Source organism: Abrus precatorius, unplaced genomic scaffold (genome assembly GCF_003935025.1).
Source record: "Abrus precatorius isolate BTA unplaced genomic scaffold, Abrus_2018 Scaffold9, whole genome shotgun sequence".
Classification (NCBI taxonomy): domain Eukaryota; kingdom Viridiplantae; phylum Streptophyta; class Magnoliopsida; order Fabales; family Fabaceae; genus Abrus; species Abrus precatorius.
Genome location: NW_020874439.1, coordinates 507,612 through 579,700, shown reverse-complemented (window position 1 = coordinate 579,700; position 72,089 = coordinate 507,612). Strand labels below are relative to the sequence as shown.

The window sequence follows — 72,089 nt, the reverse complement described above, 5'->3', positions numbered from 1 at the left end:
GGTACGGTGGTCGAGCCATCAATGTTCTCACCTAATAAACATATTCACACACAACACACATAGCAATAAAAGGGTGAGACAATTCAATTCAATCTCTAGAAGCAAAAGACATATAAGGGTTTCAATCACACAATTAATTATCAACACCCATAATCTACCAAGCAAATGCATATGCCATGAATGAGAAGTGATGCAAGTCCATTATTATAACTTTGTACATTTTGACACATGGATGTGGGCTCAGAACCAACAATCTGTTTCTTTTACTCCGGGAAGGATCAGGAGTTTCACTGTTACTTAACTGCCAACTTTGTTAATATCATAATACAGTAACAGCTCTACTAATACAAGAATCTCTCGGGACCAGTCAGGATAGTAAAGTTTTGCAGTGAGAGTCCACAGCACAAGGTGGCGAGCCTTGGCCACTGTCAGATTCAATTACACGTCACTATCCCCAAGACTACCCTAGATCTGCCCCTAGATTTCTTATACTTCCCTGTCCACTCATCACACTATCACATGTTCATGATGCATGTCTTCACTCCTAATTAATGTAATTAGAGAAAAAATTTAATTTTTCTTTCTGTTAAGTACAATCCTTAACTTTTTCTTTTCTCAATGAAATTTGACAGAGTCTCCTCTGTAAATCAGATATTCCAAAATTTTCTTCTTCCTGTAAAACAACCAGAAAAATCCAGAAACTAAATTACTTCCAATCTTTACCATTATATGGCATTCATACCAACAAGAATATCTACACAAGCACATAATGAGAATTCAACCAATTATAAAGAAATAATTCAATACAACACTTCAACCATAAATCATTCCAATACATTAATTTAAATACACAAAAGACCTTACATATAAGGGAGAGTCCTTGTTCAATCAATTTCCTGGTCTAAGGCAACCTTTCACACATGTCAAGTACTATAACAAAATCTTCTAAAAATTATGGGATAGCTCTAAAACAACCCAAATTCATTTTATTTGATTAGAACAATAGAGAATCATTCCCTTATGGTTCTTAATGCCACCTATTGAAATGAAATCATCCCACCCCTTACCTTACGGATGTTCTTTGATGAAGGTATAGATGAATTTTTTTTCTGATTCTTTAGAAAAACTCGAACAATCCAATCTTCGAAACGATCAACCTAATCAATTAATCATGCCTAAACATAATTAATACTAAGGAGATGCCAATTTTATACTCTCATATTTATATGTAAAAATTGAAAATTTCTAACTTTTGCTATAAAAGTCTGATTAACACAAAATTAGTTTCTATGATCTAACTAATATAAAAGGAATAAAATGGAAGTGAAAAACACTCACTTCACCTTCTCTAAAATCACATGGCAGCCAACTCTTGTGAGGGTTTAGTGCTTTTTAATCACATTTTTGAAAAACTAATTATGTAAACAATATAAGCCATGCATAGTCTATATATAGTACAAAAAAAAGCAAGTTTAAAAACCAATAATTTTGAAGCAAAGTAAGACCCATTTTTACTGTTCATGACAGCAAAAAATAAGGAAATATTAAAATTTTAATCGGATGAAATGATAATTAACAACTAATTAAGCTTAATTAAGGATATATATTAAAAACATACCTTAAAACAAGCTTAAATGAGTGGAAGAAAATGAAAATGGTGAAAGGGAGAAGAAGGGGTTATGGACTTGGAGAAGAAGAAGGTTTACGTAAAAAAGTGGTCAATTTAGTCAAATAGGTAAAGAAATAATAATATAATAATAAATTATTTTGCTATTTTAATGTAATTAACTAAAATAATTATGAATAAAACTCAAAAATAAAAATAATTTATGCCAAACAATTAAAATAACATTTTTAATCGAAGAATTATTTTAAATAATAAAAATTTATATTTTAATTAGAAATAATATTTGGAGTGTAAAAATAATTATTTTGGTAATTATTGCTTATTTTTAGATTTTTGGTTGATACTGTTTTATGTGTTCACAGGAACTGTGTGATTAGTTTTTTTTTTTTTTTTTTCCAAAAATTGAAGAATTATAATCTAAATTATAACTATATTAACAAATTAACTGTTTAGGAAAAATGAGGATGTTACAATGTCGGCAAAAAGATGGTCACTCCAGCGAGGCCTCCAGCCTTCCTTAGCGAGGAGTCCCACGTTCATGGAAATCATCCCTTGATACACGAGACGGCTCATTGCTGGATTGTACGTCCATGCCTCTTTCCCTCCGAAGTCTGCTCCCCAAATCATGGTTCGTTGTGGATCCATCTGTCATACAGTCATGCGACACACAAAGGAATACAGCACCAAAGAGAAAGAACAGAAAGGGTGAGTCCAACACAAGAATTAATTAAAAAATTGAATTACACCAAATGAACAAACAAGAGATTATACCATCAAGAAGTACCTATCTTTAAAATTCACATTAATATCTCATTCAATCAATTAAACGAAAACAATAGTACCAATCAGAAATGTCAATGATATGTATGTCACTCATGCAATTTACACTTCCTTGGTTCACCTTCGTTTCTCCAGTCAAAGAGATCGAAGACCCTCATTCCCTACAAGCACATAGAGTACACATTCTTACGGGAACACCCCCTTCCATTATTTCATCATTGTTCCTCAGGAATGAGTTCTACCACAATCTTCGATAATGCTTGCCCGAGTCAAGATTAATGAAGGTCTACTGGCGACATATTCCGGCCACGGTGAGCTATTTCACGCCATTGGGACAACCCCTCCTCACTACCCCCAAGGTCCTTCCCTTGAACCTGAACACACAACATCCCCCAGTTGTGCCAAACTGTAACCTTGACTCTCCATCCTCCACATCATGCATATGAATAATCATGTAATAATAATACCCACACTTCATCATTCTCGAATTTCACATTTAATTTCAAAGGAATCATACACCATGAAATCAAACCACACTCAAAGGGACTCACACATTCAAGGATAGGGGTACACGCACACATACGGTTAAAAGTAAAAAAAAATAAAAATGGAAGAAGATACAAATAAGTGTAATAACTCCAATGGAACATCAAAATCAAAAGCGTATTTTCTGAACAAGCATCACAAAATTTATAAAAACAATTGTGGTTCAATTCCACATGCAATTCGAATTTTTAAGCCAAAAGAGGGTTCCTTGACTTGCAGCTAGACGAAAATCAAAAGGGAATTAAGCTCTTTCTTTTATATACATATCCTTATTTTTGAAGGACGTGGATGGAGGGAAAATAAGTAGTTTCATAACAAAATGGTCAAGAAGGAGGCAGACAATAAGAACCGAGAAGAAAGTAAATGATTCACGCAAAAATCTAACATGCAATAACCTACCCTTTCAAAGATATCATTTTTATTTAGCAAAAAGGCAAGAGCAACCAACAATCATGGAAACATTACAACATCAACGACATGCAAGTAGCGTTTACACTCATCCACCCTCATTCAAGTTACAACGTATCATTTTTAAATGTTATTCAAGTGAAGAAGTTAGGAGATGAAGGGAAACTCATTTGCATGTAAATCTTTAACGATATCAGAGATGAAGACGAGGAAAAAGAGAATACACCATACTCAACATTACATGTTCAAACACACATTCACACGTAAACAAGAACTCCCCTTACCTTGTCGAAAATGAAGATGAAGGGAAGATTGAAAACTCATCCGGTGACTCACGAAAGTTCGTCCATAGTGTCTCCTCGGTGGAGGTGTGATCGTCGGAGAAGATGAGGGTGAAGGCCGTGAAGATGAGTCCTTTGGCGTCTACGAGTTCCTTGAGAGATGAAGTTGAGAAGATTTTCAAGAGAGAGGAAGGGTAGTGAGCACGAGAGTGAGAAAGAATAGTCGGGTTTGTGTTGGGGTGTGATGGGTTTGAGAGGGTTTTTTGAAATATGAGTGAAAAAGGGCGCATGGAAACAATTGAGGTCAGTATATAGTGTGAGCAAAAAGGCTGGCATCCTTTCGCTTCTAATGGGCGTGACGACTGAGGCTACACACGAGGGGTTATGGTGAAAGTAATTTGGAGGGACGTGACTCTTGGTCTCTCCTTGAAAGGTCACGCCTCTGTGGCTTCTTAGTGCATACAAAAAGTCCCATAATGGGCCATAAACGCAGCGAGGCGGCAATTAAGGCAAAATGACCGTTTGAATTATTTCAAGGAGGGAATGATGGTCTTTCCATATTCCAAGCATCTGAGTGGTTGAACCCCTTGGTTTGCTTGTGAAAAGGGCAGCGTCTTGCTTTGAACCAGGTGCGTGTAAAAACTTCCATAAATAGTAATAAATGTAGAGTAATTAAGGAAGGAAATAATGCAATTAATGTGGAACACAGTTTCAAGGCTTTAAATGCTCCAAGTGGTAACCTCCAAGGTTGATTGGGTTGCCCATTAATGCAAGCTGATGATTTTGGGTCGTTTGAGGAGGGAATGGGCATGCACCTCTTCAATTTCTCGAGGAATTAATTGCAGGTGGGAAGTCATTAAGGCATTAGTGGTGCTTTAAATGGGTAGGGGAGAGGTTTCTCGTGTGAGTACAAAGGCGTGGGAAAACTTTCTCAATAAACGATCATGGAAATAAATGCTAATTTAAAATAAATTGGTCAATCTTAATTAAATGCACGAGAATATGAAGAGTCCACACTTAAGGAGAGGATTAGGGCTCCATTTTTCGATTGCACCATAAAGAGGGAAGTTTCTATTTGTTGCCACGTGAAGTGTTGTGGTTTTAGAATGGGGCGGCTACATTTAATTAAGGTAACTGGGAAATTAAAAATTGCATTAAGTGCAATTATTTAAGTTCAGAATCTAGGCCATTAAGGCCGATTTTCTCTCCCTCTCATATGCATTAAACAAAAATCTGGCTGCCCTAATTAAGAAGGAAAAGATTTTGAATACAATCATAAGGTGTCTCTTCGAATTCCCTTATTATTGCACGTGAAACATGGCATGATGGACTGATGGTGTTCCATTAAATGGTGAACTTAGGGCGCATGGTATTAGAAGAAAACGAAAAGGCTTATGCAAGTGTTGACTAAGGTTGAGTGGGTATTCGATGCAAGAAAGAGCAAATCATCAATAATGGCTAGGAAAGGCAAGGGTTGCACGTGTAGTTTCCTTTTTAATTTTTAAAAAAGATAATAATAATAATACAACATAAACAATTAAAAATGGAGTAGGAAATAAAAATAATGTGTGTAACAATATAATCATAATAACAAAATGAGGTCCACCTACTTTAACCAAAAGACAATTTTGTCCTAGGGTTAGTCTTGCTATCCTAGGGTTCTCAAAATATTCCACCACAGAACCATGAAAGCTTATATAACAAAAAATACCTCAACCATTAACGTATTGCGAAATCAATAATTTATGCAAGCAATGAACACAAGTCAGTTGGAAAATTCACAGAACAAAAAAATTTCAATCGACCACAGGAATATTTTAATTCAATACAAGACTAAATTAGAATAATAAGAATGAAGCGAGAAGTCACAAATTAATAACAAATAACCCTTAACGAGTGAGTCAAAATTTAGGGATGTTACAAATGTCCTATCAATTTTTGAATCAAATGGATACATGTCTTCAGGATTTGATCTGGTTATGCATTAGGAATTAAGTATGAGAATTGAAAAGAAGTAAACTAGATGAAGTAACAAAAATGCAGAATGTCCAATTATCAATATGCAGAAAAATTGATGTCTAAGTGCAGTAAAATAAAGCAACAATATTAAGCAACAGAAAACAAAAAACATGCAAAAAAGATGTAAAGAAAAGTGCAATCCCAAGTTGAAAATTCTGCAAAATTATGTAGCAAATCAGAGTAAAGTTGCAGAAAAATTAAAGATGCAGAATAGCGAAACTAAAAATGAAAAAAGTAATACTCAAAAGCTGTAGAAAATAGCAGAAATATGTACCTAAATGTAGAATTACTCTATCTATTATGAAGCTATGTCAATGCTAATGTATTCACAATGTAGAAAATGACAAAAACAGAACTGGTGTGTAAAAACCGATTACTGGGCAAGTGTACCCATTGTTAGAGTAATATTGTGAAAAAATAGAGTACCAAGTGTCGTATCCACAGGAACTGTTATTAAGAATTACTTCCTTAATTGCACAATTGTTAATGAATATGAGAAATAAATTTTTGTTGATGAAATTACTAAAAATAGAAGAATAATAAATTAAAAGGAATAGATTTCTTATGATAATAAAATTTAGAAAAATATGACTAAATGTATTGAAGGGAAATAGGCGAGTATCTAGATTGTAAATTCTTCTAAGTGTCCAAATAACTGAAATTCTCCTTCAACTTCTTAGTTCTAAATTCTTATCTCTGCAGGAAATTCTGAATTAAACCAATACCTTTCTCAAGGATAATGATTTCTAACCTTCGGTTGATCAATCGGAATCTCTTCCTTAATTAATACCCCTAAGTTGCATTAAGTTCATTATGAATTCCATAATTATAGTTATTCCTAATATAGAAAACTTAAGTCTTTCTATCTCTAGAAATACATTCAAGTCCTTTTAATTGAGCAATGTTAATTTCATGCAGGAATTTTACTCAAATTCAAATAAGAAAACAAGATGGAAGACAATTAATACTACTCAATTAAACCTAAGAGAAGGAAACATGAAATAGCATTAAGAAGAAATCCAGAAGGTTTGGTCAAATAAGATTCATTACGTCTAGATACTCAAAGGAAAATTAGAACCTAAACATCTTGAAACTAAAATTACAAAAGAGATGAATTAAAGAACTTGATTCCATTCTCCAGCCGTCACCAACTTCGTCTTTTCCCAGAACTACCTCCCCCAGGTTTCTGTGTCAAGTTCCCTTTTATATCAGTCGTCCAAGGGTTTATCTTCTCACAGAATTTGAATTCTGACGCACGTTGAAAGTACACGCTCAAGTACACGGCCGTGTACTTTAGCCATGTACATCTCTGATTTCTAACAATTGCCCTTCAAAGTTTTTCTAAAAAGTACACGCCCATGTACTTTGACTGTGTACATCTCTAGTCTGTTAATTGGCCTTCACAACTCTTCTAGGAAATACACGCTCATATACACGGTCATGCACTTTGACCGTATACATCTCTGGTTTAGATGATGTCTTTCAATTGACGCAACCAGTGATATACACGGGCATGTACTTGCCCGTTTATATCTCTGGCTTGAATGTATGCTTGATTATTGCATCCAATGAGATACACGCTCATATACACGGGCATGTACCTGCCCGTGTATATCTCTGCTTCCTTTCTTCCTTCAATTTCCAACATATTTTAAGCTTTCACTTCTTGATCCTTTTTCCTGAAATATGAATAAAATGAACTTAATAATAGTAAATTCTCTCAATGAATAATTCAAAAGTCTCAATTATCATTCATGAATTACAATGTAGGATCAATTATAGAAAGCATTTATCAAGAACACTAAAACAATGTATTTAATATGTTCAACGAAAAAAATTAACACCAATTTCCCTGGCAATGGTGCCAATTTGATGATCGACTTGATTTGCATAAAGATTTTGTCACTAATCCTCATCAAAATACGCAGAAAAATTAATGTAATCTAGGATGTAAGCCTAGGTTGTCTCTGATGACATTGGTTAAGAATATGCATCAAACATGTTGAAAACATTAACTCAGAATAAGAAAACAAATAAATGGGAGGGGGTTTTGTGTGATTCCAAGTTCAATATGAAGAGTAAGAAGTAAAATTTGTAAAGTTCAATCAATAAGATGTAGTAACCCCTAGTTCATTCATGTAGATTTTATCCCTATTTCTCTTAAGATTTAATACTCTTCCTCTTCTTCTAGAATTAGGTTAATTTTACAAGTGAAAATCAACCTCAAATTTCCATACAAAATTAAGCAATTTAATAGACTCCAATCCCTTATCCCAAGATTAAGCAACCTTAGAAATAAACCCAGAATTTAACAAATCAAGTTTAGAATCTCATTAAAATAAATTAGGGTTAATTAAGTAGTGTCCTCCTCATCCAACCATTAATTCAATTCAAAGTATTAGGAAGAATAAATTTTGGATAGAAAGGGATTTGTATTAACATTCAAAACCCAGGAATTCAAGAATCTAAGTGAACTCACTAGGGATTACAAAAAGGTTTAGCCCTCTATAAGGATGGGTCTCATAATTACACAATGAAAGTGAAGAGAAATCAGAAACATCAATGCAAAAATCAAAGAGAAGTACAAAGAAAATGGAAATCAAACCCTAGGTTGGATCCTTGGATGTCACCCAAGGTTGATCTAACCTCTGCAAAGTGTCCTCATTTTGTAAGAAATCTAAAGTGTCAAAAAGATTCTAACCTTAATTTTCAAAAATTTATTTATAGTGAAGTTGACGTCCTTCATAGTAGCTACTATTATAAATGATAGTAGCACGCGCAACTTCCAGGCTTTTGTACTCTTTTTGTAGTAGTCACTATTACAAGTGATAGTGGTTGTGCGTAGCTACTATGGTAAACAAAAGTAGCTACGCGCAGCTTTGTGTCAATTTAAACTCGCTGTAGTGTCTACTATTATTTGCAAAAGTAGCTACACACAGGTCTGCAGCGTTTTGGGCTGTAATGTCTATTATTACTTCTGAAAGTAGTCACTTTTGTCTGCCCTTTGGAATTAGCTTATTGTAGTGGTCACTATCACTTTTGAAAGTGGTCACTTTCACCTCAAAATTTTTCAAAAGACAAAAATTCATAGAATAAGTCTTGAAATCCCTGCACAATTATTCAAATGATCAAAATTGCAAAATATATCTATATAAATCAATGTAAATTAATCAAAAATTAAGAAACCTATGATATTTGACCTAAATGGGATTTTCATCTTATTTACAATTTCTAAGTCTATTTTTTTCTATCAAAGGACAACAAAAAGGTAAGCAAAAATTAAATAAAATTTGAATTCATCAAGGACTTATAGTAAAATAGCCAACTCTTTGGAAGTCTTCTCGCTCAAGTAAGAATAGCAGAAAAAGCTTGGGGGAACCATTGTCTAGTTTTCTCACTCAGGTGAGAAAGGACTCGCCTAGGCGACAATGGTCGCACTCAAGCGAGAGCTTGCTCGCTCAAGCCCATAGATAAGGCTCTTGATAAATGTATAAATTGGGTGATTTTAGGTGATGAATTGAACATTTTTTATGTTTAAGTGTTTGAATTTTTTTGGTTAATTTTTCCCTAAACTTGGAATCAAAAGAGAAACATCACCCAAAGTTGAAGAAATTTGAAAAATTAAGAAAGAGACATAAAAAGCATGAAGTTGAAGAAAAGAAAGCTTCTGGAGGTCTCTCGAGATATCCTCGCTGCAATAAGATTAATAAGTTTAAAAGAGTGGATCTGTGCTCCTCTCGCTACAGCGAGAATATGTCGCTGTAGCGAGAGTGCCTTTTCTCGTTGTAGTGAGACTTATGTTGCTGCAGCGAGAGGCAAGTAGAATGACTTAATTTTGCCTCCACATCTAGAGAAGCTTCGTCCAGAATGGTATAAAACGCGACTTTTGTGCAACTGAAGAGGTTACTATTCCATTCTCGTTTCTTGTTACTATGCTTGTAATGAGCAACTAAACTTTTGTGGGATTGGATGTAAATCTTCAAACTTGATGTATTCTTAGTAATTTATATAAATATAGCTATTTTTTATTTCTATTGATTTGGTGATTTCAATCCGTGTTAATGCTTGAATCTATCTAACTAATAGCTTCTTGGGCTCAGATCTGAGTTATATCTAGAAAGATATTACTTAGATCCATATATGAGTTACTCTAAGAATAGATTTCAAGTTATTGATTGTTTTTAAATCATGATTATAATGATGGATAGTTTGTTAACTGCTTGAGGGATCAATATTTAAGAAATTATCTTAGAAATATGTTTTCAAGGAATTGAAATATATGATTTTTGCATTCTACATCAATATCATTAGAAATGGTTGCTATGTTTATCATTGAATTACTGAAATATAGAAAGGGAGATAGATGAAATTCAATCCCAATTTCTTTAATTTGAATTTATTACATTTTACATTATTATTTTACATTACAGCTGTCATTCATATTTTATGAAAATTATTAATCGATTTTATTGTATATAAGCTCAATTAATTCTTATCTTAATAATTAATCATTTTAAATTGCTTTCTGATGATGATATTCCAGTACCCTACCGGTTATTACTTGCAATAAACTCGGTACACTTATCATGTTTTAAGGAAAAATCCCAATAAAGGCTATTGAAATTATTGTTTATGAATTTATGAAATTTTGAAGTTTGAATCTATATTTGATTTCCGTCTATAATTAGTGTCTATCCTATTGTGCATAATTTTATAACTCTAATTAATTATATCGTCAGGAGACCGTACCTTAATTAGTTAATGGATTTATAAAATAAAACGAGACAAAGGATAAGGTGGACCGAACCAATCTTTCTCTTACAATCGTTATTAAATTAACAAGTTCATAGATACTTTATGCTTTCTTAAATTAATATCTTGCATGACCATTGTAGATGTTAGTTTAGAGAGAATAATGTTAATATTTCATTACCATTGGATATTGATAATATTTGAATGAATGATTGGTAATCACAAAAAAAATTAAATTTAGAGTTAAAAGGAAAATAACATAAAAGATTGAATGATAAAACTCATATGTCCTAAGTTCCTCTCTTATAAGTTGAGCTGCAATGGATTCATTATTAATTGAATTATTTTTCTTAATCCTTGTCCTTATTTAAATTCATATCCTTTCAGTTCAAATAATTAAATTATGAAATTTTTAGTAATTGAAATCAATTTTTGTGAGATGATATTTTGGAAACTTATTTTTAGAATCTTATATTACTTTTTATTGGGTACACTTGTCCACCAATTTTTAGTAATTGAAATCAATTTTTGGAATCAATTCTTGTGAGTTGGAAAGTTTTCATTGGATGAAGATGTGTTTACAATTTTCAAAAGCAAAAAGTAAAATAATTAATTAGAGTTATAAAATAATTTTCAATCCTATATTACGAAATTTTTAGTAATTGGAATCAATTTTTGTGAGTTGGAAAGTTTTTATTAGACAAAGATGTGTTTACAATTTTCAAAAGCAAAAAATAAAATAATTAATTAGAGTTATAAAATAATTTTCAATCCTATATTACGAAACTTTTAGTAATTGGAGTCAATTTTTGTTAATAGAAAAGTTTTCATTGGACAAAAATGTCTTTACAATTTTTAAAAACAAAAAACAAAATAAAATAAAATAAAAAAGAGTGAAGGAAGAAAAAAAGAAAAACTAAATTAGAAGACTTTCTTGCAACATTAACTTGTAATAATAAAATATTAAAAATAATTAAATGACGTAACAATAATGAATTAAACTAACTAATAGTTAATTTTTAATATATCTAAAAAGTTAGAAATTATGTACTAATAAAAAATTATAAAGACTAAATTTAAAAAATACAACTTTTTAGAAACTAAAAATATTATTATACTAATAAAATATTATTATTTCTTCTCAATGCAGGTTTAACATCATGTTCTTTAAGGCTCATTTGACATGATCAGTTAACAAATAAGATAGTTTATCATATTATATCTTATTTTAAATGTTTGTTGATTAATATAATATTATAATTTTATCCTACTTATCTTATCATACCATAGATCAAAGTATATTTCTAAGAGAAGTGTTGGATTATGAATTACAAAGATGAAATAAATTTTTCTTTCTATTATACTCTTATTCATACTTTATACTTTTTAAAATATTTTATAAAAAATAATTATTTAAAAAAATAAATTTTAATATTTTTATAAAAATTATATGAAATTTTTTAATGAAAAATACTTTTAAATATCTATAACTTTTTTAATTATAATTTTCTTTCTTAAAAATAAATTTTAATTATATAAAAAATTAAATAATTATAATTTAATATTAAATTTTAATATTTTATGTAGATAAAAAAATTTAATATATATATATATATATTTATAGTAAAAATTTAAATAAAAATTATTTTTAAATATCATATTAATTTTGATAAAAAATAATTTTTTATTTAAATTTAATTTTTATTAAAATAATTTTTATTTAAATAATTTTTATTTAAATTTATTTTTATTTTTATTTTTATTTTATTCAATTATTTTTATTTATTTTAAATATTAAAAATAATAATATTAATATTAAACATGGTAGAATAGGAGTTTATTATTCTTTTATTATAGTATATTTTTATTTGTTTATTTATATTTTTTTATTATATTCATTAAATGAATCTTTAATATATCTGACTAATTTAAATAATATATTATAATTTTACTAAAATATTAAATAAAATAAAAATTAATTTAATAATATGGCTCGGGCGAATAAAACAATAATTTATTGGGGCCCTCAGTGAAAAGAAGTATTTGGGAGTTGTGGCCGAATAGATTCTTGCTGCCTTACTCGATTGAGACGTTAGAACATAAATAATAAATGAAGAAAACAAATTTGAGGTAAGAGTGACGTAGTAATGATGTAGCTGTTCGTTTTCCATTTTTTATTATTATTAAAACTACACATTTAATTCCGATTTTCTTAACCAAATTGACTATATAATTTACATTTAACATTTATTTTTGTTGGACTCTTAACATCAGATAAATATTTTTAATTTTAAATTCAAATATTAAGAAAACTAGTTAATTGAAACAAAAATTATTTACCATAAATTAAAAATTTTAAACTGATTACATCAAAATCAAATTTATGAAATATCAGAACATATTAATTTATTATATTAACTAATTGTCCAAATTAGTGAAAACTTTTGCTTTACCTGAAAAAAACTATAAAATGTTATTTATATCGAAAAGATAGTTTTACTTATATAGTCATCTTAACAAGTAGCATTGTTTTGTATGACCTTGTGTCAACCTTAGAATGAGGTAATTGACCTATGATTATTCTTCACTTATATAATCATCCTACCATTTGTGTTCTCATGCATTGCATTCAATTTGGAAATTGTTTCAACTATTATTTCTCATAAAATATGATTTACTCGGTTGCATATTATAATGATTTAGTTAAAAAGCTAACACAAAATACATGGAATGTTTCTAAAACTTTAAATAAATTAACTGATGTTAGGACATAATTATATCTTTTTGTCATATAGATATTTTTTAACGTTTTTATTTTATCTTTTCCATATTTATGAAGAAGAAAAGAAAACACAAAGTTTGACAACGTCATTGCACTTGTGATCAGTGTTGAAATGAAAAGAGAAATAAATGCATACATGTACATTCTTCATGATATTAAAAACACAATATTGTTGTCTATATAGAGAGCACAGAACTGATCCGTGATTGTAAGGGGACCTTTAAAGGAAGTACTTAACTAAAATATAAAAGGGAAAGGCCATACAGAAAAGATAAATTATAAAATTAATCTCCTAAACTTCTTTACTTTTTCCGTCTTGTCGTTTTCCATGAAGAATTTATCTAAACTGTTTTAAATTATTAAATCAATTTGAAAGGATTTAAAATTAAATAAACTATGAATTCAATTTTTTACATTTTCTTTTTTGATCCAATTCAGTTTTAATTTTTATATTTGAAAGTAAACCAAATTATTATTTTTTTCATCAAGTAAACGTGTATAAAAGTAATTATATTATTTGTGCAATTTATTACGAATATATATTTGTAATTGTGAGAATTTTAAGATTATTTTAACTTCTAATTTATAATTTAAATTAAATTTTATTTTATGATAATTTAATACTTTTAACGTATTTTTCATGTTTTTATTTAGTAATTAGTACTATTTCTTAAATGGTTGTCGCTACATAAATTGATGTATTAATTTGGAAGTTTACTTTAGTTTATTGTTAGTAAAATTTGATTTATTTGTTGACCAAAAATATAAAGTATCGTCTCTTAAAAAATAATAAATAATAATTAAAAAATAAAATAATCGATTTGATTTAAGTTGTAAAATATTACCTTGATTTTCTTCAAATTTAATATTATTACCAACCACCGAATTGCAATATTTTTTACGATTAGATGGATTTTTTTATTTTATAATTGATTTAAAATGAACCGCAAGCATTGTTATACATGGTTGAAGAGAGAAAAATAAGGAAGAAAAAAAAATTAAGTGAGAGCTAGCTAAAAACAATGCATTTTATAATTTACTCTACATTATATAAAATATCCTCGTTATAAAAATAATGATACATTATTTAGTAAGTAAAAAGTATAACATGCATAGCCAATTCACCACAAATAATTCACGGTTTTTTTTTTTGTTAGGTGTAAGTTAATTGCTGAGATGAAAATATGTTAGACTGCTCTACGGTCTATGACTATTTAACTTAATTTATTTAAGTAATAAGTTTAATTTAAATTTTTTTAAAAGTTTAATTAATTAAATAACATAAATTTGAGTTTAAAAAAAACTTATTAGATCTATTTAAAATTCATAATAATATAATATTATATTAAATAAAATAAATTTTAAAATAAATAAAACCTTAGATTATAAATCTTAACTTTTTTGGTTGAAAATATAAAATGTCTATAAATATACCTTTAAAGAGAGAGAATCCTAATGATTTGTCTTAAAAGTATAACGTTGATTTGCATTTATACTATTTAATGATGTATTTTAATAAAATAAAAATATATAATTTTATTATACATATTTAAAATGTTAAACTATTTTTTTTATAATTTATTTAGATATACGTCACATGGCCTTATAAAGACATACATATTTAAATTGTTTAATAGCATATTTATTAAAAAGTTTAATAACCTATTAAAAGTTTCGATATAAAGTAAATCATAAAAAAAAAAAAACTAATAAGTCAAAATAAGTTTCTAAAAAAGTTAAACTAAGTAAATAATAGATTAGACTTAAATTTTAAAATTATTAAATAGATCATCACTGTTTATGAAAAGGCTAACCTATCTTATTACATCCCTACTAATTAGCTATAATAAAATATCTTTTAACTAAAAAAAGATTAGCTATGATATATAAATAAGTCACACAGTAAGTATAAAAAATATCTTTCATTAACATATATTTTTTAGTGACGTATATTTTTTATTTTTTTCCTCTCTTTTATGATTTCTTGGTATATTTTATAAATTTACAGGATGTGTCAATCTAAATAAAAAGTTTCCACTTAAATAATATTTAAAAGAAAAAAAAGAAATCAGCTAGGAACTTATTATATAATATCTCTAAATAGTGAGAGAAAATTTATATATAATTACAGAAGAAATAATTTCTTGGTTAATGATATTTTATTGCTAGCTAATTAATAGGGTTGTTTCCAATTTGATTTGAATTCATTCTTAAGCAAAAGTCAATCAATTAAAAAAAAAAAAAAAAGCGAGGTCTGGTTTAAGAATGCAATTTTTATGTTTTTTTTTTAAAAAAAATTTGCCTATTTATTTATCGTTAAACACAACACATGTTAAGTGAAACAATAGACTAAATCATTTCAAATATTAATTTTTCTTATTATAAATTACAGTATAATATAAATTATAAATCAATAGTCAAATTAATCTTAACTTTTTTTTAAATTACAAATATATGTTTATATGGAAAAAAAAAAAGAAGACGACAACGGATACAACAGATTGTTATTTCTCTTTTTAAAAAAATTAGGTAATAAAATTATTGAAAAAACAAAATTAGTTTAAATAACTACTTACGTGTGAATATTATTTTTTAAATAAATAAATATAGAAAAAGATGAGTTTATTTTGAATTAGGTAAATTAGTAAATAGATATCTTAAATTTAAGTTTTGTTTTAATTTAGTATTTTAATTGTTTTATAATTTTAGTCATATAATTTTTAAAATATTTTGAACAAATTTATCTTTATATATATATAAAAAAGTTATTTTTTATTAAAAATTATTATTCACACTCTTTCTTTCTATTACTTTTTTCTTTTTTAATTATCTTTCTTCTTCTCTTCTTGTTATTTTCTTCTTCTCTTTACCTTCTATCCACTCTGTATAATTCAAACTTCAATAAATATATAACACACTATAATAAGTTTTTTTCAACTAGATCATGTGGTCATAGAAGAAAATAAAGAAATAAATAACAACAACAATGTTAGGGTTAAAAGAGAAAGTAGTAACAAGATTATAAAAGATGATGATCTAAGTGCAATTGATATGATAATTGTGGTAAAAATGACAGTTGCAACCACAAAAAATATACTAATGGAGACATATAATGTATAAATTGAAGTATTACGTTAACCGTTATCTCCTTTCAAAGTTTATAAATGTAAATGTAAAAAATTGTAAAACTATTTAAATTGATTGTTAAATAACCAAGGTAAAAAGTACTTTATATATCAAGTATTTTTTAAACTAGTATAAAAATTACTTTTTATATTGGTTATTTTTGAAACTGTCTAAAAAATAATTTAAATATAATTTTTTACATCAGTTATTTTTTAAACCTATATAAAATGTCACTTTCTAGATCAATTATTTTATAATTGATATAAAATCAATTCAAAATGTAACACAAATTAGGTATGACAAACACAAACTCTTATCTTACTTACATTATCAAACTTCTGTTATTATTGTTGGCGTATCATTGACAAACACTAGCTTTTTTTAAGTAAAAACAGGTAAATGATTTTATCTTGTTTCACTCTATATTTTCTTCTTTATTAACCCATTGGTATATGACATTAATGAATATTGCATAATTTTCATTTACAGACTCAATAAAAATTAAATCATAAGTAAATATTTATGGACATTGATGACGATAATTGCATATTTTTCTTTTATAAAATCAAAGAATATTAAATTTTGAGTAAATATTAACTAACATTTACTCTATTGATAACATTAGTAAACATTAACAGAATTGAAATATGTTTGCTAAATTGTTGGACAAACATCAACGAGAAAAATACTTTTTAGATTAGTTGTTTATAACTAATGTAAAAAGCGACATTTTTTACTTCGATTGTTACAATTGAAGTAAAATATCCTGACATTCTTCATAGGTTGTATCTGTATTAGTTCTTTAACTAATGTTAAATGTTGTTTTTAATTGATGTTAAAATTGATTTTGCTCTAGTGAATGAAGAGAAGAAGAAAGAGAAAAAAAGAAAAAAGGATGAAGGTTTAAAGGAGGAAGGTAAAGTTAAAGGAAAAAAGGGAGATGAACAAAAAGTTTTAATAAAGTTAATATTTTTTTTTAAAAAAAATTGGTTAAAATATTTTTTCTTAAATTAAAAGACAGCTAAAACAAGAAAAAGTTAGAGAAGTAAATAAAAAAACCTAGTAAACCAAAAATTTGGTCAAACTAGTAGAAGATAAAAAAAAATTATTTAAGTATCTATTTTTATTTTTACCTTATAAAATATGTAATATAATTAGTTTATGCTCAACAGCAACCGTATCTTATTCCACTAAGTAAAATTTACTACATGGATCATACCAACACTGTTAAAATCAATTAAAAACTAAATTTTTAGAGATCTAATTAATTAAAATATCTCTTGTAATAACTTCACTTAACGTTCTTTTGAGTCTCTGCAACTTTTTTTTATTGAATTAAGAGTCATGCAATCTACTCTTCTTACTAGTGTTTCTGAATATTTTCTCTGTATTTGACTAAATCATCTATGACGATTTCAATCATCTTGTTCAGTACATGTGTTATTTCAATATTCTCTCATATTTTGTCTTTACTTGCATATTCATTCATTAACTTTACCATTAGCATTTTTTTAACTCTCACTTTTTTTTCATGTTATTCTTTTAAGTTGAGACATTCATTCAAATTTTATTTTTTTAATTTATCTTTTATAGCTTTATATTAGTCTATACATAATAGTCAGTCTAATTTTAAACATATTATTATTAATTATAAGAAATACATTTTTAAAAGAAATTATAGTTTTCCTAAAATTATTATTATTTTATATAAAATTATTTTAATCCTTATATAAGGAATTCCTGAGGAAACATCAATCCTTTACTAAATTGATATCATTGGGCTAGTTCTGCCCTTTGGGATATTCTTCCCTTTAGTTTGTGAAAATAGTCCCGTCGACTGTTCTCATTTTTAATTTATAATTTTATAAAAATATCATTTTAATCTTTAATTTTTTTTAAGAACTTCTAATTTAGTTGTTTTTATTACCATTTTACATTAAAAGTTAAAATAAATATCATTTTATAAAATTAATTTTGAAAATTAAAATTTCACTAAAATCATAAATTAAAGCAATAAATATTTATTATTTCAAAAATTAAATGAGTATTTAATCAATTTAAACATATCCCCTCGTTTAAAACGAACGGATTGCATCCAAGTGGATCAGTGCCACATGCCGCAGGCAAATGTCATGATCACAGTGATGAGCACGGTCCACTTAAATTTGTTTTCTAACTCCAACTAGGATGATCCCACCTAACCTAACCGTAACACTTGCTAGGATTTCTTTGCTTCTAAATTTATCTTCTTTCCCTGCCACAAAAAATAAAAATAAAAAATAAAAAGGAAAAAAAATCCTTATTCTCTCTTTCTCTGTCTTGTACCCCTAACAAAATTTGAAATTCCATGTCCAACCAACCACCTAACAGTAAAACTCTATTCAAAGATGGAATGTTTCATAGGGTTTAATCACATGAGTGGGTTGACTAAACAAGAAGTATCAAATGACAGCCATCTTTCCTTACTTTATTTATTTATTGATATTTGATAAACACCAAGTCTCTTTATTTGAATTTCATCTTTGTGTTGATTAGTTTTCTAAATCCATTTTCAAATAAGGAGGATGAAATGCATGCATGCATGATGCATCACATCGCATGGGAATCTCATAAAACAAAGCTATGATTCAAGGAAAAGCAACAAAAGCAGGAATTAAGAAAGTGAAAGCATTAGTTGTGGGGATAAGGGTGCTATGAACATTGCATGCCGTGAGGGACCATAGCTTTAGGGGTGTTAAAGAAATCAAATTGGTCCTCAATTAAAATATGGGTTGGTAAATAACGTTAAGCAAAAATTTTACGTTAAGCAAAAGTGCGGCTTTTGCTGTCAATTAACTAATAAAGGGCTCCCTCAAAATCTGACATAGCCAATGAAGTATTTCCACCTTCATAACTTCCGACAACTTAAAAGAAAATTAGTTGACAATTTGAATTAGAACTGTGGCTTTTTAGCTTCGCATAATGCATTCTTTAGCGTAACAAAGTATGTGAAATTATTGCCGAGATTTATGACTGATTAGTCCATTTAGCATCATGAGCTATCTGATACATGGTGGAAGTCACTATCACATAGGTCCTGCCTTTCCCAATTTAAACCTTAAGTTATTAATATTAGGGAAAAAGAAATTCCACACGCTTTTGAGGTGTATCCATTTTGTTAAGTAAGAGATACGAATGAATGAGAGAACGAAATAAGAATAACAAAGATAGAAAGAAAATGAGAAAAATAAAATAAAATTGTTTCAATTGTTAGAGTAATTTTAATCCTATAATTCATTTTAATTCTACAATTATACAATATGAAGAATCACGATTGCTCGCACATAAATTCTAAATAAGTCAATTTTAGTGGTATAATTAATCACGATGCATTTACTTACTAGTAAAATTAATTTATGCAACTCCCTTTAATGTTGCCCTATTAGCTCTTGTGAATACAGTAGAACAAACATCAGTAATATTAAAAACAACACAGCCTGTGGGTTAAGAAAGAAGAATCACGATTGACAACTGGTCCAGATTCTATGCTGAAGAGTGCTAGAACCAATGAGGCAATAGCTACATTGGCACATCTTGATATCACAACGACTATTACATCAATCACAAATTTAGAGATTACCATTTTGGAACCTTCCCAAGCGGTTGATTGTGATATTATCTAGTTTTAGCATAAATAAGAGACAACCTGTTCAGTTACGGCCTTGTTTGGCTTGCCAGCTTAGCTGGATAAAGTTCGGATGAGAGTTGTAATTGTATCCTAAGCCATTTGCAAAAGGGATCAATGAAATTCAGCACAATTGGGTTCATCGTTGTTGTCTTGTGCCTATCAAAGAATATTTTGCGTATTGAAATGGGAAACTGGCTTCCATACCGCAAGCAAAGACAAATTGCTGAGAAGAAGTATTCATTATTACAATAATTGAACCCTAAAATAGGATAAAGAAACACCCGCATGCAAAGAAAGCATGCTGCTTAATTCTCCTGTGAAAAACTTCCCATCCCAATACACAAGCATGGTAGAAGGTTTCAGACCTAATTACAGAGAGAATGAATCATCTATATTCACTATGCAAGCATTATACAAAAATATGTATAAATAGAAAAAAAGGATGAAAAAGAGGAAAAGGGGAAGCTGTAGAACATATCCACCTGATTACAAAATCAGAGTATGCTCTGAAAACCTAAGCCAAATGAGCCACTTGATTACATATTAAGGGGCTGTTGCCTGTTTTGTCCACTGTTGTATCCATCATAAGGTTTGGTGGACTTGTTAGACTTTCTCTTCAAGACAACAATCCATGTGACCACTTCCAAAAACAAAGCAACTGCAGCCAGTGCAATAATCACCGCAATGTAAGTTGATTTCCATTTCTTATCAGGATGCAAGATGTCAAAGCCCCTGAATATGTTGATAATTCCCAGGATAATTATGGAGTATCCAACGCTGTGATGATAGATATTCCATAAATACCGATATTTGTGATCCTTCTTTGGCCTGATGAACAAAGCAAATATCTGCGAAAAAACCAGACAGAGAGGGATACAACAAATTAACAGTCTCAAATTTTATATACATCTAGATGTGTGGATTTTTCTCATTTTCTCGTTCTTTTCCCTTATTGTTTCTTGGATTACGAACTGACAAATATGTTTGGATTGAAATTGAAGAATATTAGACATGTTTTAGTACCTGTAGAGTGGCAAAACAAAAGAGGGTAATGCCAATGTTGCGATGACCACTGAATTCAATCCCCTCTGATTCGCTTCCAAGTTTCATACCAGTTCCCCAACCAGCAACCCCAATGGCATAAGCAGATAGCTGGCACCCAACATGAAGATAGAACCAAGCAGGATCTGCAGACGGAAAAACCCTCAGGTACCTTGCTATGATCACTCCAAGGGGGAAAAGCACACCCCAACTCACGGCATTTAGAACTCCATGAATCTGCATCAAAGAAAATCATAATTAACGTTCTCTCATGAAGTTAAAACAACCTAAGATCAGTCAAATAAAACTCTAAGAAGAACATGTTTGTCAGTTCCATGAATTCTACCCAACCCAATGCGAAACACAATTTAGATTTTAATCTTCCATTTTCACATCAAATTGAATCCTTCTTCTGACCCTGCTCAAACGAATCACACTATTCTTTCCCCCAAAAGATCTCAATTCATCCGCAAGTCACATCAGGTCAACAAAACAATTTCTTCAACACCCAAAATGAACCAGTCAATAAACTAACTCGCCTTTGGAATGAAAACGTAAACAAACCAGTGAAACAGGGCCAAAATGAGTTTTTTTCCCCTGAAATATTAAAAGAAAAATCTGTCTAAACCTAAACTCACATGCTTCTTCAACGAAACAAGTGAATTAAACACACACACACACAAAACATACCCGTTTTCCGAAATCACAAAAACCAATAAAAAAAAAACAGAGCAAAAAGACATATCTTTCTTCCCCGTAAAACCACGAAAACCAATAATAATAATAATAAAAAAAACAAAGCGACTTCCTAGACATAAAAACAACAAACACCCAATATCCAAAACCACGAATTTTTTTCTTTTGAAAAAAAGCTCACATTTTTCTTCTTGGTGATTGAGTCGACGGCACCCCCACCAGAGCTCTGTCCACCACCGCTATTCAAGTTAAGCGTCCCCTTGGAATTCAAATTGGCAGCACCAAAATCATGCTTATCCAATCTCCCAGCGGTGACAGAGGGTCCCACTTGCCACACATGGTTCAAACTCTCAACCTTCTCTGCCACCTTAACGGTGGCGAAAATCCTCATCACCCCACCCACCTCTTCACCCCTCATATCCCACACCTCAAACGACAGCTTCCCAGGAACAATGGCACTGTAAGACTTAAGGTCAAACGTTTTCACTGTCATTGCACCGTCGCTCTTAAACGCCACCAGCACCTGCGCCCCCACCATGCCCGAACCCGTTGGATTGATTCCCCACGACACCCATCCTCCCGGACTCGGCGGCGCCGCCACGAACGCCACCGAGAGGGTGGCGTTAGCGGCATCATGAGTCCAGTGGAGGAAGGAATTGAGTACGGGGAGGTCCACGCAGTTTGAGTAGAGCCTGTTTGTGTTGTCCGTTACCTTTTGGGTTGTGCAGGTAAGAGACGAGGCTGTGGTGGCGAAGAGAGCGAGGAGAAGGAGGAATGTGGGCATTGATGGGGAAGGCGATGGTGACGCCATTTTGGTGTTGAGGGTGATGAACAAAAAAATGAAAGAGAAGAGGGTGGAGAGAAAAAGAACTGGTTTGCACTAGTGTTTCTGTTTGCCTTTGTAGGGAAGTTGAGTTGGTGATGTTAATAATTGTGAGGTCGGAATTTGAGGGAAAGCGAAGAACTCGGAATAACAATGCATAAATACAGAGAGAAACTGAATTGATTTGTTTTTCTAGCGCGTGTTAACGCATGTTAAAAAATTAATAAATAACATTTTTATTAAAAGCTCTAATGTTGGATATTATTAATCTATTAAATTTTATAATTTTTAATATAAATTTATTATATTTAAATTTCTATTGTATCTTTTTAAATGCATATTTAAAAAGTTAAAAATTAATTACATATATCCCCTCTTTGTAGGTTTTCCTTCTCTAAAAATATAATTGAATTTAGAGTGTTTTATTGTAATTATTTTCTATTATTATTTTTGTAAAATTATTTAATAATTATTTTTTAATTAATATGCATTTGATTGAAGAGTATGTAATTTTTTTAAAGATAATATAATAAATAAAGAATGTAATACATAATTAAATGATAAATTTAGAAATCTATATATTCTATTAATTTTTTAGTAAAATCTTAAATGTCAAAAGAAGAAAAAATAGAATGAGTATAACAATTTTTATTATAAATTCAATGAATTTATATAAATCTTATTATCCAAAATGGTCATTTCTTGAAATACAGGCAAACACTAGAGTTGGAATTCTTTTTAACAATATCTTCTTGTATACGTAAATGTAATAATCAAATTGAAGATTATTTGCTTGAGCTTTGAGTTACTTCACCTAAATTAACATACATTAAATAAAATGTTGTATGATGAAGAATTTGTTTTAAAATTAAATATGGTAAGTTTATTATTACTTATCTTTACGGTTTTTGGTTTGTGTTGAACTCGACCATTTATCCAAAATTTGTAAAAGGATTTACATCAATTTTTAGTAAAAATATTCCTTGAAAAAGGTTCAAACAAATAAAAAAGAAATAAAACGAACGCTTTTAAAAAAGAATAGGATTCAACAAAATAGTATTTTGAGGTTAAGAAAGAGCAACGTTCTTAGTTGATTTCAATAATGGCATCCCCCTGGCCTGTATTCTTAAATGCCATTAATGCTCTATTTTCCTTATTCCGCCTCAATTTTCTAAATATGCTTGATGCTATAGCCACTAGTCATGGTCCAGGATCAACAGCTGGAAATAATGATAAAAGTAACAATGTTGCTTCTATGCGTGGAGTATGTCATAAGGAATTGAGGAAGATATCGATGACCATGCATTAATTCCAAGTTCTTCAAATTAGGAAACCAAATAAACTAAAGATGACGAAATTTAAAAGTAGAGCTAAGACAGTTGTTACGTTGTAGGACCTGCGTTCAATTTTGCTACTTGGGAAAATATATTCTTTACACTTTTACAGTCAAACTTCAAACAGTAAAGATGAAGAAAGTGTTTTTCAATTATTATAACTAAACCGGAATTAATTTTCATGTTTAATGATATTTTTAATACTTAAAAAAACTCTCAGACACAGACTTCTTGACTTTAATAGGCAAATTTAAAACATAAGTTAATATAAATACAAATTATTGAAATAAACAAAAAGAAACAGTAAAAACATTGTAGAACGCAAAACTAAATGCACTAGAGAAAAAAAAAGAGATTTTTTTAAAATGTAACAAATAACTTTATTTAATTGTATTATTTATAATATTTTTATTGTATATTATTTATGATTTTTTTATTGCAACTTTTAAATTTGCATGTCACTAAGTAAATTATGTATATCCTTCTTTAAAACAGCCGTATGTATGTTTGAATCATAAAAAATTAAGTTCAAATTATCATAACTTAATTTATCCAAATACATAAGTTTTTTAAAGTATAAAATTTGTAAAACTGTGATAATCTCTCTCAAAATAAAAATCGTCACAGCCTCTCACACTTACTAAAAAGTGTCGCACTATTAAGCGAAAGAAAAGAAGAGACTCAGGAGAGAATAAAAGCTCATGAGGTAGGGGTGAATGAATGTTTAGAAAATCATGTGTCAAGTCTAACTAACGAGTACGGATATATCCAACGTACGTAGCATGTCAAACAGTTTGGACTTTGGTCAACCACTTTCGTCCGCATATTGGAAGACCACAACGGAACAATTTTTCCTTCAACTACGTTAATATATCATAAGTGTTGTTGTTCTCATTGTTTAAATTGGAAAAAAAAAATTTTATTCAAAGGGATTAAAAGCTCAAAAGCCACAAACAATTTTCTTAGAATATCACTTGCTAAAAGTATCTAGACTTAGAAACAAGAGAAAAAAAAAGGAAATAACTTCTCAAAAATAGTATAAGGAGACAATTACTTAGGACTTATTTTGACAAGTTTGTCTGTACATTGATTAGTTTTTCAATAAATGTGACCAACTCTAATAAATTTTAAAGCATCTCTAATATTACAAATGAAAAACAATAGAAGATAAGATGAATTATAGATATTTAAAATAAATTCAACAGTTTTTTTTTTTTAAACACTTTCGATTTAAATGGTCTAGATATTTCTATGAGTAGCCAATTGAACATATAAATAAATACTCTAGAGTATCGTAGTAAGAGGAGAACAATAGGTAAGGTTGTTGTAAAAATCAGCAACAAACTAGCTTTGACTGTTCCATCAAGCTTCCATAAACTAAAACTCCTTGAATTTGAAAAACTGCTCCATCAATATTAAGCTTGAGCTGACTAGCAAAAGAGGGAAGCCATCTCACAAAAATTGGACTAGCCACTAAACTAGAAAGATATGTGGACCTGTTCTTACAACAATCAAAGAAATAATAAGAATCACATATAGCTTTATGAGCTAACACTATAGGCTGAATGGACTTTGTTTGGAAAATCAAATCATTCCTATCCTTTTAGAGATGCCAAACAATGACCTCCCTCCTAAAAAGACAATTCCAAATATAAAACTTACTAGAACAAGTTTTACACATATTAGAAATTAACCACTTAGAAAGGTGAAGACTGAAAAATTGCATCCACTAGTTAGAAAATACAAAATACTCCCAAACATGCGAGCATAAAAATAATCACGCAACACATGTATAACAGTTTCAAATGTTTCACCACACCTAAAATAGAGAGAAAAATTAGACATATCTCTTCTACATCTTTTGTCATTTGTTAGCAATTTACTATGGGCTAGTTTCCAAAAAAAAATAAAAATAGAAATCTTATAGAGACTTTTCCACTTTCAAACTTCTTTAAAGATAGTATGATCAGTAGAATGAATGGAGGGAGTATTAGAAATAAGTTGGTAAGTAATTTTAATAGAAAAAACATTATTATTAGTTAACTGCCAAAAAATAGTATCCATGTCACTAGATAAAATAAGAGGATTAACTTGAGAAATTAGATTACATATGGACCTAGGAAGTATGAATTTGATTTTTCCCTAGTCCTACCTTCCCTCAATAGAATAAAAGGATGTAGGAAAATCCAATTCCTCAGCTGAAACAGTGGAGATGAAGTAGGTAGTCAAGTTTGTTATACTAGGTATCGATTTATCTATCCAAAATCTTATGGGCAAGCCATTTTCAATATCCTAGCTCAACCCTCTAGAAATCAGTCAAACATAATATAGACTATTTCAAAGATAAGAATCCCTTTGGGCATTTCTAACACCTAGATCTTGCCCAAGGTTGAACCTATACTTCTGTCTAAGGACCTGAACACAGAGGTTACTAGGAGAAATGATTAATTTCCAACATAATTTTATGAGATAGGCTTTGTTTAATAAGTGGATATCCTTAAAGCCTAAGCCCCCTTAGTGTTAGTCTTACAAATTTTCTGTCACCCTATAAGATGACATTTTCTACCTCCTTTCAATCATCAAATAAACTATTTGCATAAGTTATTTATCTCATTACATATAGAAGTAGGGATTATGAGAGTTTGCATTACATAAGGCAACCCTACCTGTAATAGACAAATAGTTCATCTTCTAAAGAGAAAGTTGTTTCCTAATTTAGTTTCAATAAGGAAGGAAAATATTTCCTTCCTAACAAGCTTAGTATTATTGATTGGAATACCCAAATAATTACTAAAGTTGTTAGAAGAAAGAATATTCAGATAACCACTAATAGCTTGAACTAAAGAGTGGTCAGAATTTTTAGAGAAATCATATATGACTTATTAGTATTAATTTTAAGACCAGAACAAGAACAAAATTCATGCAGAACCGTACTAATAATTTCAACCTGCTAAAATCTTCTTTGGCAATCATTAATATATCGTTTACAAAAAAAGAGATGGAAAATTTTTGGTCCTTGGGAGTCAAAAGAAAAAGACACCCAATTATTATTTCAAATTCTATCTTTTATCAGGTGAAGTAATCTTGCAATACATATGACAAAAATATAAGGAAAAAGAGGACCTCTTTGACGGATACCTCTAGAGGGCTTAAAAGGAACAGAAGGATCCTTATTCCAATTTAAAGACATAGAAGATGAAGAAATACAATGATAGATAATATTAACAAAGTCAAAATTTAGCCCAATTATTTGAAAGGTATCATAAATAAAATTCCACATAAGTCTATCATAAGCTTTCTTAAGGTCAAGCTTAATAATCATATAATTATTCTTATTTCATTTTAGAAAATGAGTGCATAACTTCTTGGAGACCTAGATAGCAAAATTTAGCTTAATTATTTGAAACGTATCATAAATAAAATTCCACATAAGCCTATCATAAGCTTAATAATCATATAATTATTCTTGTCTTTCATTTTAGAAAATGAGTGCATAACTTCTTGGAGAACTAGATAGTTATCAATACCTTGCCTTCCTCAGACAAAACTAGTTTGATTTTCAAAATTTAAATAGGGAAGAGAATCCTTTAATCTAGTAGCTAGAATCTTTGCAACAATCTTATAACTTACATTGTGTAAAGAGATGTGTCTAAAATTTTGAATAAATTCTGGATTACTAGTATTAGATATAAGAGTTATACCAGTATTGTTGACAGCATAATTTTTACTAGGATTATTAAAAACTGCTAAAACAAAATTATAAATAAAAGGAACCAAAAAATGCCATTAATTTTTAAAAAATGGAGTATAAAGACCATTTGACTTAGGAGATTTAAAATTTTCAATACTAAAAAGAGAAGTTTTAACCTCTTCTAGAAACAATTCAAAATACAAAAACTAAGGGAAAGGGAGTTTTGATTGAGGAATATGTAAATATCAAGAAAGAGATCATTATAAATATTCTTGAAGTACTAAATGGCAATAGAGATTAGTATTCTTTCCATATAGTTTTCATGAGATTAGTTAAAAAAGGATTATCCCCATAGACTAACTAATAAGAAATGTCCTCCATTCTACCAAATAAATGATTTTTTTTTCTTTTGAAAATATACCCTCAATTACTAAATGTGTTTTTATTCCATTTATAAATGTTAAATTTAAAACCTGACACATTATCCATCCAAGACTTTGACTCTAACTAAGAATTCCTAACTTGTGAGCTAAATTCACTGTGAGTAATCCATAGAGCAAGAAATTTAAAACCTTTATTACACTTTTGGCCATAATTATTATTATTGATTTTTAGCTAGAGACTACTATAATCATATTTAAGGACAGCAATATGAATAACTAGTTATTTTGAAAAGATAAACTCCAAGGATCATTAATCATAACCCTGTTAAGTCTTTCTTTAAGATTATCCCTTGTCATGTAAAGGATTACCTTTAAATCCCAAATCATGCAATTCACAATAGTAAATATATTCATAATATATATATATATATATATATATATATATATATATACACACACACACATATTTAGATAATATATTTTTATCAACAAAACAATATCTTCATCTTTGATTTCTAGAATTTTTTTTATATATACTATATTCAAATTGAAAAGAAAATATTATATTTTTAAAAATTTATAATAATGAATAATTAAATTACAGTAAATAGTCATTTCTACTACTTTCAGTATTCTTATATATTAAGATTAAATATGTATAGTATATAGATTTATAAATTACAATTCTAAAATATTAGATTATCTAAAAAAATTAGATTTTCAAAGTCAATTTGATTAAGTAATTAAAAATTACTTATTTCTAAATCAATGTCTAATTCTACATTATATAGAATAATTATTTATAGCATATAAAATAATTATTTATAACCATTATATTGGTTTTAGTTATAGTAATTCTAAATGAATAAATGGATTGCTTATTTGAAAAAAAAAACTAAGATGAAAAAAAGTCAATCATTCAAGTATTCCAAATTACATGAAAAAATGCAGCAAATTGTTTTATAAGACTAGGATCAGTTTGTTGAACCCTTACCTTTTTTGTCTCATAAAAATAGAATTGAAGTCTTCAGCTAAACACCAAGAACATTTAATAGTGGGGCTAAAATCAACCAATTCCTTCAAACATTCAATTATCAATCCTACTTGGGGACTGACATAGACAAAGGACAAAATCTAGCTTTCATAACCATAGGTATTGATTTTCAAATGGATAAAAATTCCAGATTTTGCCAAAACAAAGGCTTTGACAGCATCCTTATTCCAAAAGCATCAGATTCTTTAGGTTTCTGGGAATTCTAGACACTATTCAAACCCATGACCATATTTACCACAAGAAAAGCATATAAGGTGCAAACCTTCAAATTCAACCTTGGACTCTTGACCTAGAGCTTTGAAAGAAGGGATATGTTTTCATCTAAGATCTAGCTTTACACATATTTGGGCAAACGTTTATCTATCTAGGACTAAAGTATTAATATCTATTTTTAACATTGTATCTAAACTGAACTTAACCCATCACAAAAATTTACTATTGTATAATTCTAAAGGGAGATTATGAATTCTTATCTAGACAACAACCTTTTAAAAGAATGGTCATTTAGTTTAAACAAGGGTCTCTAACCTTGGATAAACAAACAATGATCTAAAATTAACCACCAAAAATCAAGAACAAGTGAAAAAAAAAATTGAAACTCTTATTGACTTTCATTTTGATTTCAGTTCTAATAAAGATTTTGAAGTTGAATCTCAATTTGAGATTGGTGCTAGTTTTGTTAATCTAAGGACATTTGCCACAAGCAAGAATTCTTGTGATTTTGATTATAGTAGCAAAGGATTGGAGACTGAGGTAGATTTTAATGAGGAGGAAGATAGGAACAATTTAAATTTTTTTAAAATACCATAAAAAATGACTGATTACAAATGGAAGTTAGGCACATTATTTGCAACTAAAGAAGATTTTAAAGAGGTTGTGAAGACATATACTATTCACTCTGGTAGGGACTTAAAGATTCAAAAGAATAATAATAAAAGAGTGAGAGAGTGGTATGTGAAGGTGGATGCAAGTGGATGACATTTTGTGCCAAGTTACTGAGAGAAGACAATTGGCAATTAAGAAAAATTATTGATGAGCACACATGCAGCAGAGAGTATAGAGTGAAATTGTTAAGTTTAGCTTAGTTGAGTAAAAAGTTAGAGATAGTGTAAAAGAAAATCTCAACATAAAGGTTAATGACGTTAAAGAAAAAGTACAAAGGAGTGGAATATTGAAGTAAGTAAGTCAAAAGCACGTAGAGCTAGAAAGAAAGCAATAGACCTTGATGAGGGAGTTTTAAAGAGCAATATAAAAGGTTGTGTGATTATTGTCATAAGATGTTAAAGTCAAATTCTGATTCAACTATAAAGTTGACAGTTGAACAACTTAGTCATGCAATTGAAGTAGGTAAAAATCTCTCAAGACAACTTTTTCCCACTTTTCATAGACTATATGTTTGTTTTCATTCTTATAATGATAGTTTTTTAAAGTGCAGACCCATCATAGGATTAGATGGCTGTTTTCTAAAAAGATATTATGGTGGACAAATTTTGACTGCTATAAGGAAGAATCCCAATGAGCAAATGTTGTCATTACCAATTGTAGTTGTGGAAGGTGAAAATAAGAACTCATGGCAGTAGTTTTTGCAACTACTTGTTTCTTATTTATGGGGTGTGTGTCATGCTTGTAATTTATTATTAAATAATCTATAATATTTTACACTTGTTAAACGTTAATTAAAGAATTATTTGGTATTGGAATAGACTTAGATGAAGTTTGAAAAAAAAAAGTGAACCGTAAGGCGGCGTGGGCAAAAATTATTTTTCAAAATTTTGCCTATAAATAGGGGTCCATGTGCACAAAATTTTCACTTCTTCACACTTCTCAAAGATTCTAGAGAGACCAAAGGCCATATATCACCATTTTCTCTCATACTAAACCTTCATAAACTTAGGTCTCTGGCCAGATCTGAGATTCTACATCTATTCTGAATGATTTGAAGTAAATTTCTATAAGTTTGAAGTTAGATTTACCGTTCATTTCTCTTATTCTTCTCTTTCTTATAGATAGTTGATGATATCTTAGGAGAAACTCTGTTGTAAAGCTAAATCTTCGGTGGATCTTGCTTTAAAACAAGTAATATTTGGTAGATCTGGTGTGAATCGTTGTTCTAAGGTAAGAGGAACTTACTTTAACTATTAAATGATGTTTGAAATGATTTGATATGCTATTACAAGATGTTTTAAGATGATTTTGTTAGATCTCTTGGATAAAAGCTATTTTCTAAGTTATAACTGCTATTAATTGATTTAAAAAGTTGGCTGAAATATTATGAGTTGTTTAGTTGAGTTGTTGAGAATATGATTTTTTATGTGCTGCATCATACTGAGATATATGTCTTGCATCATTATAGAACCAAGTTACACGTTTAATTGTGTAGACGTGTAATAATAAAGCATGCTGGGTTATGCTGTCTAGATCCAGATACCAGAATGGGTCACTCCCGGACTGACTCAATTCCTTTTGGATTACTTAGGCTGTGAAATTAGTTGGAAATGTTCTCATGTTGTGCATTAGATAGGCTGGAAATGCATGGGGCTGCTGCTGTTAGTAATATTTTGCTCTCTCTCTCTCTCTCTCTCTCTATATATATATATATATATATATATATATATATAATATTTTATTTTATTTTTGTAAGCTCACCCTTGTATTTCTGTCTATGTTGTTGTGTGCGTGTGTACTGCGATGATCGTACGGTGGTACATGAGCAAATGTAGCAGGTGTTGCATCTACTTCACAAGCTGAGGGGCCAATAGAGAAGTGTTAGATGGCTGGAATCGAGTGATTTTGCATTAAAGTCATTTTTTTTTATATTTTGAGATCTTATATAGAGGGAGTTATGTAGTAAAACTTTTGTGTATTTTAGTATTATGAATTAAATATAATATTATGTTGTTTTGTTGGATATTTGTAGTAAGGAACTTTATTTATTTTAAATGAAAATCAAATTTTATACTTATATTCTTCGTTATTTATTTATCTCAAATAAGTCAGTAGTGTAAAAATAATTTTCTCAGTTCTTTATAAAAAAGGGTCATGACATTTTAGTGATATCAGAGCATGGTCAAGGTAAACCTATGGGGTGAGGTTGTTAGGCGTCAGTTGTGCATATTAAGCATGTGAGTCTTAGCTATGAGTCATATATCATAATTTCTAATCATCAGATTGTGAGGGAACGAGCTTGACCACCTCCATTCTCAAACACGACAGATGTAAGAAATTTTGGTATATTATCCTTGGGTGAGCTATAGGCGAGTCATGCTACGTGAATGATAAGATGTTAAGCTAAGTTATAAATAATTGTTGAGATAAGTGTGTTTGCTATGTTGTGTGAATGTTGAGAATGTTGATATGATGTTATGCTAAGCGCTAAATTGATTAAATTGCTATGATATACTTAATATGAATATATTACTGTAAGTTGACTTTATGAATATAGCTATGTGGTGGTATTGTGGAATGTGTTGAAGGTTAGTAATCTAAGCTAGTTTTATTTTGTATATTAAGATGGTTAGACCGCGAAGGTTTACTGCAAACCCTCTTCCTCCTGCTGACGTGAACCAAATGGCTCACACTATGAAGGCTATGGCAGCCACATTGAGGCAAAGTCTAGAAATGATACAACAGCAACAGGCTGCAAATCAAGCCGCTGCTGTAGCACAGGTAATAGCAGCCACTGCCTCAACTGTACCTTCTTCTGAATATTAGGGATTGTCTGAGTTCAGGAAGAACGATCTTCCTTAGTTTACTAGAGTTGATGGGCCGAATGCGGTCGAGTAGTGGATTAGAGATATTTGTGTGAGAAACTTAGGATTGCCGGTGAGCGATCTAGGATGCGAATTGATAGTATCGACACTTACTCTGAGTTTGATAAAGAATTCTAGGTGTCCCATAGTAGTTGAGGGACGAAGGTAAAAGATAAATCTTATTTGTATTCTGATGTCAGGACTGGATGTAATCCTAGGGATGGATTGACTGACTATCAATTGTGTACTAATTGATTATGGGCAGAGGTGTCTAATTTTTCTTAAGCAGCAGGACAATGTTGAGTTAACTTCTACCCATCAAATAGAAGCATCCTTGAGTGAAGGGGTCTCTTGTTATTTCCTTTTGGCTATTATGAATATAGAGAATGAGCAGGGTTTGCAGGCAATACCAATAGTACAAGAATTCCCTGAGATCTTCCGAGAGGATATTCCTAGAATACCTTTGCATAAAGAGGTGAAGTTTGCTATAGATTTAATTCTTGGAGCTGAGCCAGTGTTTGTAGCATCTTACAGAATGACACCGAAAGAAGGACGAGAGTTCTAGGTTATGTGTCGATTTTCGTAAGTTAAATAAGTTGACAATCAAGAATAAGTACCTATTGCCACAGATTGATGATTTGATGGACTAGTTAAGAGGCACTAAAGTATTCTCTAAGATTGATTTGAAGTATGGGTACCATCAGATCCGAGTAAAGGATGAAGATACCCAACGACAGCATTCCACACTAGATATGGTCATTACGAGTATATTGCAATGCCTTTTGGAGTCATTAATGCTCCGATAGTGTTTATGGACTACATGAACCGGATGTTTAGACTGTTTCTGGATTGATTTGTGGTAGTCTTCATTGATGATATCTTGATTTATTCTAGTTTGCCAGAGGAACATGCAGAGCATTTGAGGACTATATTAGGTATTTTGAAGGAGAAATAGTTGTATGCTAAATTGTCTAAGTGGAGTTTTGGCTAGAGGAAGTGAAGTTCCTTGGCCATGTTATTTTTACTAAAGGAATTGCAATTGATCCTTCCAAAGTTAAAGCAGTGTTACAGTGGGAAAGGCCGAAGACAGCCATGAAGATTCATAGTTTTATGGGCCTAGCAAGTTACTACTGAAGATTTATAGAGGAATTTGCGAAGATAGCTGCATCATTGACACGGTTAACTTGCTGTGATCAACTCTTTGTATGGACTAAGGAATGTGAACAAAGCTTTAATGAGTTAAAGCAGAGATTAACTTCCTCATCGGTGTTGATTCTCCTGATACTAGCCGGCCATTTGAGGTGTATTATAATGCTTCACATTAAGGATTAGGGTGTGTTAATGTAAGATAAGAGGGTGGTAGCTTATGCGTCTTGCTAGTTGCAAACTCATGAGCGAAATTACCTGACCCATGACCTTGATTTAGCTACTGTAGTCTTTGCTCTGATGGTGTGGCAACACTATCTTTATAAAGCTCAGTTTGAGGTGTATAGTGATCACAAGAGTCTGAAGTATTTGTTTGATCAGCGAGAGTTAAATATGAGGCAGAGGCGTTGGATGGAATTCCTTAAGGATTATGATTTTTAGCTCCAATACCATCTAGAAAAAGCTAATGTGGTTGTTGATGCATTAAGTAGGAATGTGGTTCAGGCATTCTCCTTAATAGTTAGTGAAACTCTTTTGGTAGAACAATCCGAGACCTGAACTTAGATGTAGACTTATCACCTAAAAAGATTAGTTGCGGCCGGATTGTGGTGACTAACAATTTCTTGCAAGAAATTAAAGACAAATAACTATGGGATCCTGTGTTATGTCAAACTGTATTTTTCTTGGGGACAAATAAGACAGAGAATTTTAGTAAAGGTGCTGATGGTATTCTCAGATGTCACGGTTGAGTTTGTGTTCCTAGAGATGCTAAATTATAGAGATCAATTCTAGAAGAATGACATAAGGGTAGTCTCAACATTCATCCTGGTTTCACCAAGATGCATCAAAATTTAAAGCAGATGTTTTGGTGGCCAAGCATGAAGCAAAAGATAACTGACTTTGTTAAAGCTTGTTTGACTTGCCAGAAGGTAAAGGCAGAGCACCAGCATCCTCCACGAGAGTTGCAGACAATGAAAATTTTGGAATAGAAGTTGGACCATGTAACTATGGATTTTGTATCCCATCTACCTAGAACAATTAAGAATCATGATGCTATGTGGGTGATAGTTGATAGGTTGACCAAGAGTGCACATTTCTTACCGATCAACATGACCTATAGCTTGGAGAAATTAGCAGAATTGTACATCAGAGAGATTGTTAGGTTACATGGATTACCTTCTAGTATCTCTGATAGAGATCCTCAATTCACTTCTCAATTTTGGCAGAGTTTCCAGGAAGCTATGACCATGCAGTTAAGGTGAAGTTTTGCATATCATTCGCAGACAGATGGTCAATCTGAGTGTACTATTCAAACCTTAGAAGACTTGTTGCGAACTTGTATTGTGGAGCAGAGGGGTAATTGGGAGGATATGTTTCCTTTGGTAGAATTCACTTATTGGTTCCAAGATGGAGTACATTTGATGGTTGGGCCTAAAAGCTGCAGGAAACTAAGAAAAAAGTTGAACTTATTAGAGAAAAGCTGAGAGTTACTCAAAGTCGTCAGAAGTCTTATGCTAACTGACGTAGGAGGCCCTTGGAGTTTGAAGTTGGAAATCGTGTATTCTTGAGAGTGTCACGTACTACAGGTGCAAGACGAGCACTGAAGGCAAAGAAGTTGACTCCTAAGTTCATTAGGCTATATCAGATATTACATCACCGAGGACCAGTAGCGTATGAGCTAGCTTTACCACCTCAATTGGCAGGGTTACATAATATTTTTCATGTATCACAGTTGAGGAAGTATATTCCTAATCCGTCTCATGTAATCGAGTCAGATGTTGTGGAGATACGAGATAATTTATCTGTTAAAGTTCCAGCTGCTCGTATTAAGGACACTAAGGTTAAAGAGCTTAAAGATAAGTCTATTCAGCTTGTAAAGGTTGTTTGAGATCCAGTTACTAGAGATGCTACTTGGGAATTAGAAGAGAAAATGAGGGAGTTGTAAAATTTTATTTTTTACCAAAACCACCTCTCTCTGTCTCTCTCTCTCTCCCTTCTCAGAGAAAGCCTCCTATAATATTGAATCTCTCTCGAATCTAAGCTCAGACGTTAATCACTCGCATCTAAGTAAGTGTTCGAAGCTTAGCTCTTGAATCTCTTTCCTATTTCTCTATTATCTCTTTCCATAATAGTACTATACTCTATAATGTTAAGAAGAACTTTGGTCTTTGAGTAGTGTCTCTAGTCAAGAAGTGGAGTTTCTCTCTAGAGCTCGCAAAGAACTTAATATCAGAGATGTATTTCTAGGTTAGGAGAGTTATCCTAAATCCTAAGTTTTATTTAAAATGTTTAGTTTGAATAACTTAAAATACTTTATTTGAATGGTAAATCTGAAGTATTTTCTTGAAAGTATAATGTTAAAATGGATTTCTAGCTTGAAAAATCCGTGATTATTTTTAGAACTATCTAAATACATTTTATAGTAAAAGCTCTGAATAAAATCATTTTTAAAAAGTATTATGATTTTATTATTGAACATTATTTATGTATAGTTAAGATTTCTATTTGATATTTTGGATAGTAGATGTACTATGAATATTGAATGATGTCAAACTTTAGGATAGAAGATTTATTTAAGACTGAGAGAGTGTGATCTCTAATATACTTTTGAACTGTGCGATTGGTTTGAGTCCGAGAGTGTCCAACATTCGACGTATGGTATTAAATTGTTTGATGATATGTTTCTTAATTCCATCATTATGTACTTGAATGAGACCTTGATGGTCATGAAAAGTTGAGGATGTATGATTCATTGAATTAGATTGATTAAAGATGTTTTCTTTCAGTATATGAATGTTGACTAAATTTGAGTGTTCTATAAATTTAGACATAATGTAATGAAATAGATAAGGAAAAAGTGATGAAGGAAACTTGATTAATAGTAAAAGTTTATTAATGAGACTGATATGAATATATGTGAATTTTGATAAAGTGCAAGTAAAGAAAAGGAGTAACTAATACGTGTGTCAAAAATACCTATTGGTGTAATTCTAATATATGTGTTGTAATACATCGATAGGTGAGATTATAATACACATGTTGTAATACATTGATTAGTGTGATTGTAACACATATATTAGGATAATATTAATTGATGTAAGCAATATGATTTTAGTATGCCATTGTTGAGTTATCGTATAGATAGTTCAAAGATACACTAGAGGTATAGAGTCCAGAGGCAATTTGGGAAATTTGGGAGAAATGAGGGTGATGAATACTGATAGCTTAAGTGTACACAATTGGTAGCGAAAACATTCATAGGCCTCATGGTCATTTATTTACCTAAACTCCTGACTATACCTTTGCTATGAATATCTAATAAAGCACACGTTGTATCCATGTGTGATGATTGACAGTGACTATCCATGCTAGCATAAGTCCATCATAACTAGGAAAAGTATGTTAGCAGCAATTTAAGGGTCTGTGAGTATCTAAAGTACTCTTATTTGGTGAATAATTCAAAATTTAAATGAACAAAGTGGCATGAGTTCAAAAGATTAAATGATTGTATATGATTGATTGTGAAATGATATATATGGATGATCTCTGTCTGCTTAATAATGTTTTATAAATTGGTTCTATCTTGATGCCTGTTATATAAGATAATAATTTTTATATTATTTCAACTATTTTAATTAAATGAAAGTTAGTAGGGGAGGATATTCACCCTTATTAATAATTTTCAAGTAATGAAAATAAAGAAATAAAGAAGAGTGATTCGTTCTAGGATTATACTTGTAATGGATTGTGTCGCAACCGGGCGATATGCAACGGTACGACGGATGACAAACTTGTTCCAAAATATCAGAGGAGTCGCCACCAAAGTTTATTTTTAAGAAAAACCTTGGAAAAACTTAAATATAATACGATCTTTGAAACCAAAAAATGAGTTCGGGAGTCATTTACGTGTAGGGAAGGTATTAGCACCCTACAACGTCCGTTTAAAAAATGGTTACCTAAAATTAATTGTACAAAATTATTCTAATTTTGAAAAATATTTATTTAACCCCTAAACATTAATTAATTTATTTTAGAAGAAGAAATATTATTTATTGAAATATTATTCGGGTTATTTTAAAAAATATTTTGACTTGACGGGTACGGTTCCCGCTCCTACGTATCCCCGGATGCAATGGAGAACTCAAAGCCACGTAGTTCTATCTAAAAATTATGAAATTAGTTGATTATAATTAAGTTTAGTAAAAGAAAAATTTATTTTAGAATTAAAATCATTTTTCGTAAAAATTATAATGTTTAGGATACAAGATAATGCAGTTATACATGTACCCTACGAGAAAACAATACAGAAAGTGAAGGAAGATCACACAACTATACTGCAAATCATTAAGAAATATTTTATTCGTAAATGGAGTATTTGAATTTTAATTTTGATTATGATTAATATTGAAAGAAATTTAAGATAGCGTAAGCTATACATAAACTTCTTATAATTTATTAGACTATCGAAGGCAATGTAAATTACACATCGATATTATAAAAATTTATAAAATGAATAAATTATAGTAATTTAATTTATCAAAATTTGAAACATGACTTAAGAAAATAAAAAAAATAATTTTATTTGAATTGATTAAAGAAGATACTCATTTACTAAAAAACGTTAAAAATTTTATTTGATAGATTTATATTATATAAAACCTGAGGTAACGTTGGTACACATAGATTTTGACAATTTATAACGCATAAAGGTAGAGTCGCTACACATTAGCATTATAAATTATTTCTTAATAAAATAATTTAGATTTAAATTAGTTGACTGATTTGTAAATTAGTATTTAGAAGAGAAATACATCTTGCATTATTATTAAAGTGATTAACTAATTAATTAATGACAATATGTGATAAGTTAATATTGCATAAAGTCTTGGTAACGTAGGTACACATAGACTTTATCAATTTATAATACATGACGATAGAGAAGCTATACGTTAGTATTATAAATTGATACAATTATATTATTATTTATTAATTAATTATAAAAAAAATAAGTAATTTAGTATTCACAATATAAAATAAAATAATCATAAATATAAAATTAAATCGCATTAATATGATACAAATATACAATAAATAAAATAAAAGATAACAATCCTAAAAAATAAGATATAAATAATGAAATATAAAAAAGGAAATAATTTACAAAAAATCAACTCAGATATGATATTGTAAAGTAAACGGTATCAAGAGATTTTACATAAATAAAATAAAATAAAATAATTTAAACAAAGTTAACATAAAAAAAATAATAATAAAAACTCATTCATTAAATAAATTAATAATTATCATAATAACAAATAATAATGATGATGAATAAATAAATAAAACTAAAACAATAAATTATATGTTGAACTAAATAATGATAAAAATAAAAAAATTCGGACAAAAAAATAATAAAAAAATAAAAAAAGGATAAAATGGTCTCAAATTTTAAATTTTCAGATTTGAGAGGGAAGGACTTTAGGGTTAGGGGTGTGCTTTTCTCCAAGAAAAATAAAAAAAGGTTATGATAGGGTGGAGGTGAGGTTAATGGAGGCCATGGTTTTGAGTGGTGAAGGTTATTGAGAGCAAAAGGAAGAGGAATGAGATAAGGTAGGGAAAGAGTTTTTTTATGGTGAGTTTTGTGTTTGTGGATGATGATAGATGGAGGAATGGGTGGAGAGGTGGTAAGACATGGATATTTGAAATGGTGATTTAAAATATTTTTTTTTCATTTGAGATTGATTTGATATAGGAAATGTTTATTCAAAATATAAATATGTATGAAGAAGAAAAATGTGTAAAATGTATGATGAAGCTTACTTGATGTTCTTGAAAATTTTTGCTTGCCTCTTGTTCTTCCTCCTTTCCACTAACCTTTCTTTCTCTCTATTTTCTCTTTTTCTCTCCCCGTTTTAGAATGCCTCCTCTCAAAAATTTTTTAGCCTCCTCTGATGTCTCCCCCTGCTCCATGGTCCTTTTTTCCTTTTATTGTTAGGGTTTTCACCAAAAGGCCCAAAATTCTGAAATTTTCCTTTTTTATGTATAAAGTAACATTGGTTCAAGAATTTAATTATTTGTCATATTCTATTTTCCTTTTAAAAATTAATTCTGAAATTTTCTTATTTTATTAAGACAAATTTTTGTTTTGTTTTTTTTTGTTTTGTTTTTTTTTTTAAACCTTTTGATTCCATTCTTCTTTTGTAATATTAAAATTCAGATTTTTTTATTTTTTTCTTTTTTCATTTTTATTTAAAAAAATTAAATCAAAATTTTAGTGTTCACAGTTGCCCCTCTTTACTCAGTTTTTATCAAAAAATATGTATGAACAAGTTTCATATTAAAGGGATAAAAATTGAGTAAAGAAGTGAACTAATTTTGGTTTAAAAATGATAAGATACATAAAAAAAAAGTCAACACCAGAAGCTATTAGAGAAACCATGATTTTTTATGGTTTGTGCTTAACAAATAATAACAAGAATTATGAGACAACATTATGCTTTGACTAAAAACTAAGATTGCCCGGCAGATAATGGACTTTAGCCAAAAATAAAAGTTGCACGTAAAGTAAATCAAGTTCTAAACTTTTGACAATAAAGTAAAAGGAACCAGTCAGGTTTTGGGGTTTTGACAAAGAAGTGAAATGTGCTAGTTAGATGCTGAGTTTTTTGAGAGAAAAGTAAAATGTGTCATTTAGGTTCTGGACTTTAACAGAAAAGTGAAAGGTGTCAGTCAAGTTCTAAGACTTTAACAGAAAAGTGAAATGTGCCAGGCAGGTTCTGGGCTTTGACAGAAGAGTGAAATGTACCAGGCAGGTTCTAGGCTTTGACAGAAAAGTAAAATGTGCCAGTCAGGTTCTGGGTGTTGACAGAAAAGTGAAAAATGTGTCAGTCAGGTTCTGGGCTTTGACAGAAAATAAAATGTGCCAGTCAGGTTCTGGGCGTTGACAGAAAAGTAAAATGTGCCAGTTAGGTTCTGGGTGTTGACAGAAAAGTGAAAAATGTGCCAGTCAGGTTCTGGGCTTTGACAGAAAATAAAATGTGCCAGTCAGGTTCTGGGCTTTGAGAGAATGCAAAAGATGCTGTCAAGTTTTAGGCTTCGATAAAAACATAAAGGGACCAAGACAAGAAAGGTAAAAACAAAGACAGAAAAATAAAAGGTTGATCATGTTCTGGATTGCAAAAGAAAATAAAAGGATAGTCATCCTCTGAACTTTAATAGTAAGAGTAAGACAGAAAAATAAAGACATCAATCAACTTCTGAATTTTGATGAAAAGTAAAGAACTCAGTTAGATCATAGTCTTGGACTGCACATAAAAATTGTAAAGCAGATAATGAATTTAAATTAAACTTCACAAGGTGATAATAGATAAAAACAAATGCATGCTAATGTAATGATGCGATTTAACACTTGGAATGAAATTTATTGAATGATGAGGTCCAACGCAATAATAAGACTTATTAAATCAAAACAAGCTTTGTCCTTTTTATTTTATTTTATTATTATTTTTTATTTTTTTCGGGGATGATAATTCTTCCAACCTTATCGAAACATGCACATCAAGGTTCATGAATGAGTAACTTCTTTAGTCAGGATCAATTCTTTCATGAAATTTGAGCTAGGTAAGACATCAATCAAATTGGACTGCCATCTATTTTTGCATCGTTAAGAGGAGTCAACTTCTTCTGTCATGCTAAACTTATCAGGAGATTCATCAAACTTACTGTGTGAATTTTTAAGCTTCCAACTGTAATCATATTTTCTTATTACCCTTTTAACAATTTGCATGTTTCCTTTTAGTATATAATTATTGGAATGACAATAAAAATTCTATTGAAGAAGTTGAGTAAACAAAGTGGTGTATATAAGCTGAATGGAAGGTGACTAAAGACAAAGATAAATATTTTTGGAACATAGGAATGACTGTAATAAAGAAATGGTGAATTTACAAAGAAGACTTATGACATGAGTAACGAAAAAATACATCAAAGGATCGAAATGACTATGAAAATAGTGAAATATTATGCTGATTAAGTGACGTCTTCCAGATGAACAGTGCTAATCTCTCATGTAAATTGATCATCCATTAACAAAACTGCCAAAATGAAATTACCCCAGTAAGGTATTTTGAATCCATCTTTTGTTTGACTCAACTTTAACCTCTCAAAATTTGCCCCAGTTTAGTATTCCAGTCGATCATATTTCTCGATTTGAAGCCCTTTCTTGAGACTGAAGTTAGTGCCCCTCTGAACCGCCCTTTTAGGTTTTCAGTTCAGTGTAGTATTTATTTGACCTTAACTTTTGCCTGAGCCGCTCTTTCGAGTTTTCAGCTCACCAGGTCGCTCTAACTTTTGCCTAGGTCGCCCTTTCGGGTTTTCAACCTAGCGAGCTCTTTTTTTTTTTTAATTATTTTTTTTTCTCTTTTTTAATTATTATATATATATTTTTTAAGCATAGTATTTTTTTACAGCATCAGAATTGATGGGGTTTGGAAGATCTTGTCCATCCATGTTTGTGAGGATTAGAGCCCCTCCTGAGAAAGCCTTTTTCACCACATATGGTCCTTCATAATTCGGGGACCACTTGCCACGATAATCTTTATGCGTCGGCAAAATCTTTTGAAGTACCATATCTCCCTCACTGAATTCTCTCGGACGAAGCTTTTTATCGAAAGCCTTCTTCATCCTCCTCTGGTATAGTTGACCGTGACATAACGCATTCAACCGTTTTCCTTCAATGAGATTCAATTGATCAAAACGAGATTGCACCCATTCTGCTTCTTCCAATTTGGTCTCCATTATTATCCTTAAAGAGGGAATTTCGACTTCAATAGGAAGTACTGCTTCCATTCCATATACCAAAGAGTATGGAGTTGCCCCAGTTGAAGTACGAACCGAAGTTCGATATCCATGCAAGGCAAATGGCAGCATTTCATGCCAATCCCTGTATGTCACTACCATCTTTTGGATGATCTTTTTAATATTTTTATTGGCTGCTTCAACTGCTCCATTCATCTTTGGGCGATAGGGAGAGGAATTATGATGTCGAATCTTGAAGTTGTCACACAATTCTTTCATCATTTTGTTGTTCAAATTAGTGCCATTGTCTGTTATCAACTTGCTTGGGAGGCCATACCGACAGATCAAATCCTTTTTAATGAATCTCACCACCACATTTCGGGTCACACTAGCATACGAGGCAGCCTCAACCCATTTTGTGAAATAGTCAATAGCAACTAAAATGAAGCGGTGACCATTAGAGGCTTTAGGCTCAATGGGTCCAATTACATCAATTCCCCATATTGAAAAAGGCCAGGGCGATGATAAGACATTCAAATTTGTTGGAGGAACATTAATATTGTCAGCATATGTCTGACATTTATGACATGTCTTTACATAACGAAAGCAATCGGCCTCCATTGTCAACCAGTAATATCCCGCTCGTAGAATCTTCTTTGCCATAGCATGTCCATTGGCATGAGTCCCAAATGAGCCCTCATGAATCTCTTCCATGATCTTTTGTGCCTCTGAAGCATCTACACATCTAAGAAGAACCATATCATGATTCCTTTTGTAGAGCACATCTCTGTTTAGAAAGAAACTCATTGCTAACCTCCTCAACGTCTTTTTGTCATTTTCAGCAGCATTTAATGGATATTCTTGGTGTTTGAGGAAATTTTTAATGTCATTATACCAAGGTTTACCATCAGGTTCTTCTTCAACCATTTGACAATAGGCAGGATGATCAAGCTGTTGCATCTTTATGAATGGCATGTCTTCCTTTTGACTTACTACAAACATTGATGACAAAGTGGCTAAAGCATCGGCTAATTAATTCTCCTCACGAGGAATATGCTGGAAAGTAATTTCGTCGAAATACCCCACCAATTCCTTGATATAGGCTTGATAAGGGATCAATTTGGCATCTCGGGTTTCCCATTCACCTTTCAGCTGATGAATAACCAAAGCTGAGTCACCATATACCTCGAGAATTTTAATCTTTGACTCTATAGCTGCTTGAATTCCCATAGCAGATGCTTCATATTCAGCTACATTATTCGTACAATCAAATAATAATCTAGCCGTGACTGGGATATATTGCCTCTCTGGGGAAATCAGTATAGCACCAATCCCGTGTCCGAGTGCATTAGAAGCACCATCAAACATCATGACCCATTCGTCTTTTACTGAAGATTCTTTCTCGTTAAACAGCGCCATTATATTTTCATCAGGAAATTCATACTGTATTGACTGGTAATTATTCACCGGTTGATGAGCTAGAAAATCTGCGAGAGCACTGCCTTTGATTGCCTTTTGAGTAACATACAAAATATCATATTCTGACAATAGGACCTGCCAACGAGCAATCCTTCCAGTAAGGGCTGGTTTCTCAAAGATGTATTTGATTGGGTCCATTTTTGACACCAACCAAGTCGTGTGACTCAACATATATTGCCTCAATCTACGAGCTGCCCAAGCCAAGGCACAACAAGTTCGCTCTAACAAAGAGTATCTAGCTTCATAATCGGTGAATTTTTTGCTCAAGTAATAAATGGCGTGCTCTTTCTGACCGGATTCATCATGTTGACCTAAAACACATCCCATGGATCCTTCTAACACTGTCAAATACATAATGAGCGGCCTCCCTGACACTGGCAGCACTAGTATCGGGGGATTTTGTAAATACTGCTTTATCTTCTCAAAAACTTCTTGACAATCTTCATTCCATTCCATCGACTGATTTTTCCATAGCAACTTAAAAATTGGTTCACAAGTGGCAGTTAGTTGGGAATTGAATCGAGCAATATAATTCAGTCTCCCCAAAAATCCGCGAACCTCCTTTTCAGTGCGAGGAGGCGGCATTTCCATGATTGCTTTTGCCTTGTCAGGATCAACCTCTATTCCCTTTTGACTTACTATGAATCCCAACAATTTGCCTGATTTCACCCCAAAGGTACATTTGGCAGGGTTCAAGCGTAATTTGAATTTCCTCAACCGCTCAAACAACTTGTGTAAATTCATAACATGGTCTTCTTCGGTCCTTGATTTGGCAATCATATCATCCACATAGACTTCAACCTCCTTATGCATCATATCATGAAATAATGTCACATTCGCCCTTTGATATGTTGCCCCGGCATTTTTCAAACCGAAAGGCATGACCTTGTAGCAAAAGGTGCCCCAAGGTGTAATGAATGTGGTTTTCTCCATATCCTCTTCAGCCATTTTGATCTGATTATAACCCGAGTAACCATCCATAAAAGAGAAAAATGAATGTTGAGCTGTATTATCTACTAGCATATCAATGTGAGGCAATGGAAAATCATCTTTAGGGCTGGCTCTATTTAGATCCCGATAGTCAACACACATCCGAACCTTTCCATCTTTCTTGGGAACTGGCACAATGTTAGCAACCATTGAGGGTATTTGGCCACAGCAAGAAAACCTGCATCAAATTGCTTCTTGACCTCCTCTCTAATCTTCAATGACATCTCAGGCTTCATTCTCCTTAATTTCTGCTTAACTGGGAAACACTCTGGTTTTAGTGGCAATTTATGCTCGACTATGTCAACATCTAGACCTGGCATATCTTGATAAGACCATGCAAAGACATCATTATAATCATGCAAGAGTTTAATCAACTTGTCGTGCTCTTGTTTTTTCATGAGGGTGCCTATTTTGATTTCTCTCTTATCATCCTCAGTCCCTAAATTGATTGTCTCAGTGGGTTCATCATGAGGTTGGATCTCTTTCACTTCTTGATCAACCAATCTTAGAAATTCTGAGGGTAAATCAACATCACTATCATCTTCGACAGCTTGATTAATGGGACAATCAAAATTAGTGGATGAGATATTAGCACTGTTACTTTCAGACATGTCACTTTTGAATCTGCATTGTGCGAGAGTTGAGACAAAAAGAAAATAAACGACAAGATTCAACTGATAAAGAGAAAGACACGAAAGATTACTGAGAATTCAAATCGCATTTCATTTAAATATACTTAAAAGGAAACATGTGTCCTAATTTACAAAAAGAAATCATATATCAGCGTTTTCAAAAAGTAATGATATCCTAAAGCTTTGAAACAAAACAATAGGATTAACTTCAAGGATTACTTTGAATAACTATTAAAAATCACAGGTAAATCAATGATCTCCCAATTGCCAACTTCTGTGTTTGGCGGGCAAGTACGGACTAGGTCCACAACCTCTTCTTCAGGTGTATCCACATCAGCAGCAGCAGCCACTGAGTTTTGAAACTCAAATCCAGCACTATAGAAGCTTTTCAGAAGATCACAAATGGGGACCCCTTCAATCTTAGGCTCTCTACCTTCCAACCTGGCTAATCTTCTTTCTTTCTTTTCCTCCATGACTCTTCTCTTATCAGCTTTAGTGGGCATGTATCCCAACCCAAATCTATCCTTATTCTCATGGAGTTGTAACCAGTTTGTTGCTTTCGATATGACTTGCCTTAACATGTATCCATACTGACAACTTCCATCGAGTATGACTTTAGCAGTCATTATGGATGTATTAGACAATCGAGGTTTTAAGATTGGAGCTCCCTCTCCAACATAAGTAGCATTTGCAATCTCTAAAGCCTGAAAAGAGGTCTCTAGAGCTTCTTCAGCAGCTTCAATATAAGGAGTGGACGAAGGCTTACTCACCAACACATCTTCTTCACCAGAGACAATCACCAACTTATTATCAATGATAAACTCCAGTTTCTGATGCAATGTGGATGGTACAACTCCTGCAGAATGAATCCAAGGCCTCCCCAAAAGACAGCTGTAAGCTGGCGCGATGTCCATTACTTGAAACAAAATCTGAAAAGTGCAAGGACCGATTTGGATTGGGATTTCAATTTCTCCAATGACCTCTCTTCTTGTTCCATCAAAAGCTCTTACTATCATGGCACTAGGTTTCATATGCGACCCATCATAAGGTAATTTTGACAATGTTGCTTTTGGCATCACATTCAGAGAAGACCCATTGTCAATAAGCACTCTAGCAATAATGTGATCTCGACACTTCACAGAAATATGCAGTGCTTTATTGTGCCCCATTCCTTCGGCAGGTACTTCATCATCAGCGAAGGTGAGATAATTGTTTGAAACAATATTACCAACAATGCCTCCAAACTTGTCGGTAGTGATATCATGGCTGACATGAGCCTCATTCAACACTTTCAAAAGAGTCCTCCTATGTGGCTCAGAGTTCAACAACAGCGATAAAAGAGATATCTGTGCTGGAGTTCTGTTTAATTGTTCCACAACTTGATATTCACTTTGCCGAATAAATTTCAAAAACTCACAAGCTTCTTTATCTGACACCGTTTTCTTTATTTCAGGCATTTTCTCTTCGTCGGCGTCTTCAAACTCGCCCACTTTGGCTTTCCCTTTTGAGGATCTCTTTATCTCTTTTGTTCTCTCCTTTCTCAGCTCCTCAGGTGTGTAAATACGACCGCTACGGGTCATCCCACCAACACCAGCAATGTTTGAGATGGCGACAGTATCAGAATTGACACCTTGTGTTTGGTTTTCCTTAAAATTGCCAACGTAAACCCCTGCATCATACTTCCATGGTACTGCTTTGTTGTCCTTGTAAGTGAATGGAGCCGGTACTTGTATAGTGACGGGTCTAAGTCCGTTGGTAGTTGGGGTATTCATACATTTGGTGTAATGAATGACCAAAGGTTTCAGGAAAGCTGAGGATTGCCCATCGACAGTCAAAACTTCATTTTTCTCTTTAGGGTGTCCAATTTGGACCAGATGCTTGTCCATCAAGGTTTGTAGAACATACTTGAATTCTTCACAATCTTCAATGGAGTGGTCTGCATCAGGGTGCAAATCACATATATTTCATTCATGTACAAAACCCTTGATTAAGTCAGTCTTGCACAGCTCAGTAAAAATAATCTTAAGAGGAGTGGTAACCTTTTCAACTTTCCTCTTTAAAACATATGTAGACTCTTCCTCGACGGCATTTACCGATGATCCTCCATGCCTGGGTAGGGGATTACTCCTAATGTTAGGATTATCCTCCTTGAAATTTAGCCATTTGGCATTAATTAGGTCTTGCACTTTGAACTTTAATGCCCTACAATTCTCTGTTGAATGACCAATGCCACCAGCATGATACTCGCACTTAGCGTTTGGGTCATACCCTCTTGGATAGGGCGGTTCTACAGGTTTCATTGGGCAGGGTACAACTAATGAACTTTGGAATAGGCGAGGTAGTAACTCAGTGTAGGACATGGGGATTGGGTCGAATTGAACTTGCTTCCTTTCCTGATTGTTTTGGGGTCTTATTTGGTTGGGATTTGGGTTTTGGTTCCAATGCTGGGGTGGTCTCATGGGTGGTGCTATGGGAAAAGTAGGTGGAGCAGGTTGGGAGGGTCGCGGCTGATAAGATTGGAGACTTGGATTCTGTGAAACAGCATTGACATATGGGTAAGACATTTGAGGGACAGGAAATGTGGGTTGGAATTGAAAAGGTGCAGGGTTAGGTTTGATGAAAGGAACTTCTCTTGGGTGAAAGGCTATAGCATTAGTCTCTCCCTCCTTCTTTCTTCCTGGACCATTTGTAAATTTCTTCAAACTGGAGGGTCCGCCCGAATTGTGAAATATCTTACCACTCCTCATTCCTCCTTCCACTATTTCTCCGATAATCACAATATCAGAGAAGTTTGACGAAACACTTCCAATCATTCTATCATAGAAAGGTGATTGAACAGTATCAATAAATATAGCCATCATTTCTTTTTCAGACAAAGGGGGCTCCACTTGAGCTGCAACTTCTCTCCATCTCTGGGCATATTCTTTAAAAGTCTCATCCTCCTTCTTTAACATATTCTGCAGTTGTAATCTATCAGGAGCCATATCAATGTTGTACTTGTATTGCTTTAGGAAAGCATCAGCCAAGTCTTTCCAACTACGAATACGAGTACGCTCAAGATGCATATACCAACTCAAAGCTCCTCCAATTAAACTGTCTTGAAAAATTGAATTAGCAGCTTATCATCATGGGCATGTGATGCCATCTTTCTACAGTACATGATCAGATGATTCTTTGGGCATGTTGTTCCTTTGTACTTATCAAAATCAGGCACTTTGAATTTTGGAGGAACTATCACATCTGGGACTAAACAAAGATCTGCAGCTTCCCCAATGCCATAGCTGCTCCCCTCGATAGCTCTCAATCTTTCTTCCAATATTTGTAATTTTTCTCTGGATTGGAAGTGCTTCTCTGAGTAATTGGGCTGGGGTTCTTCTAAGGTCTTATGGGAATGGAATGGTGATATGGCTGGGTTTCCATTAAGGCTAGGATTAGTGATTTGTGGTTGGTGGTGGATCGGTTGGTTTGGGGTAGGTATAATGTGGGGTATATGAGCTTCTTGGGGATGGGTATTTTGAGGGTAAGCATATGATGGGATGGATGTTTGGGTTGGTTGGATTTGTGGATCTGAAGGTTGTGCAAGGTTGGGTTGATTTAATGGCTGGCCAGTTTTTTCTGGGTTCTCAGCTATTGGTGGCGTATAACCTTGGGGAAGGCCATATAGGGGAAATTGGACATCTTGTTGATTAAAAGCTTGTTGTGGAGGCCTTTCTACATGCAAGGTCAAAGGCACCATTGTTTCATGAGGAGGAAAATTTTGGGACGGTCCTTGTGTAGGGGTAAAACCTGGTGGATAGGTAGGAGTGGGTTGTGCTGGAGGTGCTTGAATAGGGGTCCCCTCTGTGGTTCTTCTCTCTAAAGACTTCAATGCCTCTAGGATTTGTGCCATTTGTTCTTTCAACTGATTAACATCGTTCCTCAGTTCTTCATTGTGCTCCTCTAACTCATCCATGATCCTTGCTTGAGTGTGAGTTCTATAAGGATGCTTTAGAAAACGTTTCCCCGTTATATTTGTTTAATTTTTTGAAATAGTTTGTGAGTGATGCAATAAAAAAAATGATGCAGTCAAAAAGAAGTTAACACAATGAAGAACATGTTTAAAGAGAAAATTGAAAACTTGAAGAATCATCACAGTTGTTGAACATCTTTAAGTTTTTTTTTTAAACAAGAATTAATGTGGGATCATCACCAAAATATAAAATTTTCTTAATTCAAGTGTATCATCTCATTGCTACTTGATCCCACATTAATTTTCATTTTTCTTAGATATTCAAAAACTTTGTGATCCTCAACCTATGAATAAAAAGAAAATGATGAGAAATTATTTTAAATTTTGTATTTGTTTCATTAACATAGGATCCTAGTAGTCATAAGGATTAATATTGATTCTAAACAGATAAATGTCCATATAAGAATCAACATTAGTCCTAAATGAATCAATAATCTACTAGGATTTTTATTAATGAAACAAATATGTGATGACTATGATAATGCGAGAACAATATGAATCACCACCCTTTTTTTTTAGTTTTTTCTCTTGATAAATCTGAATTGATACTTATAAGGGTAATGCTTCACATGACAATGCAATTATGTAAGAAATTATGCAAATTGTCATCCTTAACCTTATTTCAAAACTGATTTTAAATTTATTACAAGTGTCACAAGGATGGCAATAAGCGTGATATTCAAATAAATAATATGCAATGATAAATGAAATGATGATGATGTAAGAAAAAATTAATTAAGAGAATCATGTGAATTACTAGTCCTTATATTATTCCAAAAAAAATCTTCTCCTTTTTTATTTAAAAACTTTAAGGCACTAATAATTCACATAATTTCTAAAAGAATAAATAAGGAAAGAATATCCCCTTTTGTGTCCTATTTCAGGTCACCTAAAGGGTCTAACTTAAAGATCTACAACTTTCTTTTACGTGTAAAAACTCACAAAAGGTGGCTTGTAATCCTAAAAGGTCACTAGAGCTAAGATCCAATCCTTGATGTTGACCACAACAGTAGGGAGTCTACTAGATGCGGAACATCAAGAAAAGGTCAAACTCTAGCTAAGGTTTTCACGATAGCCAAATAGGACGTGCATCCAAAATGACACTGCTACATAACCCCTCTGATCCTAAGTATACTCAGACCCGGGTATAGGGCCCCGCTCAAAGTGTGTGATAAATGTGTAAGTGGTAGTGTGTGAGGGAGCATACAAACCTTATCAACTCAACAAAAATAAAAAGCTGCAAAAATTAAACAACACAAGAATATACAAATTATCAATAGTCATCTACCCTAGGATTAATAACAATATCAATATGAGCATACAATGAGATTACGCAATTCATACACGAAATACATGCACGAATAAAAGAAACACTACAATTGACTCAAATAAATAAAAAAAAAGGGATTAAACAAATAGAAACAAAATAAGACAAATTCGCACGATCAATTATCAAAGGCTTGACTCTCTAAAAGATGTCCCCAGTGGAGTCGCCATCTGTCGCAACCGGGCGATATGCAACGGTACGACGGATGACAAACTTGTTCCAAAATATCAGAGGAGTCACCGCCAAAGTTTATTTTTAAGAAAAACTTTGGAAAAACTTAAATATAATACGATCTTTGAAACCAAAAAATGAGTTCGGGAGTCATTTACGTGTAGGGAAGGTATTAGCACCCTACAACGTCCGTTTAAAAAACGGTTACCTAAAATTAATTGTACAAAATTATTCTAATTTTGAAAAATATTTATTTAACCCCTAAACATTAATTATTTTATTTTAGAAGAAGAAATATTATTTATTGAAATATTATTCGGGTTATTTTAAAAAATATTTTGACTTGATGGGTACGGTTCCCGCTCCTACGTATCCCCGGATGCAATGGAGAACTCAAAGCCACGTAGTTCTATCTAAAAATTATGAAATTAGTTGATTATAATTAAGTTTAGTAAAAGAAAAATTTATTTTAGAATTAAAATCATTTTTCGTAAAAATTATAATGTTTAGGATACAAGATAATGCAGTTATACATGTACCCTACGAGAAAACAATACAGAAAGTGAAAGAAGATCACACAACTATACTGCAAATCATTAAGAAATATTTTATTCGTAAATGGAGTATTTGAATTTTAATTTTGATTATGATTAATATTGAAAGAAATTTAAGATAGCGTAAGCTATACATAAACTTCTTATAATTTATTAGACTATCGAAGGCAATGTAAATTACACATCGATATTATAAAAATTTATAAAATGAATAAATTATAGTAATTTAATTTATCAAAATTTGAAACATGACTTAAGAAAATAAAAAAAAAATTATTTGAATTGATTAAAAAAGATACTCATTTAATAAAAAACATTAAAAAATTTATTTGATAGATTTATATTATATAAAACCTGAGGTAACGTTGGTACACATAGATTTTGACAATTTATAACACATAAAGGTAGAGTCGCTACACATTAGCATTATAAATTATTTCTTAATAAAATAATTTAGATTTAAATTAGTTGATTGATTTGTAAATTAGTATTTAGAAGAGAAATACATCTTGCATTATTATTAAAGTGATTAACTAATTAATTAATGACAATATGTGATAAGTTAATATTGCATAAAGTCTTGGTAATGTAGGTACACATAGACTTTATCAATTTATAATACATGACGATAGAGAAGCTATACGTTAGTATTATAAATTGATACAATTATATTATTATTTATTAATTAATTATAAAAAAATAAGTAATTTAGTATTCACAATATAAAATAAAATAATCATAAATATAAAATTAAATCGCATTAATATGATACAAATATACAATAAATAAAATAAAAGATAACAATCCTAAAAAATAAGATATAAATAATGAAATATAAAAAAGGAAATAATTTAAAAAAAATCAACTCAGATATGATATTGTAAAGTAAACGGTATCGAGAGATTTTAAATAAATAAAATAAAATAAAATAATTTAAACAAAGTTAACATAAAAAAAATAAAATAAATAATAAAAACTCATTCATTAAATAAATTAATAATTATCATAATAACAAATAATAATGATGATGAATAAATAAATAAAACTAAAACAATAAATTATATGTTGAACTAAATAATGATAAAAATAAAAAAATTCGGACAAAAAAATAATAAAAAAATAAAAAAAGGATAAAATGGTCTCAAATTTTAAATTTTCAGATTTGAGAGGGAAGGACTTTAGGGTTAGGGGTGTGCTTTTTTCCAAGAAAAACAAAAAAAAGTTATGAAAGGGTGGAGGTGAGGTTAATGGAGGTCATGGTTTTGAGTGGTGAAGGTTATTGAGAGCAAAAGGAAGAGGGATGAGATAAGGTAGGGAAAGAGTTTTTTTATGGTGAGTTTTGTGTTTGTGGATGATGATAGATGGAGGAATGGGTGGAGAGGTGGTGAGACATGGATATTTAAAATGGTGGTTTAAAATATTTTTTTTTCATTTGAGATTGATTTGATATAGGAAATGTTTATTTAAAATATAAGTATGTATGAAGAAGAAAAATGTGTAAAATGTATGATGAAGCTTACTTGATGTTCTTGAAAAATTTTGCTTGCCTCTTGTTCTTCCTCCTTTCCACTAACCTTTCTTTCTCTCTATTTTCTCTTTTTCTCTCCCCGTTTTAGAATACCTCATCTCAAAAATTTTTTAGCCTCCTCTGATGTCTCTCCCTGCTCCATGGTCCTTTTTTCCTTTTATTGTTAGGGTTTTCACCAAAAGGCCCAAAATTCTGAATTTTTCCTTTTTTATGTATAAAGTAACATTGGTTCAAGAATTTAATTATTTGTCATATTCTATTTTCCTTTTAAAAATTAATTCTGAAATTTTCCTATTTTATTAAGACAAATTTTTGTTTTGTTTTTTTTTTTAAACCTTTTGATTCCATTCCTCTTTTGTAATATTAAAATTCAGATTTTTTTTATTTTTTTATTTTTTCATTTTTATTTAAAAAAAATAAAAATAAAAAATCAAAATTTAAATCAAAATTTTAGTGTTTACAGATTGTAAGGAAAGGAACTATTCTAAGGATTTAATTTAGTGGAAAAATATAATGATATTAATTGAGTTTTTATTCAAAGTTAATCATAATATGTAATTATTTTTAATGTTGATTTTGGAATTTATAAATTTTTAAAATTCTCGTTGTAAATGATGATTCTAAGTACATATAAAATATTTAGTAATTAATTGTTAATATGAAATCTTAGCTTTACTTTAATTGTAAATTTAAAATCTCAAAAATACATTTTTAATTATATTATGAATGAGACTTATGTATAAAAAGTTTTAAAATTTGCTCATTTTCATTGGTTTATATTTTATATACACAAAAATCTTTTCTAAATCATCTATATCTTTAACTTATTTTACTTAAATTACATTGCATTTGTATATTTAAATTAAGAAATTATTTAAATTTAGAGAGGATGTTACAATACATATGTTAAAAATATTATTTCATTAAAGATAGAACAATCTATATAAAGTAATAACATAATAGCAAGACCATGACTTAATCAAAGTGTAGGACCATGACTTAATCAAAGCACTCTTTTATAATGCATTTACATAAATTATGTCCCTAAAAAACATTGGTTTTCTGCTAAACAATGTCAATAACAACAACATAATTTCTAGTATATTAATAACCACACTAATACTTAAAATACAACTTAAAATCTTAATCTTTTTCTTGCTAATTTTAAGTGAGTTTTGAAGATTCAAAATTCTTCTCCTTTGCCTCAGTGCAGCAATTTCACTATCTTCAACTTCATTATCTTCTTTCCACTTGAAAAACTCGCAACTCTCACTAAACTGAAAAATGATACAATAGATTAGTAACACAAATTGATTGAACTTATTTATACACAAAATTAAAACTCAGTTATTTAATCTTACAAAATTACCCCATAGTTTCTACATCCCAAAATCTCTTTCCCATATTTGTTGTTGTTGTTCACACCATAATAGCAAAATGGATGTCCAATCTCTTTGCAAGCAGACATCGTCATTGAAGATTATGAGTCCATAAAAGCTACACCCTCTATTTTGATTATTCAAAGAGACATAGAACCCTAACTTAATATGCACTAACTCATATGGAAGGAGATGGCCCATAATATAATATTTTTTTAATAATTTTTAAAATAAAAATGTTCATGTAGGATTAAATAAACGGTATTAAGTCACTTCAGCGTCACATAAGATGCCTCTGTTACATTATGTAACATAGCTAATGGAAAGGATTAACGTGGAAAAAAAATTAAAACTTCAAAGACTAAATTGAATAAAAAAAAGTAAAAAAACTAAAACAAATTTTACTCTTAAAATAAAAGGGACGAAAAGGCTAATTTTGCCTATACTTAAACAAGATGGTACATTTTTTTCCAGCATACAAAAGTCTCATGTAGTGGTGAATCAATAACACCCAGGTAATATTTTACTTGAGACACCAAGATAGACTATTAACATTTTATTCATTAGAAGATTTTCTATATATATATATAGCTTAAAATCTTCAGCATATGCTAGTGACTCCGTATGAACTAAAATAATCTAATATCAAATCAGAACAGTGCAAACATTGTTAACGACATGAACTTAAATTTAGTTGAAAGAAAAACATGCATGGGTGGTGTTTCCTCTTATTTAAAACCTTCATCAACGCCTCCTAAAGTACTAAGATCAATCTTTCATTTCACTTATTTAATTTGATTTTGCAAGGGCTCTTGATATCTTCAATGACTTTAGCTCCTCTAACAGTTGCATCAAGTTGTAGTAAGAGGATCTATCCTCCTCAATAGTCCTCTTGGCAGCATCACCAAGCATTCTAGCCCTCCTTCTCATTTCTTTGATCTCATGACAGCCTTAGCTATCTCTTCCCTTGTAACCAATGCCTTGTCACCCAAACTCATCCAAAGCTTGTTTTCTTTGGCTCCCAGTGAGACTCTAATCTTCAACACATCAACTAGCAACTTCTCATTGTAAAATTGCTTAGCAAACATAGGCCATGTGATCATTGGTGATCTAGCATTCAAGCTTTCAAGAATAATGTTCCAACCACAATGAGACACAATTCCTCCTACGACAGGGTGGTCTAATATCAATAGCTATGGTGCCCAGTTTCATATGATAAAACTGTTGTTGCTCTCTTTCATCCTTTGCTCAAACTCTTGCAGGAAACTATCTTCATTCTCATCTCCATCTTTTTTCTTAATGATCCACGTGAAATTATGACTAGAATTTTCAAGCCCATGAGAAATTTCAACAATCTAAGCATGAGGGAGCCTAGTTAGGCTTCCAAAACTCATAAAGTATAGACTCATTTTACTTAGAGTTAAGCTAATTCAACCACCCAAACTCTTGTGCAACATCCTTCTTGTGTTCCCCACTGGTCTTCTTATCCTTATGCTTGTTAACCCAGGCTGAAACTGACCCTACACTCCATGAGATCCTCATTGTACTCTTATGAAGTTGCTCAAAGTCACTTTTAAGTTCATGAAAACTATTGTACAGTGCCCCATAGCTTTTGCTCTCAGATTAATACACTTCATTAAAAGGGTTGAAGAAAACACCCTTTGCTCTTACCCATTCTGCTAGCTGGAGAGTGGTCATCTCTATGGTTTGAGGCAAACTAGGAATTGTAAACTTTGCGGTATCAAAAACTAACTTCTCATGAGGCATGTGCTTCTTGATTAAATGAGCGGTACAACTGGAGAAGTAGCTTGAGCTGTAAAAGTGTAACCTTAAAATGCCTAGTTTTGCAGCAATTCCATTGTCCAAGGATACGTCATATCTGTGACTAGACAATCCGCTTTCAGATTAAGGACTCTGAAGCACGAGTAATCCATTTTCGTCCAAGTACTGGTACCGGGTACATACTGGGTATGGGTACATGTACGTACCCAAAAAATTTTGCAAACAAAAAAATTGGTACGTCGGTGTGTATGTGGGGTGCGTTAATGGGTACGGGAAAGGAAAATTTTTGAAAAAGTTAGGTTTTATTTTGGGCCCAGAATCAACCCGACTTTCTCCCAACATTTCCGCAGCTCACCCTCCACATTTCAGCTTCAACCTGTGCTTCCTAACTTCTGCAAAACTCCATCAATCTTCCAACCTCAACCACCTCGATCATCCTCAACTTGCAGCAATTCTTCAATCCAGCATCCAACGTACAACATCCAGCAGTTGCAACTGCAGCGGCCAACGTTTAGCGTCCAGCGCCTAGTAGCGGCGACAGTATCCAGCGTTCACATCCAGTGTCCAGTAGCGGCAGCGGCATCCAGCATCCAACAACTTCCAACCTGCACACACCACCTTTGTTCAGCCTCCACTCTAACCTATGCAAAACTCCATCCAGCCTCCCAACCTCCCACACCTCACTTCAATCCTCAACTGTGATTCATCTCTGCTCCATGGTAAATTTTAAATATGTGATTAATCTCATGTGCATTTTAGGAACACTAAACTTAATCTGAATTAAAATAAATTAGTGATTCAAGTTTATTAATTTATTTTTTAACAGATGCAATCACAATATTCTAGTAGTGGGTCTGGTAGTGGTTCTAAGACATCCTTGACCAGTAAATTTTCCTTGGGATTAGTTGAGGGTGAAAATCCTCTTTTGGGTGATGTAACTTTGCTACAAAGTAAAAAAAATGGTAAAGGAAATGCAAGTTGGTGTTGCAACTTTTGTCAAGGAACCTACAAGGGTTCTTATTTTAGAGTGAAATCTCATTTATTGAAAGAAAGGGGACATGGGATAGCTACTTGTTTATCTGTCACATATGAATATTTACAAGAGATGAAACAACTTGAAAGAGAGGCTAGTAAAAAATCAAAATTTGTGGAAGTTTCTTTGCCCGTTGGAACTACAAGTTCAAACCCCCTATAGCTGATGGGAGCAAGAGAAGAAAAGGAACTGAAAGTCCATTAGGAAGGGCATCTAATAAAAAGGAAGAGACCATTTATCATGTGAAATAGCCAGAATGTTTTATTTTGCAGGTTTACCATTCAATATTGCAAGAAATCCTTATTTTATTAGTGCATTCACATATGCTACAAACACTTCTATTTCAGGATTTCTTTCTCCTTATAATGCTATAAGGACTAGTATGTTGAAAAGAGAAAAGGCTCACCTTTTAAGTTACTTCAACCTATAAAAGATACTTGGCCAAAAAAAGGGGTATAAGTATAGTAACTGATGGTTGGATTGATGCACAAAGAAGGCTATTGATCAACTTTATGACAGCTTTAGACTTGGACCTATGTTCTTGAAAGCTATTGATGGTTCTGGTGAATATAAGGACAAACATTACATTGCTAATTTAATTTTGTCTACAATTGATGAGGTTAGACCACAAAATGTTGTTCAAGTCATTACTAATAATGCTCTTGTTTGCAAGGCAGCTGGATCAATTGTTGAATCTATCCATCATCATATTTTTTAGACACCATGTGTTGTACACACTTTAAATCTTGCCCTTAAAAACTTTTGTGCACCAAAAAATACACCAACTAATGAGGTTGTTTATGGTGAGTATAGTTAGATTTGTAATGTTGCTGATGATGCTTATTTTATTAGAAATTTTATAATGAATCATTCTATGAGGCTAGCCATGTTTAATCAATTTGTGCATTTGAAGCTACTTGCAATTACTGAGACTAGATTTGCCTCAACCATTATTATGTTTAAAAGATTGAGAACTATTAGGCATAGTCTCCAATCTATGGTTATTAGTGAATTAGGCATAGTCTCCAATCTATGGTTATTAGTGAAAAATGGTCTCACTATAAGGAGGATGATGTTGAGAAGGTTGCAGTTGTGAAAGAAACAATTTTAAATGATAGTTGGTGGAATAAAGTTGATTATGTTCTAAGTTTTACAAAGCCAATTTATGATATGCTTTGTTGTTGTGACACTGATAAGCCAAGTCTTCACTTAGTTTATGAGAAATAGGATTATATGATTAAGCAAGTGAAGTTAGCAATATATCAACAAGAGGGTAAGGAGTTGGCTTATCACAACATAAGGATAATGAGGTTTGCATAGAAGGAAATAAGTGCCTAAGAAGTTACTTTCCAGATTCAAAGGAAAGGTTAGAGGCAACTACTGAGTTTGTTAAATCTTTAAGTGCTTCTGAAGAGCTTGGCCAATTTGATTCTTTGCAAGATAGGTAGCACTTAAAACCAAAAGAATGGTAGGTTATGTATGGAGCTGCAATTCCCAAACTTCAGTCCATTGCCTTGAAGCTTCTTTCACAACCATGCTCTTCTTCCTTTTGTGAAAGAAATTGGAGCATATATTCCTTTATCCACTCTTTGCAAAGAAATAGGCTTAATCCTAAAAGAGTTGAAAATTTAGTATTTGTACACACAAATCTTCGTCTGCTCTCAAGAAAAAGTAAGAATTATTCTAAGGGTGAGACTAGAATGTGGGATATTGGTGGAGATGAATGAGATTCAATTGAAGGTGTTGGGATTCTTGAAGTTACTAGTCTTTTTCTTGATGAACTAAATTTAGAGGCAGTTATTTTCACTGATGGTGGGGAAGGAAATAATGAGATTGACACTATTAGAGTTTAATTTTTTTCAATTATGTTTTAGTATTGTCATGTCATATTAAACAATTTAAGTATTGTAATTTGTATTGTGAGATATTTTTTTATCTTTGTGGACAAATATATGTCTCTTTTATGTTATATAATATATGATATGTTAAAATTTGTGTGCCTTTATTTTATATATAATTTTTTATATTTTTTTAATTGATATACCCGTACCTTAATTTTAAAAAAAATGCCGTATCATGTTACTGATATTGGTACCGTACCCGTATTCATGCAACATAGATCAAGGATCAGAAGCTTAATTTGATTTTTGAGCACATATATTCCCATACAAATTTTACGCAGAATTTATGGAGAAGTACCATCTTTGATGTTTTCAACCCCGTCAGGGAGGCCAACTTGCGCTGCAGGGAATGGAACCAGTTGAGTTTTGATGGAGTATCCACAATTGATGTCACTGTTTGTGGCTTTTTGGAATGTTAAAGGATTATCTGGGTTGTGATGATGGTAACACTAACACCATGTTTGGCAAATAGCATTGCTGTGTCTAAAACGGGGTTCATATGGCCTGGAATTGGATATGGAACAAAAATGACGTTGAGTTGGTTGGGGGATTGAGCTTCCATTTCCATAGCAATTTGTCTTTGAATGAGATTAGTTGAAGATAAGGGATATGTGGCCGTGATGTACCAGTAGTTATGCCTTTAAATATTGTGATTTGTTTGGCAGAATCACTAAAATTTTCGTTCAAGTTTACAAGATTGGTGTAATTTTAACTTTTTTTAACACGAATAGACGAAGTCGTATATGTTATACATTATTATGTTTACTTTTTTAATTAAAAAAAAAGTCCTATTTGTGATAAATGATTATGTTTGTATAATAAAAACTTTAAAAAATGATAAGTTGATATTTTTTATATAATTTTTGTTTTTTAAGTAAAATAGAAAGTTGTACAACTTTTTACATTTAATTTTAATGTTTTATAAAAGAATATAGTTGGAATTGGACTTTTATTTATTTATTTTAAATAAATAGTGGTATATAAAGAAGTGGATGGTGAATCTCACGCTGATTCATCTAGATTATAATACTTGGTTTTCCATATGCTTTATCATTTAGTTTTTTATTCGTATTTATTTGTATAACTAACACTCTTTTTCTTTTGTTCATTAGTTCTATTCTGCAACTTCATCAAAAGTAACATTTTGACTAAGGATTATTTATTCGATTTCTAGATTGTACAACTTGCAAACTTATGTTTCTTTATTTGTATAACCAATATAACTGACAACTTTTAAATGACTAAAATTAAGTTTTCTGACTGGATATATATATATATATATATATATATATATATATATGACTTTTAGTTTTATTCTTCCTTTTTACCACCTCATTTACTAAGGAGTATACCAAGAAATTATTTTGTGTTTAATTTTTTATTTTTTTCAAAAAATCATCACAAATAATATACTTATTTTCTAATTAAATAATAGACTTTAATTTTATTAGAAAATATTTGTTTTGAAAAAACAATAATATGTTATATTATTAATATTATTTTATTTTATTGTGCAATTAACATTAACCAATTATATATATATATATATATATATATATATATATATATATTTGTGGCCGTCTACCATACTAAAAAATATTATAAATAAATTAAAATTTAATCAATGTCAATAAATTATAAAAATATCGTAATAATAGTTAATTATAAATTTTTTAATATATGTCTATTACATAATTTTAAATTTATAGTTTATATATTAATATAAATTTGTATAAAAAAAATTGTGTAAAATATAAATATCTTTTATGTGTTTCATATATAAATACATTTTTAATATATAAAAAATAGTTTTACATATCGAAAGCGTATTTATATTATTTATATAAAATAAATGATTAAATTATATCAATCTAATTTAATGATATAAAAATAGTAAATAATTTTTTCTATTAAAAAATTAAAATTAATATTTTTGTAGTCTATTTTATCAAAAAATAATTTTTTTATACTAATTTTATAAAATAACTATATATATATACACGATGTAAATAGTTATTTTTTATGATATAAATATAAACATCTTTATACCTGCATTCTTTTATTTTAAGTAATGTAAATATTTATATTAAATACTTCTTATTTTGTATATAAAAAATTTTTAAAAATAAAGATATATAAATTAAAAAAATAATAACATTATTTAAAATAGAAAAAAATTTCTATTAAAAAAACAAAACATCAAAGCTTAGCTTAGCCAATGTGCGCGTTTTAGGTTTTCAACAAATTGGATGTTATCTAATTAGTAGTATTAAATAGTTAATCTAAATTATTGTAATACATGTGTTTTGATTTTACTTTTAATTCTTATATTTAAATTAAATTAAATTTAATAAAATTACAAACATATTAAATTCATATCAATTATTCTATTTTATTATCATATAAGTATTAGACATTATCTTTGAATATATTTATATTTCACGTAAATTAATTGGTAGAGAGTTGTTATAACTAATGAATATAACAGTTAAATATTTGAAGTCTTCAGAAAGAACTTTGCTATCTATAGTGATTATACCAATAATGCTTTTAGTGTAAAATACATATGGTAAAAAAAAAAGAATATATTTATATTTTAAAAATTAAATTAATTTTAATTCGTAATTTATGTTTTAAACCTTGGAATAGGTTTAAATTTTTTATTGATAAAAATACTGACCAAATATTTCATTTTAATATTTTTGGGCAAGAATGTGCCGTTCTTATTAGAAACAAGAATATGGAAAAAGAGGAAATCAACGTAGAAAGAAATAATAGAAGACAGACAAGTTGAGAAATGTAAAATTATCAAACAAGAAGTGTATATTAAATAATTGTACTTACTAACAACAACAAAAAAACTTCTATTTCGTTTGTTCTTGTCCTTGTTGCTTCTTAGATCTACAGGTAACAAATATGAAGTAGTATTTGCTTTTATCTTTGACCTTTACCATATATATTATTTCACAATTTTTTCATTTATTATAAAATATATCTACGGGTATGTTAAATCCAAACAAAATACTTTAGGAAATGCAATTTGAAAGCATTGAAAAGATTTAAAAAAAATTACTTTATTGATTGAAGCACATTAATAAATTTGATAAAGATCTCAATAACTCCACCAATTCAATTACCATTTTATAATTTAAAAATTAAATAAAAATTTTTATTGATTAAAAGGATAAAGAAGAGTGCAACGAAATTTTTTTATGGAATGATAACACATCATTTGCACAAAATGAATTTATAAATATGTGTATTTAAATTATTAATATCAATTATGATATTAGTTATTAATTTTTTACATGATTAATTGATTAATATATTATTATTAGGCTTTATTAAAAATAATTTATGATTAGTTGGACTATTTGACCTTTTAATACTTACGAGAGATTAATGTCATCTAGTGAGTTTAGTAATTGTTTATTGTCATGAGTGGATACAAATACTTTATTACCTTAATAGATGACTTCTCCAGGATTTGGTAGGAAAATGTAGCGCCTTGAATGCCTTTAAATCTTTTAAAGCTACCATTGAGTTAAAAACAAGTAAGAAGATCAAGAGTGTGAAGTTTGATAGGAAGGAAAATATTATGTCATGTATGATGAATTTAGTAGAAATCTAGGATCCTTTGGCAGATTTCTTGAGGATTGTGATATTAAAGCTTATTATATTATGTTTAGTATTGCAAAATGGAGTGATATAAAGATGAAATCACACGTTTCTATATATGGTAAGATGCATGATAAGCTATTCTTTATCATCATACTTTTTTTGGGAGATTGTTTCATTAAATACCTAGCAAATCTATATAAAAACTCTTTATGAACTTATGACTAGAAGAAAGGTAAATTTGAAGCATTTTCATGTGTAGGGCTATAAGGCAGAGATATGAGATCTTATAATCCTAAAATGAAGAAGCTTAATCCAAAGAAAATTAGTGGTTTCTTCATTGGCTATTGAATGGATTCTCAAGACTACATATTTTATTGCCCTTCACACTTCACTTAAGTCATCGAATATGATCATGTTGTGTTCTTTAAAAATGATTTGGATAATGGGAGTAGTGTAACACCCTAAATTTTAACTTTTCAAATTCATTATAATTTGTATAGTTTTGGAGGACATAAAATAACTTTCAATTAAAATAGATAGTATAAAATTGAAAAGAAATTAAAACTTTTCTGCAGATAAATTCATTTACAAAATTAACCAAGGAATTAAAATGTACAAAGTAAATTGTGACTTAATAATTACATTATACTGAAACAGATAAGTATACAGATACTAAATTTAATTTACATATAAACAGTATAATAATATACAAGTTGTTAATAAAAAATCTATAGGACTTAGAATAAATATTTACATAACAAAAATAAACTAAGTCTTGAGAGCAGTCGCTATCCACACCCAGACACTCTGAAGACCTGGTCCTAGTCATCAATATTGTGCCAACCTTCTATCTTGGTCAGATCCTCAGTAGTTAATTCTTTTGTCTTTTCTAAGGTAGGCATCACCAGAATCCGCTACAACCTCTATATTTCAAAATCTCTCAAATGTATACCAAATGGGTCTCCCAAAAAGGTCATGATCATGGAAAGTAAAAACATTATTTACAATTTCTATACTTGAAAATCTCTCAAATGTATCTCTGTAACTATTCACACTAGATTCATTCAGCACTTTATACTCATCTCATACTATTTTTGGTGTCAAACTCATTACTCAAGTAAAAGATCATGCTTAGTAAAGCATTTCCAAACTAAGTCCAAACATGTATACTACCAAATATAGTACTAACACCCAAGATCAACCAAACATGCTTTAATAACTTTTCACTACAATATAATATTATTCAATCATGTATTTACAAACAAGAAAACATACAAAGTACTCTCATGAGTACAAAATATTCACTATGCTTAAAATGACAAAGTAGAGCTCTCCTTATCTCAAAATCAAGTTTTGAAGGAAGATTTATGAGGAGTTTTGGCGAAAGGTCCTAGCTTTTCCTAGGTATCACAAAAGAGAGCATTTTGAGAAGTAAGAAACATAGAAAGAAAACAAAAATGAGAGAATTAAGCTCTAAGAACTTACTTGGGGTTGATTGGTTGAACTTCCAAGCCTGTATTCAGGGAAGGTTAAAGTTTAGGGGAGATTTTCTAAGACAAGAGAATGAAAGATCAGAGAGAACAGAGGAGAGATCAAAACTTGGATTGTAATCTAAGTTTTCTAGGTTGAAATCTTTAAATACCCCTTGATTCGCAATATTCTCACTATAGCGAGCCATTTTCTCGCTGCAGCAAAAAAAATAGATAAAATTTTCTTTTGTTATTTGTCATTTGTCATTTTAGTTATAACGAGAGCTCCTCGCTACAACAAAAGAATTTTGACTATAGCAAGAAAGCGTCAGAGAGCCTGATTTAGGATGCTCTTTCTCGCTACAACAAGATATCCTACAACAAGATATCCTACAACTTACACCATTTAAACTCTCCAAAATTCAAATAATTTCACACATATAACTAACATACAATGCCATAATAATAAATATAAAAACAATAATGTTACAAGTAGTACACAACGACTAGTTATTCTTAGTCCTTTCACACACAATGATAATTAAATTGTTCTAGATAATACTAAATAATATAGTATCAATGGCAATTGAACAAACACATAATGATATTGTTAAAGAAGTTCCTTTAAGGAGATCTCAAAGAATACAAAATCTATCCATCCTTATATCTTCAAGACAATGAGTTTGAATACATTGACGATCCCACCACTTTTGGAGAGGCTATCTCTAGCTCTTATGTTTATAATTGGCAAAATCCTATGCATGATGAATTGACATCTATGACTCATGATAATGTTTTGGATCCTGTAAAGTTACTAATTAATGTAAATCAGTTGGATGACCAAACATAACTAGATGGTAAAGTTAAGAGATATAAGGGCAGATTTGTAGCTAAATGTTATAGTGAAAGAGAAGACATTGATTGTAAGGAAACTTTCTCATTGGTCTCTTATACAAATGTTTTTTATGTTGTTATGACTTTATTAGTTCAGTTTGACTTAAAACTTCACCAAATAGACATCAAAGCAGCTTTTTTGAGTTGAGATTTAGTTGAGGATGTCTACATTGTCTAGCCAAAGCATTTTGTTGAAGAAGGCATAGAGCACATGGTTTGTAAAGTAAGAAAGCCAATTTATGGATATTTAATCATGTGGTCACTTTTATCTTTTTCAAGAAAAAATACCTCAAATTAGTGTATTTACTTGAAAACTAGATAAATTTATTTCATAATTATATGTCGATGATATTTCCCTGATTAATAATTGTATTAAACTTTTGACATAGACAAAATTTATATTGAGTAGTCACATTGATTTGAAGGGCCTTGGTGATGCTATAGTAGTACTATGCATCCAATTTTATCTTGATAGGTCACGTGACACTCTAAGATTGTCTTAGAGAGAATATATTGAGAGATCCTTAAACAATTCAACATGCATTCTTGCTTTGCATGTGCTGCACCTATTTAAAAAGGTGACAAACTCTCAAATTCCTTGAGATGATAATAAAAAAAATGAGATAAGTAAAGTCTCATATGCCTTTGTTGTTAGTAGTTTGATATATGTTTAAGTTTATACTTGTCTTGATAATGTCTTTGCTAGTAATGATTTAGAGAGATACTCGAACAACCCAAGTTGCGGTCGTTGTAAAGCAACTAAAAAAGTTTAATATATTTGTAGGGTACAAAAGACTATTTGTTTGACATATATGAAGTTTGATCAACTTTGTGTTGTTGGCTATTCTAGATTTGATTTTGCAGGTTGCTCTATCGACTGAAAATCTACTTTTGGCCATATCTTTATAATGGGAGGAGGAGGAGTTACATCTTACTGACAAACAAACTCTTACATTTTGTCATGGAGGCAAAGTATATTGCTTAATATGAGGTTATTTATTAAGTTATGTGGCTTAAAACTTTAATTTTTGATTTTTGCATTAGTGAAAGTATATATAAGTCACTAGTGATATATTGTGATAATATTGTTATGGTTTAATTATCTCAAAATAATGAGTTATTCTTGCACAAAATATTTCTATATTAAATACATATTTGTTATAGAGAAAATCCATGAGTTTTAAACTTGAATTGAACACAATGCTACTGAAAACAAGTTATCAGACTCACTAACTAAGGATTTAAATGTTGGAGTTTTCAATATTCATATAACTGATCAATGAATTTTTATACACTTGTGATAGCTTTGTAATAGGCCTAATTAGTTGTGAATTGTACTTAATTGTATTGTTTTGACTGAGTTTTATATTATTGGGCTTAATTGTTAAACTTTGTTAATTTTTAGATTTTAGAGCCTTTTGACCTTTGCTTCTTGTGTAGGTAATATCTCGGGCTATAGTTATCAGATTTGAGTGATTCCAATTGCATTTGAAAGCTAAGAGATGGGCCTACAACACTCATGGAGATTTAAAGGCTGAATCATACCATCCAGAAATAGAATTGGACCAAAACTGGGCTGGAAGACGCAATTTGCAGATTTTGGACCTTAGTGCTTGGGACATATCTCGACCCACAGATGTCCGATTCGACTCATTCCAGTGGCATTTGAAAGCTAACAGTCATGACTTGAATGGAATATCAATTAAGAATCATAACAGATGCGCTTCCTGGGAGAATTTGAAGGAGGAAGTTACGGTTTGTTGCTGGAGGTTTTGAAAAGTCAGATTTGAATAAAAGATTGAGAGTTTTTCTTTTTAAGGTTTTTTCTTTGGGACTCGTTTTTTTTTAGAATAGAGATTTTCTTTTTGTGAGCTTCCATCCATGGAGGAGTAGTTTCGTTTATCTAGTTCAAGGATCAACGGAATGCAACATTCATGAGAATCGGTTTGTAGATTTTATATTTGAATTCGAGTTTCCTGGTTTCTTATTTCTCTCCATTCTGATTAATATCAACTGAAGGTTTTCGTTCAATATATTTTTGAGAGGCAATTCAATTCATTGTTTTGTTTCAGTTGAAGTGCATGAATTGATTTTCAAAAATTAAGGTTAATTAAGTGGTTCAGAAAGATAACACGTTCGATTAGATTTTTAGAGGTTTCTAAGTTTAATTGAATTTGTATTAACCAAACGCATGAAGATTTTCGTGTGATCACTTGATTTAATTTAAGGTCTAAGTTGAATCTAGTCTTTGACCACCGAATTTGAATAATATGTATTTTGGGATTCCGAGATTGAATGTTTGCTTATTCCTTCTTGATTCTTGAATTAGATGTTTTTCCAATTGATTTAATCCTCTCAACTTTGACTCTGTTTTATTGATTCTATATCATCTCCCTATCTTACATACTTTCTAAATAGATTAATTCGTCTTTGTAATCCTTTAGGAAACGATCCTAGTTGCTTACCTCGTGCTATAGTAATTAAGTTTATTTTTAACACCTGTACGACCCCGTGCCAATAACTCAAATGGATGTGATTACTTCCTTTGGTATGTTGGATTATTAGGAGTTTAAATTATAATTTACTCTTTGTTAACTTTTTTTTTATGAGATATGTATGAATTGACATCACATACATTATCATATCTCATAACATTTTAAATGCTTGGACCATCCTTGTTATTGTTTATTTTATGAAATATGATAATATAATTTATATTCCTTAGATACTTTATCATGCAATATTAATGCTTATATTTTTTAAATTATTGGTCAATATGTACTTTACTCGTAAACGATATATTTTTAAATAATTTATATATTTACAATGATTGACTAGTACTATTCAAGTGAAATAATATATATATATATATATATTTATAATTATTAATATTGATTATAATCTTCTTTATCAAATTTGTAAATGACCAATTGATTAATATATTATTATTAGTTATTAGTAAGAATATTTTATAATGGATTTAATTATTCAACCTTCTAATACATGAGAGAGGTTATGCTCTCGTTTAAAGAATTTAAAAGTGGTCTTCGTTAAATAGTTAAATTTAGCTGAACTTATACAGAAGTCTTTATAAAAAAATAAATAAATAATTACTAAAACTTTTATTATGAGTTAAAAAAAAATTTTAAATTTTCAAGAATTTAAATTATTTCTAATTCATAAGAGAAATTTTATTTATTTTTCTTATTTATAAAGATAATTTTAAAAATTTATCCAAACTTGTTCATACTTTATTTTTATGGATAGTTATACACTTTTAAAAGAGACAACAACAAATTTGCTATGAGTGATATTTAATAAAATTATTTAAATTTATTAATATTAAAAATAAAATATAAATTATTTTGAAATATTAAAAAAATATAAATTAATTAAATTAGATAAAAAAAATTATAAAAATCGAATGAAGTTTTCAAGTGATACTTTTTTTTTCCCTAATAACTCAAGTGATATGCTAATGGAAAATGAAATTGTATCTTATATCTAAATTTGAATGTATTGATTTAAATTATTTTTTATATTATATATTATTAAATTATTGTTTTATATTGTAAATTGTTAAATTATATTTATGACAAAAAAAGAAAATAAATTATAATACAAATGACTTTTTTATCATACACAATTTTTGAAAACTTTCTAATTGTTCTTTTTATCATCTTACTTTATTTCTTTATTTTACAATCATGTCAAGTTAAGAGTTATCTATCTAATTAAGTATATATATTGTTAATGTTGATATTTTTTATTTTCTTTTTATTAAATTATATTCATATATTTTATTTTACTTTGTTGAATAAACATAAAATTGCATTATTTGTAAATGATATCATGTATTAAATTTTATTTTTAATCAATTAAATTATATCAAATCTATTAATATTTTTTTAACTAAATTTATCTACAATAGTATAAATTCATATTATCTAAAATTATATTATAGAGTTGACATATCATATATGTCATATTTTAAAATTTATAAATAAAAATATTTATAAATATATTTTAAAATAATTATAAAAAATAATAAAATCTCATTTTATAAATATACTTCTTAGAGAAATTTTAAATATACTAAAATAAATAAAATGTAATTAATAAAATATAATATTATTAAATTTTTATTATCTTTATTGTACTTATAAAATATTTTTATAATTAAATTTAATAAAAATGTATAAATCAATCTATGTAAAATTAATATTTTTATAATTAAATTTAATAAAAATATATAAATCAATCTATGTAAAATTAACTACACTTATTTATTACTATATACATTTACAATAAAATTTATGCTTATTAAACTTAGAATACTCAAAGTCACATATAATGTTGATAATACAATGATTAGTATAGATGATTGTATATGTTAAAAATAGAAAAATAAATTAATCATGAATTGTATTTAATAAAAATTTATTAAAAACTTTTGAATACTTAAAGTCACATATAATTTTGGTCATACATGTTATTGAAGTGGATGTTAGTATATATTAAAAACAGAAACAATAAGTTAACTATAAATAGCATTTAATAAAAAAATTATTGAAATTAATTACAATGTTTCACCTATCTTAAGAATTTAAATTATAATTGATTTATAATTATTATATTTGAATTGTATTTAAGAAAAAATTATTAGCATTAATTACTTATAAAAAATTTACATTGATAGTTATACAATGTTAAGAATGGAAATAACAAATTAATAATAAATTGTATTTAATAAAAAATTCTTAAATTTGATTATATAAAAAAGTGAAAAATCATATAACTTATTTTAAGTCTTATTCAAATTTGATTGGTATTGACTTAAATAATTTTATTAATTAGTTTAATATATTTAACATTTAAAAGTGTGTATTAAAAATTAAAATATATTTTAAATAAAAAATTACACAGTCACAAAATTATAGTTTTGTATTGCATATTATTAAATTATTTTTATGATAAAAAGATAACATTTATTAAATTAATTTTTCATTTTGTGATATATCACTAAACATATCTTTATCTTTACCTATATAATAAGTAATTCTTATATAACTTTTGAAAACTTGCCAATAGTTCTTTATATCTTATTACTTTGTATTTGTATATTGAAATAATGTAAATTTTCAAGAGTCATTTATTCAAGCAACGATATATATTCATATATTTTATTTTGCTACAGTAAATTATATAAAGGTATTTTTTTATATATTGGATAAACATAAAATTGCATCATTTTAAAGTGATATCGTGTATTATATTTTACTTTTATTTAATTTGATTTGTGTCGAAGTATGTATTATATATGATATTTTTATTTTTATATCTAGATAAACAAAAATTTATGTCAATATTAACATATCAAACGTTAGTCATTTTATAAAAAATTATATTAATTTTTCCTGTTATGGGAACTATTGACAATAGTCATAATATTTTCATTTTTTTAAACTAAATTTTTAATTATTTATTATCATTTTAACATTGAGATTTAAATTATGTTCATACTATTGAAAATGTTGATATTACAAGATTTGTGATTTTTTCTAAGTATGAGAATTTCAAAAAACTTATATAAAATTTTGATTATGACAAAATTAAATAATGGTATGGTAATTTAAATTTTCTTATTATTTTTTTCTTATTCATCCTTTAAATAAAATTATTTATTAATTAAATTTTAAGAGTAATGTTGCTTGTTTTTAAATATTACATTAATGATTATGACTTTAAATTTTAGATTAAAAGTAATTAATTATAATAATTAAAATAAATTAAATAATGTAACACTTATTTTTCTTTTTATCAAATACATGATATTTTCATAAAAGAATCAAGAAAATAAAACTAATTCCTTTGAACATTCTTGTAAGTGAGAAAGAAGTGTGAAAATAATATAAACTATAGTGTAAAACTTTCATTATAGTAAATGCTTAGAAAACAAGGTTACTAAATTTTCATTTGTATCTGAAATAGATAATGGTCTTACAAATTGTTAACCAAAAGGAATGTTATAGAACTGAAAGTAATCATTGTCCTATAGCAATTCTCATTCATCCATGCACTGTAAGTTTGATACTACTCGTCCTGGTTTCTTGAAAATATTATGTAAGGATGAGTCTCTACCCTACCACTCATACATAACACATATTCATCATAACACACATCTTATCACGATTAAAGAAAACATCATGGTATTACATATCATAGTGTCATATAAAGCAAGTTCTCATCTCAACACATAAACAGATATTATATTCCATAGATTCACAATTTCTTTTTCATTATCCGCGCTCACTGCGCCCTGTGGCCACAGTTATCTGATATCTCTATCCCGATGTCTTACACATCCATGTAAATAGTCGTTGGATGGTCCAATGCAATACAGATATAACGCATGCAATAGACAGCCCTTTAGCAAAGGTAATGGTTAGGAGTCAAGTCAGAAAATAAGTATGCAGCCATGTGGTACATTCGTATACAATATTCCGTGCACAACCTCGAATGTCACTCACCACCCTACATTTCCCCAAGATATCCCATATCGTTTCCATCTTCTACCTCCAGTGTATCTTTGTAACTATTTACATCATATCTATTTCCA

At 30.2% G+C, this 72,089-nt stretch overlaps 1 protein-coding gene and 2 pseudogenes across 2 annotated transcripts; all 3 read right to left on the bottom strand.

The window, feature by feature from the left end:
• Nucleotides 1-20,181: 20,181 nt before the first annotated feature.
• LOC113849773 (cytochrome b561 and DOMON domain-containing protein At3g25290-like) lies at nucleotides 20,182-22,707 on the bottom strand. Of its 2 annotated transcripts, XR_003502139.1 has the most exons (4): nucleotides 21,907-22,668; nucleotides 21,012-21,266; nucleotides 20,471-20,836; nucleotides 20,182-20,353 (listed from the first exon to the last, which is right to left on the bottom strand). XR_003502139.1 is itself a non-coding variant. In XM_027479932.1 (3 exons), the coding sequence occupies exons 1-3, from the start codon at nucleotides 22,534-22,536 to the stop codon at nucleotides 20,525-20,527; spliced, it is 1,197 nt and encodes a 398-aa protein (XP_027335733.1). In that variant the 5' UTR covers nucleotides 22,537-22,707; the 3' UTR covers nucleotides 20,187-20,524. The 2 variants fall into 2 exon arrangements, 1 of the variants encoding a protein (XP_027335733.1); XM_027479932.1 differs by having other exon boundaries at nucleotides 20,187-20,836; nucleotides 21,907-22,707.
• An 18,723-nt stretch (nucleotides 22,708-41,430) lies between these two features.
• LOC113849441 lies at nucleotides 41,431-49,754 on the bottom strand (annotated as a pseudogene).
• Nucleotides 49,755-55,559: 5,805 nt separating this feature from the next.
• On the bottom strand, nucleotides 55,560-60,048 carry LOC113850580 (annotated as a pseudogene).
• Between the last annotated feature and the right edge of the window lie 12,041 nt (nucleotides 60,049-72,089).

Coding starts and splice junctions, on each gene's coding strand:
- LOC113849773 (XM_027479932.1), bottom strand. CDS start 22,536: ATGGCGTCACCATCGCCTTCCCCATCAATGCCCACATTCCTCCTTCTC. Junction 21,267..21,906: donor CAATCACCAAGAAGAAAAAT/GTGAGCTTTTTT, acceptor TCTTTGATGCAG/ATTCATGGAGTTCTAAATGC. Junction 20,837..21,011: donor TTTGTTTTGCCACTCTACAG/GTACTAAAACAT, acceptor GTTTTTTCGCAG/ATATTTGCTTTGTTCATCAG.